At 40.1% G+C, this 62,526-nt stretch overlaps 1 protein-coding gene across 1 annotated transcript; it reads right to left on the minus strand.

The window, feature by feature from the left end:
• Positions 1–37,636: 37,636 nt before the first annotated feature.
• On the minus strand, positions 37,637–53,831 carry ehd1b (EH-domain containing 1b). Its single transcript, XM_053516098.1, has 5 exons — positions 53,082–53,831; positions 48,362–48,459; positions 39,884–40,296; positions 38,820–38,984; positions 37,637–38,701 (listed from the first exon to the last, which is right to left on the minus strand). Exons 1-5 carry the CDS (start codon positions 53,480–53,482, stop codon positions 38,183–38,185), a joined length of 1,596 nt encoding a protein of 531 aa, XP_053372073.1. The 5' UTR covers positions 53,483–53,831; the 3' UTR covers positions 37,637–38,182.
• Between the last annotated feature and the right edge of the window lie 8,695 nt (positions 53,832–62,526).

Genomic DNA, 62,526 nt, shown 5'->3' on the forward strand with positions numbered 1-62,526 from the left:
ACACCTACAGCACATCTTAGCGCTCTCATACATGTCCTGCACCACTCTAACATACTTCTCTGCCACTCCAGACGTCCTCATACAACACCACAGCTCCTCTCTCGGCACCCTGTCATACGCTGTCTCTAAATTTACAAAGACACAATGCAACTTTTTATTACCTTCTCTGTACTTCTCCACCAGCAACCTCAAAGCAAATACTGCATCTAATGTACTCTTTCTAGGCATAAACCATATTGCTGCTCACAAATCCTCACCTCTGCCCTTAACCTCCCTCTATTCTTTCACACAGCTTTATTGTATGGCTCATTAGCTTTATACATCTGTAATTGCCACAGCTTTGCACATCTCTCTTGTTAATACACTTCTCCATTCCTCTGGAATCCACTCACTCTCAAAGATCTTGTTAAACAAACTAGTCAGAAACTCTACTGCATCTCTGCTAAGCACTTCCATACCTCCACTGGTATGTCATCAGGACCAACAGCTTTTCCACTCTTCATTCTCTTCAATGCCCTTCTCACCTCACTTTTACTAATATTTGCTACTTCCTGTTCTACAACACCTCTTCTACTCTTTGTTCTCTTTCATTTTTCTCATTCATCAACTCCTTAAAGTACTCCTTCCATCTTTCCATCACCCTCCTGGCATCTGTCAATACATTTCCATCTCTATCTTTAATCACTCTAACCTGCTGCACATCCTTCCCATCTCTATCTTTCTGCCTCGCTAACCTGTACAGATCCACCTGTCCCTCTTTACTGTCCAGCCTAGCATACAAGTCCTCATATGCTCTTTGTTTGGCCTTTGCCACCTCTACCTTCACCTTACGCTGCATCTCCCTGTACTCCTGTCTACTCTCTTCAGTCCACTCAGTGTCCCACTTCTTCTTAGCTAGCCTCTTTCCCTGTATACACTCCTGGACTTCCTCATTCCACCACCAAGTCTCCTTGTCCACGTTTCCCTTACATGATGATACACCAAGTACTCTCCTACCTGTCTCCCTGATCACATTGGCTGTAGTTGTCCAGTCAACTGAAAGCACCTCCTGACCACCCATAACCTCTCTCAACTCTATTTTAAAGACTACACAACATTCTTTATTTCTCAGCTTCCACCACTTTGTCCAATGCTCTGCCTTTGTCCTCTTCACCTTCCTCACCACCAGGGTTATTTTACACACCACCATTCTGTGTTGTCTGGCTGCACTCTCCCCCACCAACACTTTGCAGTCACTGATCTCTTTCAGATTACAACGTCACCCTATGTTCCTGCCTCTTCTGAAAGAAAGTATTTACTACTGCCATTTCCATCCTCTTTGCAAAGTCCACCACCATCTGTCCTTCTACATTCCTGTCCTGAAGACCAAACCTGCCATTTTTTTTATAGCAGTTTAAACAACAATACATTATTTCCAAACAAATGTAATTACATTGTTCTGTGCCAATCAATTTCTTTTTTTAACAGAACTAGATAAACAAAATAAAATAAAATTCAAATAATATAATGAATAACAATAATCATTTGTACAATTTGGGGGAGGTTAGACATAAACTTAATAATCCTACGCTGTACTGAAAAATGTTAAATGTGTAAATTTGTTCCTTGTCTACGTTGTAAACTATGGGGAAAAATCTACTGGCTTCCGACAAGGAAAAGGCATACCATAGAAATTACAATATTTGCCATTCAGAAAACAAGATCAATTGTTTTATACTTCCACAAAGTCTGGCCGTAATGGTTTTATATATCTGACTCACATGGACCAGACGTTTCCAAACACATTCTTTTGCAGACAAAGAGAAAAAGTAATATTTTCCATAAAATATATATAATTTACTATATCTATTCACTCTCATATTGTGGGGGGTTCAGGAAGCAACCAACGTCTTGTAAGTGCTTTTTTACCAGCAGTTGTTAAAATGCCAAATAGGTATCTCTCTAAGGATCTTATTTGGAAGTCAACACTTTTTAAGTATGCTTTCCACTGCTTTATGAAGGTCTGCCCAGAAAGGTTTTATCACTGGGCACTCTCAAAAAAATATGCCAATGATTGGCCTCCCGAAACCCACACTGTCTTCAGCATTTGGTGTCCCCTCCCTTAATATGTGCCCTCTGTATTGGTGTAATAAAGAACCTGATAAGGCATTTCCACCCAAATTCCCGCCATATGTGAGAGTTAGTACATTTCCTTGGGAATTTACATACATCAAGCCATTTCTCATTTGATATAAAAATTACCTTCTTTTTCCCATTTTTCTTTAATATATTCTGTAGAGTGAATTTTTTATCCTAAAACCTTTATAAAATTTGGATATGACACCTTTATTTGGATTACCTTGATAAGCACCTATAAATATCTTTACAATTGGGTCGTCAAAGTCTGTTTTACTTTTGATGTTTCTTAAAGTGATTGCATAGTTGAAGATATCTTTAAAAAAATCATGTTTCTCAAGATAATATTCTTTGTTCAAACTTTCTAAGTCGTTCTATTTGGTTTAAAATCAGGGTCATAAGCACACCATTGAATTATTCGTAATTTACAATTCAAACTTATCTATTATTGTATTCCAGATTTTTAGTTGGGCTTTAATCCATGGATTTTGCACCTCATCTATAAATCTTCTCAAATTTTTATGTGCCAATACTGTTTGAATTGGGGGATCATTCAGTATTGCTAGTTTAATATCTTTCCACCTAGCTTTATACACCGGATTACATATGTTAATTAAATATTTGGTTTGGGCCGCATAAAAATAATCCCTATAATAGGGTAATGCCATACCTCCTTCCTCTTTTGAAAGCTGTAATGTTTTGAATTTAAACCTGGGTTTTTTCCCTTGCCAAAGGGTTTTTCCTTTTCCCAAACCTAGAAATTGTCTTCATTGGTCTAATTGAGACCAGTGTTTTGAGGGAATTTCTACTAGGAGAGCTTAAAACAGATGTTCTGTGGGAGGATGTTCATCTTTATTGAGTCAATTCTATGACTGAGACCTAGGAAAGAGACGGCATTCCATCTATGAATATCATCTTTGATTTTTGTTAACAATGGGTCTAGATTTGCCTCTGCTAGCGTTAAGATTTCTTTCGTTAAATGTATTCCCGAATATTTCAATGAATTCTGATGCCAATTAAGTAGGAACTTATCTCTAATATATTTTGGAGGTGTAAAATTCAAGGTCAAAATTTGCGTTTTTTGAATATTTATTTATATCCTTCAGGAAAGGAGTTAGTGGGTTTACTTAAATAAATAAAAATATCATCAGCATATAAAGCCAATTTATGATCTTCTCTATTTATACTGGTGCCTTTAATGTTTTCAGTTTGCCTTATTCATTGTGCGAGAGGCTGTATATAGAGCGCAAAAAGCAGTGGTAAAATTGGGCATCCCTGTCTTGATCCACGTTCTAGAATAATGGTATCTGAAAGGCACCTATTTATTTTTATTGGGCAGATGGTTTATTATATATTGTTCGGATGCTTCTAACAAAAATGTTGTGAATGCCAAATCTTTCAAGATCCCTATACAGAAAAGACCAACTTACAGAATCAAAAGCCTTCTCTGCATCTAAACTAATTTAAAAAGCTTTTAGTCCATCTTGTTGAATATGACTTACTATCTGCAGAGATCGTGTAATATTATCATGAGTTTGTCTTTGAGAGATAAATCCAGTCTGATCGTTATGTATTATTTGCGGGAGAGTCTTTCGGCAAGGATGCTTGCATATAGTTTGTAATCGACATTCAGGATCGAAATTGGTCTATATGAATTGCATTCTACTTTATCTTTTCCCCCTTTTGGGATAACTGAGATGACTGCCTTACTCCATGATGAAAGCATTTTGGCCCCCAATAAAGATGCATTGCAAGCCCGAAGAAGACTTGGTATTAATTTAGACCAAAAAGTCTTATACCACTCTGACATAAAGCCATCGGGGCCAGAAGACTTATTCGTCTTGAGCTTGGAGATGGCATTATTTAGTTCTGTCTCAGTTATTGCAACTATTGATGTTTGATTATGTTCCTCTGTTATAACTGGTAAGTTGAGGGAGTTAAGAAATTGTCTAATTTGCTGCTCATCCTCTAGGTGTGGTTGTGTATACAATATCTTGCAATATTTTTAAAACATTTTTTGTATTTTGTTTTGTTTATATTGTAAGTTTTTAGATATCCTTTATTCTATATATTGTATTATCCGTTTGTTGTTTCTGTAGCTTCCTTGCCAAAAGTTTAGTTGATTTAGAGCCTGATTCATAAATATCATCTTTTTCTCAATTTCTTGAGAGTATATTATATTTATTTAATTTCAGATTTTCTTTTTTTAATCATCAAATTTGATTTTTGTTCTTTTTTGTGTTGTCTCTCAAGTTCTTTTAGTTCCTTATTAAGATTTGTTAGTCTTAGTTGCTTTAATTTCTTTTCATAAGTACAAAAGGATATAATTTTGCCCCTAATGACCGCTTTTAAAGCATCCCATACTATGGCTGAGTTAACTTTACCATTATCATTTTCTTCAAGGAATATTCTCACATCTTCTTTAATTTAAATTTGAAATTGTTGGTTATTTAGAATGTTTGTATGCGTTCATTTTCTGACGCGCTCAAGTTCACCAAAAACAATACAGAACAGCGCACCTTATTTGCTTTCAAACATTTACAAAATCACGTTTTTCCGTTATAGTGAGTGCGCTTAAATAAAAGTTGAGTCTTATAAAGGCTATGTAGTCTTATACAGTTTTATTATATAGTTTTTGCACATTAATCTAAGTCCTCATCTGTTAAATTTTTGAGGACAATAGTTTTTTCAGCCTGTCACAGCGTGCGCCCAAATCAATATCGCTCCTCGCTTACTAGTTAGGCGTCCTTCCCTTCAGGTAATGTATTCAAAGCAGCAGGGCCCCGGAATTAGGCACAGATGGTAATAGTTAAAATAGTAACAAGGGGAATGTTTGATGTCATGTGGGCATTATAAGATTTGTACTGAAAACCTCTAACTAAAAAGTGGCAGCTGGCACACCTAAAAATAGACGCAGGTTAATTTTTTTATAGTCTAAATAAAAATCCTTCTCTTTAGTGCCTCCTATTCCTATTAATCCTGGGTTTTTTTTTTTTTTTTGTGTCACTGCGCTTTACAATGCCAGACAACATTCAAATGCAAATTATTCACCCTCCCCAAGTGTGAATCAGCTGTTCTCACCTATACATTCAGAGGAACTGTAATGCACCTCTCCACACTTTAAAAACCTCTTGAATCTGAGGCTCTTTTGAAGACTTTCAGTGATTAAGGACTTTTTTTTAATTTGTGTAAATTAAATCTTCTGGATTCTAGATTCTAAGGTTGACATTGTTACCGTTTTTAATCCTTGGAATGGAAGCAAATTGAGATTTGCCTTATGAAAGCATAAATTGTATTGTTTTTAATCACTCTATACACAATAATATTCTTTGGTATTTTTTTTTATGGGACTATCTTGGTTTATTAATCCTCGTGCCTGGTTTAGGTTTAGTATTCAGTGCGCACCGTACATCTGTTATATAACAACTATATCATAACACTCAGAAAGACCTTTTATTTGGGGTTAAGTGACTGTTGTGCCTAACATTTTCCTGTAAATGATATATTTTAGCAGTATTGTCTTGCATCTTTTTTAATAAATAAATTTTATCACAATTACAATACTGCGAAAATGTCTCATTTTGTCAAACTGTTTATAAGCCTCCCGGGTCTCTGTGAGACTGGTGCTACTGACACTGAAAATATTGTCTTTATACGTAGTTTAAGGTGGCGGCGTGGCAATTTATACCAAAGAACATCTTAAGTGCTCAATTGCCTTATCTAAGTCAGTTCCCAAGCAATTTGTCTTGCTTGTTCTAAACATTGAATTCACTAATAATTTTACTTTGTCAGTGGCTGGCTGCTATCGCCCTCCATCAGCCCCAGCCTGTACCCTGACGACACTGTCCAGTGTGTTGGCCCCCTTGATCAAAACTGAATTTGTGCTCCTTGGTGATCTAAATTGGGATATGACTAAACCACCCGATAAAGTAATTCAACAATTTGATGCACTAAATTTACATCAAATTATCTGCTCCCCCACTAGGTATGACGCCAAATCTATAGACAAGGCTACATTGATTGATATGGTTTTAACTAACTCTCCCCATAAGTATTACTCTGGGGTATTTTGTTCTGATATTAGTGATCACTGTTTTACTGCATGTGTTCGAAATGGCTGCTCCATCAAGAAACCGACTCGATTCTGTTGTAAACGGGTTTTTAAAAATTTTGATCGTCAAGCTTTTCTACACGACATGGCAGATGTGAACTGGTCTAGAATAAGTCTGGTTCCAACTGTAGACGATGCTTGGTATTTCTTTTATAAGCTTTTTAGGGCTGTTGTTGATAAACATGCACCGATGAAAAGACTCAGAGTCCACACGGAAAAAACCTATATAAAACATATATGTTTTAATATAGGTTTGATATAGGTTTTTAATATATGTGACATATATAAAATTGGCCGTTTTCCTATATTATATGTACATATATGTACATGTATGCGTGCATATATGTACCTATAGACATATATGTGACATATATAAAATTGGCTGTTTTCCTATATTATATGTACATATATGTACATGTATGCGTGCATATATGTACCTATAGACATATATGTGACATATATAAAATTGGCCGTTTTCCTATATTATATGTACATATATGTACATGTATGCGTGCATATATGTACCTATAGACATATATGTGACATATATAAAATTGGCTGTTTTCCTATATTATATGTACATATATGTGTACATATATACGTGCATACATGTACCTATGTGCATATATATGCACCTATATTTTTACCTAGATATTAGTAAAATTATTAAAATCCATAGCTGTTGGACAACATAAATAAAAGCCCAAAATGTAGAAATGTAATTTAAAATTTTTTTTAAGAACAATCAAATAGTACAAGAACAAAAATAAGACAAAAAAACTCAACAGGAAGAAAACATATATATATATTTTGAGGACCTTCTCAGCTTCGTGAGCTTTGAATTGATAGATGTGCCTGTCTGCCCTCGGGTGGCTGCCGGCCACTTCTTCAATGTAGAATCTAGAAAAGACAAAAATAATAAGACAGTATAATAATAATAAATGATTATTTATTAAAACGTTTATAAACATCTGTAAACTCCATATGGCATTAGCTTAGCCACCAGGAAATATCATGTTTGTGCTACATACAGAAAGGCAGCATGTTAGCATGATTTACCTAAACTATGTAAATGGCATTGAAAGCCAATGTGTCACACAAGCTGACAAGAGCTAGCTGAGGTGAGGAAAATATTTACTAATATTAGTTTAATATTATTAGAATAAGAGTTATATAAGACTTAATAACTTACCCAGTGTAGACTCTCTTTAAAATGCTCCCCGTTCGTCATCAGGGCCACACAGTCTTCTTCTGAGGTAAATGTAAACTCCTCCCACTTTCCAGAACATTCTAAAGAGTTTCCTTGTCCGGGGGCGTGGCCTAGTATGTAAATTAGCCGGACTGATTTCCGTGTGATTGGCGTGTGGGCGTGGGCGTGTCCTGCCTCGGGTCATTAGCAGATAATGCGACAGAAATTCTAAAATGTGTTTTTTATTTAGTTAGTTCTTAGTTATTGCCTTGATAATAGAAAATATGAGCGCATCATGTATGACAGTTGCCAAAGTGAGATATGAGCTAAAATGACCAGATCCTGCCATGAGCTACATAGGAGACATATCTTGTATGTACATATAGGGCTTATATGTGGATATAAAGAAGCAATACAGGAGACCTATATGGCCTGTATATGCACATATATGCACCTCAATTTTGCCAATATGCAGCATATATATTATCATATATATGCATATATACTGCATATAGGCTTCATATATGCGCATATATCCCCATATAGGTGAGGATAAATGCGCATATATACTGCATATAGGCCTTCATATATGCGCATATATCCTCATATAGGTCATGTTATATGTGCATATATACTGCATATAGGTGAGGATATATGCGCATATATCCTCATATAGGTGAGGATATATGCGCATATATACTGCATATAGGTTTCATATATGCGCATATATCCTCATATAGGTTAGGATATATGTGCATATATACTGCATATAGGTTTCATATATGCGCATATATCCTCATATAGGTTCTTTCCATGTGGGAAGGATCGACATAGTCCTTGGTTTACCCCGGAGCTTACTGTGCTTTTACAACAAAAAAACACTATTTGGCGCAAGCCTCGACATTCTACTGTAGATCCCCAGCAGATATTTTGGTTTTCAAGCAACTTAGAAATAAATCTTTACAAGCCGTTCGCTAAACAGACTATTTTAAGAAGCAGTTTTCTCTTAGTAGCTCTGATCCTAAAAAAAATCTGGTATATGGTAAAGGAGATGGAAAATAAACCATCTTGTAAGCTACCTCCCTCTCTCTACTTAAAGAACACTGTAGTATCAGACAAGAAGCATATGTTGGGGCTTCTCAATAAACATTTTATAATCTCTGGTTTAACCATTGATTCATCTAATTTTATTAAATCATCTATAAATCCTATTAATTGCTCTATTGCATCTCCTCCAACTCTCCCTCATCCTACACCACTTTCCTCCTTCTCCCATAGTTTCATTTTGCGGTCCTTTTCGGAGGAGGAGGTTCTGGATGAATTGCTCAGGCTAGATTCCAATAAATCTGCTGGGTCTGATGAGGTGGATCCTGTCTTTTTTAAAATTGCTGCCTCTACTATTGCTGTTCCTATCACAGATATATTCATTTTATCTTTACACACAGGGCAAATCCCTTGTGCTTGGAAGTCAGCATTAGTGTTCCCTCTTTTTAAGGGTGGTGATTGGTTAGATCCCAATTGTTACAGACCTATTTCTGTTTTGCCATGTATCTCTAAGGTTTTGGAAAAACTTGTAAATGGTCAACTCACTGAATACTTGGAAGCTCACAACATCTTATCACCTGCTTAATCAGGATTTAGAACTGGGTTTGGGTGTTTAACAGCAACTCTTAAAGTCTTAAATAATATCTATTCTGCATTGGACTCTAAATTGTACTGTGCTGCTATTTTTATTGACTTGGCTAAGGCCTTTGACTCTTACAAACGTTTTATTGATAGGCTTTATGATACTGGCTTCTCCGACAAATCCTTGTCTTGGTTTTCTAATTATTGAAGTGATAGAGTGCAGTCCGTGAAATTTGAACAACGTCTTTCCCAACTTCTCCCAGTCACCAATGGCGTCCCACAGGGATCAATACTTGGACCTACACTTCTTTCTATTTATATTAATACTGTAGCTAATTCTGTTACAGACTCATTTATCCATCTTTACGCCGATTAAACAATTCTTTACTCTACAGGTTCTTCTCCTGCTGCAGTTTTGCAGCTACTTCAACTCAGTTTGAATCGATTGCAACAGACCTTTCCAATTTGCATCTTCAGCTAAATACTTGTGAAACTAATATACCAAAACTAAATGCATTTGATTCGGAAAAAAAGGTCATGTTCCATCAAGCTTTCCAAGTATCTGCTCCCTTGATGGGACACCATTGGATCAGACTACTGAATATAAATATCTGGGTATTTGGCTAGATAACACTCTTCCTTTTTCAAAACACATTGATAATTTGAAGTCTACGATCAAATCAAAACTTGGGTTCCTTTATAGAACGCGTTCTGCATTTACATTATCTGCTAGGAAAACTCTGGTGCAAATGACTATTCTCCCCATGCTTGATTATGGTGATGTTGACTTCCGGTTGAGCGTTAATGGAGTAGGACGTGAGTTTAGGAGCTCCCACCGATTTTGATTAAATTGTTATTCATTTGCGCTTTTTGGCCATAATTTTAGTCCTGTTTTATTCTTTAGTTCGTTGAGTTGAGAGGTTTTACTCGGGACTGCGTAAAATGGCAGCAAAAAATATAAAAACTCGCAGTACTATTCAAACACAACTGAGGCCTAGTTTGCAAGCCGCGACCACATCCTCGAGTGAGTCGTCACCTGTAAAGCCCCCCTCGAGCCAAGCTAATCCGGATATGGATGCTCTTAAAGTCGAGTTGATAGCCTCGCTGAGGAAAGATATCGCCGATATTTTCAAAAAAGAACTTCAGGATACTCTCGGTGATGTTTTGTCTACTATTAAGTTCGACTTGCAAGCGGTGAAGACGCAGCTGGCGATTGATAAAGCTGCTAATGATGCTATCGTGTCCGAGCTAAAAGGTACGGTCAGGGAGATGGAACACGCAATTACGGTGTGCTCAGACGACATAGCCGAGATGAAAAATACTATCAAGTGCCTTACAGCTAACGTAACCAAGCTGGAAAATAAATGTGAAGACTTGGAGTCTAGGTCGCGCCGTAACAATGTTAGGATAGTGGGAGTACCGGAGGGCCCTGACACGTGCACCACTGCGGCCGTGGCCTCCTTGCTAAAGGAAGCCTTTAATCTGGAGAAGGAGCCGCTTTTGGATCGTTCCCACAGGACCCTCCAACCCACACCTAAGCCCAGTGACCGTCCCCGAGCCATTGTATGCAGGTTTCATTACCACACTGACTGTGTTGACATTTTACGTCGCGCTAGAGAACGCAGACAGATTAAAGTTGGAGACTAGTCCATCTCAGTCTTTCCTGACTACACTGCTAAGATAGCACGCGCTCGGGCTGCATTCAATACGGTCAGGCAGCAGCTGCGTGGCATTGAAGGTGTTCGGTACGTCCTGTTTCATCCAGCACGACTTCGCATCACATATAAGGGTGTTAAGAACAACTTTGTGTCAGCGGAGGAAGCCAGTGATTATGTTAAAACTGTGATTTCTGGGTGAGCCTTAACAGGTGCTATAATGCTGCTAAGTGTTTATGGTCTCATTAGGGTTAACGCTACATGCGCATTTTTATTTATTATTATTATTATTAATATTATTTTAACTGTGTTGCTCTAATTACCGTTCTGTTTGTTTTCTTTTTTTATTCACACTTTTATATTATAAGACTAAATCGTATATTATACTCTTGTACTCTGGATTAGTCCAGCACAATCTTTTCTATGCTTACTGCATCTATTTGCACAGGACTTATTTGTATTTTTACATATTTTTATTTGTTTTTTTAATATAACGTGTTTATAGTTATACGCACACTGTTATACAGTGTGGAAGTCGGTGGGAGTTTTTTTTTTTTCTCTCTCGCTTTTGTTTGTTTTTGTTTGGGCTCCGTTTAGTCCATTTACTTTAGTGGATAATTTTTGCTTTTTTGGGGAACACTGCTGTCTCCTTTGTTTTGTTATGTGGAGACTTTGGGTGTATTTGTGTTTAGGGGTATTTGGGGGGGGGGGTGTTTGTCCCATTTCGGCTCTTTCCGACCACTGGCATTTTGGCTGTTGTGTTTTTTTTTTTGTTTTGTTTTTTGAATGGTTAGTGGCAATATAGGTCCCAGCATTGCTGGGTCAGGCACGCCTCTTAGATTCATTAGTTGGAATGTTAGAGGTATGGGTAACCCTGTTAAGCAATCTAAGGTTTTTACACACTCGAAACGTTTAAATTCTGATATAGCATTTTTACAGGAGACTCATCTTTGCATTAAAGATCATTATAGGTTATATAGTCCTTGGGTAGGTCAGGTCTTTCACTCAAACTTTAACTCGAAAGCTAGAGGAGTTGCCATTCTCATTAATAAGAAAGTTCAATTCTCATCAACCAATGTTATCGCTGATAGGAATGGTAGATACATCATTGTTGCCGGTACCCTAATGCAAAAAAAAGTTTTGTTGGTAAATGTATATGCCCCAAATTTTGATGATGCTGAATTCGCTAATAGATTGCTGAGTAACATCCCCTCCTTGGACACCCATTTGCTGATCCTCGGTGGAGATCTAAATTGTGTTTTTGATCCCATCTTGGATCGATCTAATCCTCGTAATCTGACTTCATCATCGATGTCTAAAATATTTTCAGATTTTATGAAAGAGAACGATCTTATTGATCCATGGAGATTTAGCAACCCTTCAATCAAAAAATTTTCTTTTTTCTCTCAGGTGCATCATTCTTATTCCAGGATTGATTACTTTTTTATTTACAGAACTCTTAATTCATGTGTTAATTCTTCTGACTATTCTGGTATTGTAATATCTGATCATTCACCTCTGCTAATGGATATTCAACTTTCTACCTATAAACGTAGCCCACCACTTTGAAGATTTAACTCTCTTCTTCTGGCAGATAAAGAATTTTGTGAATTCATTTTAAGTTCTATTGAGGAGTTCTTATCCTTCAATCAAAATGACTCAGTCTCATATTCTCTGCTATGGGAGACACAATGCTACCTGAGAGGTCAAATTATTTCTTATTCTGTTCTTGCTAATAAAAAGAATAATGCCAGGCTTAGAGAACTTACATCTGCGATTAGTAACCTTGATCAAAGTTATGCACTCAACCCTTCTCCAGAATTACTGAAGCAGCGTCTTGATTTGCAAGCAGAATTCAATCTAATGTCAACTAAAGAAGCAGAGCGCTTGTTACTACGCAGTCGTGGCTCATATTATGAATATGGCGACAAGGCAAGTCGCTTGTTGGCACATCAGTTACGACGACAAGCCACTTCGCGTTCAATACCTAGTATTAAAAACGCTTATGACACGATTACCACAGATCTTTTGGAAATTAATTCTATCTTTAAAGCATACTACGCTTCTTTATACAAGTCAGAATTTCCTACGGACAAAGCTAAAATGAACGAATTTCTTCATAATCTTTCAAACCCTGTTATTGATACTAATATTGCCGGGCAATTGGACTCCCCATTTTCTGTTGAAGAAGTATCAAATGCTGTTACAGCTATGCAGTCTAATAAAGCCCCAGGCCCTGATGGGTTTCCAATTGAATTTTACAAAACATTTATTGGTAAATTGGCACCATTGCTTCTATCTGTGTTTAATGAATCCTTGAAAAAGGGTTCATTACCACCGACTTTCACACAAGCCACTATAGCACTTCTTCTCAAAAATGACAAAGATCCAACCTCCTGTGGTTCCTACAGACCATTATCTCTGCTTAATGCCGATGCAAAGGTGTTGGTTAAAGTAATTGCATCTTGCCTAGAGGATGTGCTTCCTGGTATTATATCTGAAGAGCAAAATGGCTTTACAAAGGGACATCAATTGTTTTTTATTACTTATACACTCTTTAATGTTATTTACTCAAAGCATCTATCTGAACTTCCCGAATTTGTGATTTCTTTGGATGCTGAAAAGGCTTTCGATAGGGTGGAGTGGGAGTACTTGTTTGCAGTTTTAAAGAAATTTGGATTTGGCGATAAATTTATTTCTTGGATTTGGCTTCTTTATTCGTCCCCTAAAGCCAGTGTTCATACTAATGATGTTTATTCTGATTATTTTGCTCTGGGTCGTGGATGTCGTCAAGGTTGCCCTTTGTCACCTTTACTCTTTGCCATCGTCATCGAGCCTCTGTGCATCACATTGAGATCTTCCTCTGTATTCAAGGGAATCATTCGTAATAAAATTTAACATAAATTATCATTGTATGCAGACAATTTGTTGTTATATATAAGCGATCCTGCACTCTCCATCCCTGCTGTTTTAGGTATTTTGGAGAATTTTAGCTCGTTTTCTGGGTATAAATTAAATTTGGGGAAAAGTGAGTGTTTTCCCATTAATACGTCAGCATGTCAACTTCAACAGTCCGATCTACCCTTTCATCTTAGTCCATCGGGGTTTAAATACTTGGGGATTAATGTGACTCGTTCTCTATCTGGCCTTAAATCAGCTAATTTTACTCCCCTTATATCAAGGGTTACATCTGATATTCAAAGATGGGGTAATCTCCCCCTTTCATTAATCGGTAAGATTAATATTGTTAAAATGAATATCTTACCAAAATTTTTATTTTTGTTTCAGTCGATTCCCTTATTTTTGCCAAAACATTTTTTTATCTCACTGGACAAGATTATTGGTTCTTTCATTTGGGGAGGAAAGCCACCTAGGGTTCATAAAACTTTACTGCAGAGATGCAAATTCAGTGGAGGGCTTGCATTACCTAATTTTCTAGCTTACTACTGGGCTGCTCACATCCATAAACTTTGCTACTGGTTAAAATCTTCTGGATCCTCTTGGTGTAAATTGGAGCTATCAACCTGTAAGGGATCTTCTATACCGGCTTTCCTCTATTCCTCTTTACCTATAAAACCCTCTATGTATACTGATAATCAGGTGGTTCTTAACACACTTAAGATCTGGTTTCAGTTTAGACGGCACTATAAATTTGTAAGGGCATCTTCCTCGGGTCCTCTAAACGATAACCATTTGTTTCCACCATCACTCTTGGACTCGACATTCTCAGTGTGGAGTGAAAAGGGTATAAAACAATTTAAATATTTATATGTGGATGGTGTCTTTGATAGTTTTGCCAATTTGTCATCTCGTTATGGTCTCCCCATTACCCACCTGTTTCGCTATTTTCAAATTCAAAATTTTGTTGCCAAGTGTTTTCCTAATTTCCCCTCTTTACCTCCAGAACAGCAGTGGGAAACTATGATAACATTTATTCCTCATCATAGAGGAACCATTTCTAAACTCTATGATTCTATCCTGTCTCTTAGTATCCACTCAAATGTTAAGCTTAAGTCTACATGGGAGGGGGAACTGGGAATTCAAATACATGAGGAGTCCTGGGAACAGGCTATAGCGAGGGTACGGTCTTCCACCTCTTGTGCTCGTCTTGGACTTATTCAATTTAAGGTCATACACAGGGTACATTTCTCTAAGTCTAGACTTTCTGAAATGTATCCGGATGTGGAAAACAAATGTGATAAATGTCATGGCTCTCCCTGTCACCTTAGCCACATGTTTTTTCTATGTTGTGAGCTAGAAGATTTCTGGACTGGTTATTTTGCTATTATGTCAACTGTTCTTGGGGTAACTCTCCAACCTTGTCCTCTAATTGCTATATTTGGGATTCCTGATCGCTCACTTACACTTAATTCTACACAAATGGATATCATAGCTTTTACATCCTTATTAGCGAGACGGCTATTATTGTTGCACTGGAAGTCTGCTAAACATCCTACTATCTCTCAGTGGCTTAAGGATGTCATGTTTTTTTTAAAACTTGAAAAAATTAAATATACATTAAGAGAATGTACAACCAAATTTTACCACAATTGGCAACCTTTTATTTCTTATTTTACTAGCATGGAGCTATTGCCTGATTAAATGTATAACTGTTACTGTTATATTTATGTAATATGTTTGGTGGTTGTGTTGAGCCGTGTGGGACGGGGGTGGGGAGGGGGGGGTTAATTGTGTGTGTGTGTTTTTTGTTTTTTGAGTGTTTTTGTTTAGTTGTTTTTTTTTTATAATATATAAATATATTTATTTAGAAAAATGAAGAAAGGTAAATTGTATGTCTGTAACTGCAAGTACTGTATTGTTTTCCTTTTTTCAATAAAAATATTTGGAAAAAAAAAAAAGATTATGGTGATGTTATTTATAGATTGGCATCCAAAGGCCTGCTTCAAAAGCTTGATGTTCTTTACCACTCTGCCATCCGGTTTATAACAAACGCTCCTTTCAAAACTCATCACTGTACCCTGTATTCTTCTCTCAACTGGTCTTTTTCTGGACAGTTTCTAAGGCTTCTTCTGTACTTGGCCTGTCGTCTTTTCAGAACACTGCTGCGACTGCAATGACCTGCAAAAAACGTTAAAACTGGACAATCACATTCCTAAGTCTGCTTTTCAATCTCGGATCTCAGCTCACTTTAAAGACGTGTGTAGCTGTTATTTAGACGAGCTGCTCTTATTCATTGCTGCTCCACTGTTCACATTGTTCGTATATGTAACAAGGTTTTATCAATCTTTTCCTTCCACCGTACTCCCCTTTTCTGAACCCTATTGAAGAATTCTTCTCCTCATGGCAGTGGAAGGTATATGAACGCCAACTTTACACCAGGGTAAATCTCCTGCAAGCCATGGAACTGGCCTGTGGTGACATGGGTGTGGAGGCATGTCAAGCCTGGATACGGCATGCCAGCGGCTTTTTCCCCCGTTGCCTGGCCAGAGAAAATGTGGCCTGTGATGTAGATGAAGTCCTGTGGCCTGACTCAGTACGGAGAAATGATGCTGTGGCGAAGTAATGCACTTCTTTTCTTTGTACTTCATTTGAGATTTTTATTTAATACAGCAGCCAAATTAACCAGAAATAAAACCACTGCAGAAATCTCCACAACAACATTGTGTAATAGTGAGGACTTCATGAACTTTTTAAATAATGAAATTGTAAATATTAGGCATAAAATTGAGGCTTTGAAATCAAACAATGTAAGTTATGCAGATGTTAAACTAGCCATGTCAGATCGGAACCTAGAAACAGATAGTACCAGCAATAACAGAACCCCTGTTGAGAATAATTAATTCTTCACTCAGCATTGGGTATGTTCCAAAATCTTTTAAAATAGCAGTTATTAAGCTGATTATTAAGAAACCTGACCTCAACCCCTGTCAGCTGTCCAATTACAGGCCAATATTAAACCTCCCCTTTATCTCTAAGATTCTGGAAAAGATAGTAGAGGAGCAGGTCTGCTTATATTTACATAGAAATGGCATACATGAACTGTATCAGTCAGGATTTAGGCCTTATCACAGCACAGAGACAGCACTCGTTAAAGTAGTAAATGACCTCCTATTGGCCTCTGATCAAGGTTGTGTAACCATGCTTGTATTACTTGACCTCAGTGCAGCTTTTGACACCATTGATCACGCTATTCTTCTTCACAGATTAGAAACTGTAGTAGGAATTAAGGGTACAGCCCTCTCCTGGCCCTGATCCTATTTGACTGATCGGTATCAGTATGTAGGCTTAAATGGTGATTATTCTGTATGTTCTCTGGTGGAGTTTGGTGTTCCACAGGGTTGAGTTTTAGGCCCACTGCTTTTTTTTCTTTACATGCTTCCTCTGGGCAACATAATCCGTAAGCATGGTATTAGTTTTCATTGTTATGCTGACGACACACAGTTATATGTCTCATCAAAACCTGATGAGATAAAACAGCTTACTAAAGTTGAGCAATGTGTGCAGAACATAAGAAATTGGATGCTAATTAACCTTCTTCTGCTTAACCCAGATAAGACAGAAATTCTAGTCATAGGACCGCATACAGCTAGAAGTCAGATTCTAGATCACTCTGTAACTTTAGATGGCCTTTCTATTCCATCAAGTGCAACAGTTAAAGACCTCGGTATGATTATAGATTCCAGCCTTTCATTTGAAGCTCATGTAGATAATATTACCAGGATAGCATTCTTTCACCTCAGAAATATTGCCAAGATAAGAAATATATTGTCGCTAAACGATGCAGAAAAACTATTGACCTATTATACATTATATGACTGTGACCAGACCTAACTATTATCTCTTCTCTTCTGCTCTCTCCCCCTCTCTCTCTTTCCCTCTCTCTGTCGAGCTATGCATGTCGTTCCTGAGCTGCCAGTGATCCAGACTCCCTCTGCCCTCCGGACCTGTCTGACCCATCCTGGTGCCCCGCCTCTGGTTGGTGATCTCGTCACATGGATCCCCCGTGTGTCTCTTTCGGATGTGTCTTGTGTCTGGGGACGGTTCTCTCTACCTAGAAGACGGTTCTGGCCTCGACTGGTGTTGGCAGCTGTTTCTCTGAGGACTTGACTGTTCGATAGTTCAGGACTGGAACTTCATACATGTCTACCTGAGTTTTCAATAACTAACTGGACTCCATATTAACATCAATTAACATCAACTGTTATGCTGAACTGCCTGCCAACTAACACACAGTATGAATGCAGATCAATCCCTGCTCTCTGTTTCACCCAAATGAGGATGGGTTCCCTGTTGAGTCTGGTTCCTCTCAAGGTTTCTTCCTACTACCATCTCAGGAAGTTTTTCCTTGCCACTGTCGCCCTCGGCTTACTCTCCATGGACTATCTGACCATTTTAATTCATACACATTCAAATTCCTTACAAACTTCAATAATTCTTTTGATTGTGTAAAGCTGCTTTGGGACAATGCCAATTGTTAAAAGCGCTATACAAATAAAATTGAATTGAATTGAATTTATAATTTTTGTGCTTTATTTCTACGTACAAGTGCTACATGTAAATGCACAGGATTTCTGTTTTTTTGCAAATTCTTGTGAGAAATTTGTGAGAAAGTGTTAAAAATGCCCAGGTATTTTGTTTTTGCAAAATGCATTTAGCCTAAATAAACATTTATTTCTACCATTTCATGTCCTGAGCATTGTGTTTTCCTTTTTTCTATGTAGTGTTTAGTGACTACTCAGTAGAGTATTTAATTTAGATTGACTTGAGCCATGATTTGATAGCATAGTACAGTTTTAAGCACAGATTGAACTGTTTTGGGGTGAAAGTTTGGTTTTGCAAGAAGTCTGTGAATGTAGCTTGAAAATTGGATTTTGTGTTCACAGTTTAGGGAAAAGAAGAGCAGCTTTCCAGGAATGTGTCTTAGCAATCGAGAAAAACTGTAATTTGGAATCCATGTACTTATTGGAGTAAACTAATACCATTGTAGAAAATTTAAGTCCTGAAGTATCGAGGAACTGCGGCCACGTCAAGTCATCAGAGAAACAGCTGTCAACACCAGTTGATGCCAGAACCGCCTTCGAGGTAGAGTGAAACCGTCACCAGACACTAGACGCATCCCAAAGAGACACACGGGGCATCCATGTGACGAGATCTTCAACCAGAAGCGGGGCACCAGGATGGGTCAGACAGGTCCGGAGGGTAGAGGGAGTCTGGATCACTGGCAGCTCAGGAACGACATGTTTAGCTCGACAGAGAGAGGGGGGGAGAGAGGGAAGAGAAAGAGGGGGAGAGAGAGAGAGGGAGAGAACAGAAGAAGGGAGAGCAGAAGAGGAGAGATAAGTTAGGTATGGTCACAGTCACATAATGTATAAGGTGAATATATATTTGGTGTGGAGTGCAAGTCGAGACTCCGGCAGGACTAATTTATAAGGGCATAACTAAAAGGGAGGAGCCAGAAGAAAACACAGGGCCTGTCCACACGGAGACGTGTTTCGCTGTATACGTATACATTTTTCATCGTAATGGCGTTTTGTCCACACGGATCTGGCGCTTTAGAAGACTGAAACCACTATTTTTTGAAACCGGGTCCCAAAGTGGATAAATCTGAAAACGACACCCTTGCGTCTTCGGGTGTACGGGCAATCCGTATATTTTGTGAAACGATGATGCCATCACATCACGTGTCAGCTGTGTCACATGTAACAGCAACAACAATAATGGCGGACTACATGATTGTGTTCGTGTTGCTACAAAGCCTACTAGCTTTATTACAGCAAAATCTATTGTTTCTCTGCAACTGTTATGAGCAACAAGCGATAATGGACAACACCATCTTGGTTCGTATACAGCGCGCAAGGTTATGCGCATGCTCAAAGTCTTCTTTTCCGTGTATAGTGTATCTCTATGGCAGAATTACAGCGCCCCATACTGGTCTGGCATATATACTACACCGTTTTCAGTGGTTTCGTGTGTACGCAGATATTTCTTGAGACAACGCCGTGTTCACGAAAAAAAAAAAACGGATAGGGATCGCACCGGCTTCGTGTGGATGGAGTCACAGACATGATGAACTGGGATGTAAAGCAAACAATCACCTCACCGTCAGCAAACTTGAGTGATCAATTAGAGTGGGAAAGACAGCATCTAAACATACCAGTTCACCATAATACTCTACGTTCATGAGTCCCCCAGATCTGCTCCTTTACCCAAGACGAATTTATTTATTAAAAATGCGTAATTAAATAAATAGGTTTTTAGCCTTGACTTAAACACTGAGACTGTCTGAGTCCCGAACACTATTTGGAAGACTATTCCATAACTTTTGGGCTTTGTAAGAAAAACCTCCGCCCCCTGCTGTATGCTGTTTTCATAATACGCGGTACTGACAAGCAGCCTGCATCCTTTGATCGAAGTAGGCGTGGCGGATCATCAGACACTAGCAGTTCAGTCAGATACTGCGGCGCGAGACCATTTAATGCTTTATATGTCAAAAGTAGTATTTTTAAATTAATGCGAAATTTCACAGGGAGCCAATGAAGTGAAGATAAGATAGGTGTGATATGCTCGTATCTTCTGGTTTTAGTAAGGACTCTAGTTGCTGAAGCTTGTTTATGCACCTAGTTAAACAACCAGACAGTAAGGTATTACAATAGTCCAATCTAGAGGTGATAAAAGCATGAAACAGTTTTTCTCCTTCGTTTAGCGATAATATATTTCTTATTCTTGGCAATATTTCTGAGGTGAAAGAATAAAAGAACAGAGTGCTTCCTACTCCCTGCTCTGTTTGCAGTGAATATCAGTGAAAGGAATGTCCCTCGACAAAACTCCACCATTTGGAACACCCTTTGGAACACATTTAAAAACAACTCAAGGTTGATCAAGGTGCTGTACACATCAGAAATAAAAATTATAATCTGATAAAATTAAAATAAGCAATAATGAAACACAATAGATAAAATCTATATATCTTAAAAACCCGTACTAAGGAAAAATGTTTTGAGTTTTGTTTTAAAAAAGAAAGAGATAACACCATTTGAATTAAAACCAGCAAACTATTCCAGAGTTTGGGGCCAGCTATAGGAAAAGCACGATCTCCACAATGGTTGGATTATGAAAGTGTAGGAGGCCAGATAAAAAAGATGGAGCTTGGCCGTGTAATGCTTTGAAGATGAAGAGTAAAATTTTGAAATCAATTTTCAGTTTGACTGCAAATTAGTGTAATTTTTTTAGAATGGGATAAATGTGATCGAATTTACAACTACCCATAAGTAATCTAGCTGACGCATTCTGGACCCTTTGAAGCAGTGGCGGCTGGTGAAAATTTTTCCTGGTGGGGCTGATGTGACAAAATATTTCTTTGCTTAGTCCAATATAAGAATTAAAATCAACAGTCAGACGATGATTACAATTAACAGTAATGATTTAATCTCCTCCTCAAAATCACCAGTTTCACAGATAAAGTAAATGAACAAATTTCCATTGTATAATACGCCATGCATGCTTAAGAGAGTATCAAATACAATAATCAACATCAAAGGGTATGATCAGCTGGATCACCTTTCAAGCAAAGTTACATCTCAAAGTGGTTCACACAAAGAAAAACAGTTTTAAAAATGCAGTTTAACACAACAGTCTAAAACGGGTATATTAATAGGGATCTCACCGAATTTGGTGGAAACTGCTCTTCGCTCGTTAAGTTCGCCATCATTACTCTGATTGACCGCGCCTCTCTCTGATTGGCCGCGCCTCAAAAGAAAAAAAAAACTTAAATCTCGCGGTATTTTCTGCGGCTTGGGGCAGAATTTCCAGCGCCCCAAGACCATAAAATTCTGAGAACCTGATTGGCCGCATATTTATTAATTTACCCTAGCAACAGCTACATGACTGGCTATTTGGCTGCACTCGGGCGCTTTTTCTCAGCGCCCCATGACAGAAACGATACTACGGAGCCCTGGAAGTCACCTAGAGGAGAAAAAAAAAACAGTCTGTGGCAACGGTTTTGCAATTCATATCCTCAGTTTATAATCCGTTCCCACAATTTTTTTAACTGTTCCCTCAGTTTATCAATTAGTTTAAGAATCTGTTCCCACAAATTCCTAAACTGTTACCTCAGTTTAACTACCTGTGCGCTCAGATTTTGTAATCCATACCCACAAACTCATAATCAGTGCACACACTTTTACATATCTATTCCCACAGGTTTGTACACAGACTTCTTTTAGAACAGGAACAGGAAGGTCCCAGGTACGTCTTAACGATTATGATTGTATATTGTTTTATTTTTTATTTTTTTCTAATTTTATTTTATTGTTTTATTTATTATAAGTGTAATACTTCAAACTGCCTTAACTGCATGCTTATAGTGATTCTCTAGATATCAAATGTAGAAGGTTCGAGGTACAATACTACGATTTAATAAGAACTATTTGCATTTAAATCTTGTGATAATTGGTGCTAATCAGCGATTTATTATTATTATTATTATTATTATTATTATTATTTAATAAACCTGGCCCCGCCCCCGGTCTTTCCCGGCAGATTCAACAGGCCACCTGTTTAGGTGCGCGATACACTGTGTCGACAGGGAGTTGGATGACGCGACTTTGTCAGCGTTTCGAGAAGAAAAGGTAAAAAGCAATACAAAACAAATTATGTACATTATGTTACTCTCTAGCCGAATGCAGTGTAATCGCTTATTTATTTTATAATAACTAACCAGAGAAGCCCGTTGCATGCATCTAACTCCAACAGTTGTTGTGACCTAATGAGGTCAGCTTATTTAAGACATATGAAATAATATTTTATCATTAAAATTTCACAACATAAAACAAAACTATTCGCAGGGGATTAGGATTACCTGGGGACCTCGTGTGATTACCCCCTCACATCCGAATTTTGTGTGACGCATTCGCATAGGATACGCGACACCTGCGATTTTACTCTTTACTAATTTTACCTGCGAATCTACTGACTTATCTCCAGATGTACAGTATCTATCCTGAAGTGTGTGTCTCTTAAGAGTGTGTTGCAATGAAAAGAAGAGAGGAGTGTGTGTGTGTGTCCGTGCATGCGTGCGTGTGTATGCAGACTATGTGTGAGGCATAGAATGGATGTTCAGTTAGATTGATAAAAAAAAAAAAAAAAAATTTGTTCTTGTCATTTATTTCACCAGGTTAAAATCTAATAGATTGACCTGTGCGCTTGGTAATACTAGTCCCGAGCGAATAGGACATTAAGTTGTCACTTTTCCATGTGGAAACATATACTATGTTTCTTATTACCTGCTGCATATTTTCAGTATATTTCTTAATGCCATTTAATTTAAGATCATCTATATATAGCTGATCTATATCTATATATATATATATATATATATATATATATACTATATGTGAAGCTGAAAGACATTTATACTATAGTGAAAGAAAGAATATTGAAATAAAGAAAGCATTTGCAGTATATTTAAAAAAAAAAATGTTTTCTCATTTCTTTTAGATTGACTGTCAATTGTATGTCAGATGAGCAACTACAGATATACCTCCCCAGATTTGGAGATCGGATAGCAGTAAGGCAGTATTGCAGAAGAGAAGTAGCTGCATTAGAAGGAAATACCATAGTATCTAAAGCCACTGAAAACCTAATGTCAAAATTGCAAGGAAAGCGAGACAGAAAGAGGAAGCATTGTGATAATCGTTCAGAAAAACTCTGTGGAAACACAAATGCCCAAAAAACTGAGCGATGTTACCAAATGGGACTGTTTGAAGAGGTCTGTGGCTCCTTTGTCCAAATCAAAGAGAAACGAGGTGGTGGAACTAGACACTTAAAGGCTTTAAAGACTGCTACAATGAAAGAGCTTCTGGAGTATGGCAAGGAGGTGTTCTTTCCAAATGGAAAAAATAAACTAGGGAATATAAATGAATTTCAGCTGAAATTAAGAGACTTCACAGAAGAAGAACTAGATCCACAAACAACATTAGGTGAACAATATGAAATGAGGAAGGTAAAGATGCTGAGATTGTATCTGTCTTGCAAGAGGACAGACACAACTGCAAGCACAAGCATTCTAAAAGTAAATGGGTATGAAGGTCCTTCTACCCCTGCTGTGGCATGTGAATGTGATGAAGAACCTGTTGCCATAACTGAGGACAATGGTTCCATCGTTGATTCATCATTTTTGTCAGAAGACAGTGTAGTGATTATACAACCAGGTATAATGAATATAATGCACAGCTCAATTTCAGTTGATGAAGAAATTCAGTTGGGATATACTGATTTGCAAAACAATTTAAGTATAATACTGGATGACACTCTACCAATGGACCCTGCTGTAATAGTGCAAGATAAGCAACAGGCCACCAAGTTAAGGCTTCGTAGGGGAAACATTTTTCAAGATCTCAATGCAGCTTTCAAAGATGGCTTAATATCTGTTAATGACTGTCTTGTGGAAATTGAGATGGTTCTCCCGAATGGTAGCGCTGAGAAGGGAGAAGACAATGGTGGAATTCTCAGAGATGCACTGAGTGAGTACTGGGGTACCTTTTTCGTTAAATGTACGACAGGAAGCACATTAAAGGTACCTATGACAAGACACGACATGAAAGATGAATGGGAAAATGTAGCGAAAGTTATGGTTTTTGGTTACAATAATGTTCAATACTTTCCTATTGTGTTGGCCAAACCTTTTTTGTATTACTGCCTTGGACTTGAAATTGATGATGATGAGCTCTTTAAAGCATTTTTGGAGACAGTTTCTGAAGAGGAAAAGCTGCTTGTTGAAGAAGCAATGAGAGAGTTAACATCCGTCTCCGAAAGAGAAGAATGGGTCGAATTCTTGGAAGCTCATGATGTGAAACTTGTTATCACTGAAAAGAACGCCAAGCAGATCTTACTTGATGTGGCACACAAAGAAATTGTGCAAGATCCAGCTTACATAGCAGAGTGTTGGAGTCCAGTTTTAAAAGAACTGAAACTGCCACCAGGAGGACTAGATGAACTGATGACCAGCCTCAATCCAACAGCTAAGAAAGTTTTAGCCATACTAAAACATGAAACACTGAACAAGAGAGAAAGCCAGATCATGGATTATCTAAAAAGGTTCATCAAGAATTCCAGTGATGTTCGGCTCAGAAAGTTTCTGCGTTTTTGTACAGGTTATTGATTACTTAAGATATTTTGTTAAAATTATATTCATTAAAATGTTTATTGATAAGAATTTGTACAGTATATTTATTATACTTAGTTTATAAATTAGTAAATTTATTAGTATGTATATATATATATATTTTTGCATTTCCTGATGTTGTACATTATTTTATTGTAGTATTGTTATTATGTGTACATTTTAAATTGTTCACTGAATTATTTGTTTCCTGGTAGGAGCTGATCTCCTTGTTGCAAAGTTTATTTATGTCCGGTTCGTTCAGCCGAAGAGTTTCTTCACAAGATGTCCCCAGTCTCACACCTGCGGATGTGTGTTGGAAGTTCCTAATAATTATTCTTCATACCTTGAGCTTGCAGAAGAATTTGAAAATGTCCTTGACGCAAACATATGGGGGATGGATATTGCATAGGGGTAAGGATACAGAAAATAACAAATGTCAGTTATATTCATGAATTATTTTTCTCTAATATTATCCTCAATGTTGTGTTTGTCCAAGGTGGTCAGGCAGTATGTGCCTCAGCAGCAGCATCTGATTCCATCTCACACTCATTTCTTGTCATATACAATATTAGTTAGTGTATCTTGCACATCCATATAATGTGTCATAAAATGCACAGATGTTGTTACAGCAGTGTTAAAAGAGATTCAGTTTCATTGTTTATGTATTCCTGCTTCTTGTTCTGTGTTTACAAGTTTACAAAAGCAACAATGTTAGAAGTTTCTTTATTGGGAGGAGTTTATTAATTAATGCTGTTCTACTGAATACAGTGTTTTAAAAAATAAACAGAAACAATACAAAAGATAATCTCTCATGTTTTAATTAAATTTGTGTACGTTGTATACAACACTACAGCAATAACATTAATGAGATCAACAGATGAACAAAAATAAAAGAAAAAACTAAATGATAAACCATCACCTGACTATGTTGCTGGTGTTCCCTGAAATTTTTGTAACTTTAACAATGCAAGAAATTAGGAACAGTCCATAAAAAAAATATATATAAAAATTTTTTCTGTGTCTTTATCTCACAATATTTAACACTGTAGTAAGCTCTTGTCTTAGTGCAAGGTAGAGATTGAATGCTGTGTACCTATCCTTTGGAAGCCTGAGGTGATGTTGGGCCATGATGTGCACACACAGAGTGAAAACATCCTCATCACAAGCAACATCAGAGTGATGGATACATTGATCTTCGCAGGTGGCACATTCTGCCACAGATACATGGCATATGTAGTCTTCTGTGTCATATAATTCAGGCAGGGTGTACATGACATCTGGTCGACCGTGGGGTACAAGGCTGTTCCTTGAAGGATGAATCAGGTGGCTGTTCCAAGTGTCTTTGGTGGAATCCAGATCTTCCTGTACATAGCAAATCACAAAGAGTAGTTAATCACTAGCATCAAGGCTGCATTTATTTATTTATTCATATGTAAAAACAATAAAATAGTGAAATAGTAATACAATGTCAAATTTGTTCACTATGAATACTGTATATTGTAAAATATAGGAAAGCTGAATTTTCATCATCATTTCTCCAGTCATCAGTGTCTCATGAACATTCAGAAATCATTCTCATATGCTGATTTATTATCGTTGGAAAAAGTTGTGCTGCCTTTAAAAATAAAGTGCCCACGGGTTATGGAGAGTGTAGAGAGTGTAGTGAAGGGCCATACTATAATAATTAGTTTTTTTAATTTTATGGTGAATTTAACATTCTTTACTATGATCTATAAGATGTCATCTTTGTGTGGACTCCACACATGTTAAATTCTTTATTTCACCATGTGGGGACACCTGGACCCGACAAAACAGTATGAACTAGGATGTCTGCATTTGTGTGTATGAGATAGACAAAAGAGAGAGAGAGAGAGAGAGAGAGAGAGAGAGAGAGAGAATTCACTTTTTACCTGGATTAAGCCCAGGAAACAAAATAACATAAGGTTCTTGTCCAAAAAGCTGCCATCAAAGTTGCCTTCATCTTTAAGTTGGTGAAAATATTCAAGCCAATAATCCACACACTCTTTTCTAAGGACACCCCACCAACTCTCAATTCTCTGGTTGGCCGTACTTTTGCCATAGATGAAGCTTTTTTCTTCAGCCAGTGGATCAGCATCACTACGGCGCAAGTACCGCTGCATATCCCTGATGGTGCTGTTTTCTGTTCCCATATCTGCTCTCAAGATTCGAGGACAGCCACCAAGACTTCTTACTGTCTCAAGGAAGTAACCTCCTATGACTTTAGGATCACTGCTTGTGCAGTATGCATTCATCCATAGTATTCTTCTTGAGAATCCATCTATTGCCCCATTGATACAAATGCCAAATGGCTTCAATTTGTCATAAGAGTCAACATGCCAAAGAAAGTTGGGGCCTTTTGAAAAGTAAGCTCTTCTGTGCAGTCTTCTTTTTCTTCGCATTTCAGTGCCCAATGGGTCAAGAGTAGACAGAATAAGGCGGATGTCTTCTTTGCGCACATGAAGTCCCTTTTCCTTGCATTTACTGTACATCCATCTATATCCATGCAATGCTCCTGAGCCTTGGAGCTCTTCCCGAACAAACTGAACAATATCAAATAAGTTGTCAAAAATTTTTCTGAGAAACAGTCCATTTCTTCTTAATATTTTTTTAAGTGTCTTCATGCTGATAATAATCCTGTGTTTTACACTTAAAATATGAAGGATTTCTTTATACTTTAGACCCAGGTCAAAGTAATGTTGAATTAGTCCAAATCTGTCCATCCTATGAAGTAAGGAATAAATGGCGTAAGCTCATTTATGAAATGACGAAAGCTTAAGGGTAGACAGAGAGACAGAGAGTCATTGGGCAGCAATCCGTACAATGTATTTAAACCGTAGTATGGTAAATGGTCTTATTTACTTTTATCATTTAAAGTCTCTTTTTGGGTCTCTTAAGTCTTCATGTTAAAAAGGAATAGTACACAAACATTTTCAAAACTGTAATACGTTATTTATAATAAATTTATTATAAATTTATTATAATTTATATAATAAATAAATTTATCATTTATTTTATCAAAGTATACTTAAATGTACTCTTTTATAGTTATAAAACAATAACAATAATAATAATAATAATAATAATAATAATAACTACCACTACTACTACTACTAATACTACTGCTAGTATTGTTACATTTAGGCTATGCAATTAGAATTAGGTTTTATACAAAAGACTTACAAAAGAGAAAGAAAGCAATTAGTCAAAAGTTAGTCATAATACACATTGCCAGGTTTGCCAAATAATAATAATAATAAATCGCTGATTAGCACCAATTAACACAAGATTTAAATGCAAATAGTTCTTATTAAATCGTAGTATTGTACCTCGAACCTTCTACATTTGATATCTAGAGAATCACTATAAGCATGCAGTTAAGGCAGTTTGAAGTATTACACTTATAATAAATAAAACAATAAAATAAAATTAGAAAAAAATAAAAAATAAAACAATATACAATCATAATCGTTAAGACGTACCTGGGACCTTCCTGTTCCTGTTCTAAAAGAAGTCTGTGTACAAACCTGTGGGAATAGATATGTAAAAGTGTGCGCACTGATTATGAGTTTGTGGGTATGGATTACAAAATCTGAGCGCACAGGTAGTTAAACTGAGGTAACAGTTTAGGAATTTGTGGGAACAGATTCTTAAACTAATTGATAAACTGAGGGAACAGTTAAAAGAATTGTGGGAACGGATTATAAACTGAGGATATGAATTGCAAAACCGTTGCCACAGACTGTTTTTTTTTTCTCCTCTAGGTGACTTCCAGGGCTCCGTACGATACAAGTCTGTCTGTGGAAATTCACTGGTGAAAGAATGTCACTAGGTGGGAAATGTTGTATATGTTATTCATATCGCATGTAGGCACATACTGGTGGGTAAACCGAATTTAAAAACTTAATTTGTAAAAAATATATTTTACATTTTTAGCCCCTCTTATCAGGGAGGGCGGTGCCCCAGCGCCCCCTATGGGCCGGCCGCCACTGCTTTGAAGGTGTTTGACGAGTAGGCGTGGCGGATCATAAGACACTAGCAGTTCACTCAGATACTGCGGCGTGAGACCATTAAATGCTTTATATGTCAAAAGTAATTTGATTTGGTTTCTTCAGCAGAGGAGTGACAGAGGCATGTTTTAGGATACCAGGGGCCATGCCAGTGCGCAGGCATAAATTAATAAAAAATAGAAGATCAGGCTCAATAGTATCAACAATTTGCTTAATAATAATAGGAGGGAATGCTATCGTATGGACAAAAAGTAGGTTTAAAACTATCACTGTATCTTTACAGTTCTCAGGGGAAATAAAATAAAATATGCTCCAAGTAGAAGCCCATCTTGATGTTTCCGAGACAGAAAAAACAAAAAAAAAGACAGAAAAGCTGTATTTGGCTTCGCCTTTTTCTGCGCTTTTTGGAGAACGCGCGAGTTTCTTCTTCTAAGAACAACAAACGGAATTCAGCTCCAAACAACTAAAACTCTGACTCAGGTACGTTATCATGTCTAATATTCAGCTCGTTCAGTGTGTAGAGTGCAGGATGTTTAGACATTCTTCCTCCGTCGTTAGTGGTAATTTTACTTGTGATAGGTGTGTGTTAGTGAGCACTCTGACGGAGAAGATATCAGCGTTAGAGGAGCGCATCCAGACTTTAGAGAGGGTTAGAGAGTGTGAGAGCAGTGTTATTCTTGTAGTGGACAGTCTGGGTGCCGCAGGCGGAGATAACCAGCCCCCGACTCCGGCATTAGAGCCCTCACAGCGGGGCGAGTGGGTGACGACTCGGCGGCCCACTCGTTCAGCCAAAGCTAACGCTAAGGCTAGCCCACCGGAGCACGCCTCTTCTGCGCTTCACGTGTCCAACAGGTTTGCTCTCCTCAGTGATGCACCCGCTGAGAAACCTGAAAGAGCTCTGGTTATAGGAGACTCTATAATGAGGCACGTGACATTAGCCAGACCTTTAGGGGCACCAGCGGCAGTGGTTAGGTGTATCCCGGGAGCCAGAGCACCGGACATAGCAGGTAATCTTAGGGCTCTAGGACAGCACAGGTTCTCAAAGATAGTGGTACATGCTGGAGCTAATGATATACGCCTTCGTCAGTCAGAGGTTAGTAAGAATAACTTTATAGAGGTGTTTAAACTAGTGAAGGCGATGTCCGATGGAGTAGTATGCTCTGGTCCCATCCCAATGAGACGTGGTGACATAACTTACAGCAGGTTATGGTCGCTGAACCGCTGGATGTCCAGGTGGTGCTCCGAAAACAACGTGGGCTTTATTGATAATTGGAAGACCTTTGAGGGCAAAGCTGGCCTGTTAGGGCGGGACGGTGTCCATCCCACTCGGGAAGGTGCTGCTCTTATTTCTTGTAGTATAGCTCATAGTCTTAGAAAAGGCCTGGTTAATCGGTGACAATCCAGAGCCCAGGCCAGGGAGCAGACAGACAGGCTAACCCAACCGTCTGCTAGCTGCATAGAGTCGTCACTCAGGGTTCACTCTATTGAGACTGTGTCTGTTCCTCGAGCTAAAATCAAATTTAGAAAGACTCAGAAAGTCTGTTTTAGTAATTTAATTAGCATAAAGACCACAAACTTGGATCAGACTGAATGCGCAGCCGGCACCTCTGATCTGAAGCTAGGACTGTTAAATATTAGATCTCTCGCATCTAAAGCAGTTATAGTTAATGAAATTATCACAGATCAGGAGTTTGATATACTCTGTTCAACAGAAACCTGGATTAAACAGGACGAGTATGTAGCTCTAAATGAAGCTAGTCCTCCTGGATACAGCTACATACACCAGCCTCGGTTAACTGGTAGAGGAGGAGGCATCGCAGTTATTCACAATGATAATGATAATCTGAAATTCTTTATAGTAACATATGTTATGTTTTCATAAGTGTATTTAACTATATTAAGTCAGCTCAGTCGATCCCGCTAATTGTCATTTACAGACCTCCAGGGCCGTACTCGGAATTTCTTAGTGAATTTGCAGATTTCCTCTCAAACCTAGTCGTTTCTGTAGACAAAGTGTTAATTGCTGGAGATTTTAATATTCATTTTGAAAACCCAGAAGACCCTCTGAGAACTGCATTTATGTCCATACTGGACTCGGTAAAGCAGGTCACACTTTAGATTTAATAATATTATTTGGATTAAGTATAAGAAATTTATTCACAATTCCACTATCTGAAGTTATCTCAGATCACTATCTTGTCTCAATTCAAGTGTCACAATAATAATGTACACACAGCGCCGCGCTACCGTATGAAACGTACATTCACATCAACTACCAAACAGAGTTTTATCAGTAATCTCCCAGAGTTCCCAACTTCGATTAGATCACCGTCTGACCCCACAGAACTCGATCAGGCGACTGAATATTTAGAGTTGACATTTCACTATACCTTAGATAATGTAGCTCCAGTTGAAAGGAAAATTATTAGAGATAAGAAACTTGCTCCCTGGTATAACGATCACACGCGCACTTTAAAACAGACAGCTCGGAAATTAGAACGTAAATGGCGTCAAACTAAATTACTAGTATTTCAAATAGCATGGAAGGAGAGCATCCTGAACTATAGAAAAGCTCTTAGTGTAGCTAGATCAACATATCTCTCCACTCTTATAGAAAATAACAAAAATAATCCTAGATTCTTATTTAATGCTGTAGCCAAATTAACCAGAAATAAGACCACTGCATCTTCACAACAACATCATACAATAGTGAGGACTTCATGAACTTTTTTAATAATAAAATTGTAAATATTAGGCATAAAATTGAGGTTTTGAAACCAAACAATGTAATTGATGCAGATGTTAATCTAGCCATGTCAGACCAGAACCTAGAATACTTTACTCCCCTTGAAGAGAATGAACTAATTTCACTCATCTCTTCTGCAAATTCATCAACCTGTATATTAGATCCTGTACCGACACATTTTCTTAAACAGATAGTACCAGCAATAATAGAACCCCTGTTGAGAATAATTAATTCTTCACTCAGCATTGGTTATGTTCCAAAATCTTTTAAATTAGCAGTTATCAAACCAATAATTAAGAAACCTGACCTCGACCCCTGTCAGCTGTCCAGTTACAGGCCAATATCAAACCTCCCCTTTATCTCTAAGATCCTGGAAAAGATAGTAGTGGAGCAGCTATGCTCATATATACATAGAAATAGCATACATGAACTGTATCAGTCAGGACTTAGGCCTCATCAGAGTACAGAGACGGCGCTCGTTAAAGTAGTAAATGACATTCTATTGGCCTCTGATCAGGGTTGTGTAACTATGCTTGTATTACTTGACCTCAGTGCAGCTTTTGACATCATTGATCACGCTATTCTTCTTCACAGATTAGAAAATGTAGTAGGAATTAAGGGTACAGCCCTCTCCTGGCTCAGATCCTATCTGACCCATCGTTATCAGTATGTAGACTTAAATGGTGATTATTCTGCATGTTCTCTAGTGGAGTTTGGCGTTCCGCAGGGTTCAGTGGTATTAGCATGGTATTAGTTTTCATTGTTATGCTGACGATACACAGTTATATGTCTCAGCAAAACCTGATGAGAAAAAACAGCTTACTAAAATTGAGCAATGTGTGCAGGACATAAGAAATTGGATGCTAATTAACTTCCTTCTGCTAAATCCGGATAAGACAGAAGTTCTAGTCATAGGACCGCATACAGCTAGAAGTAAAATTTTAGATCACACCGTAACTTTAGATGGCCTTTCTGTTCCATCAAATGCAACAGTGAAAGACCTTGGTGTGATTATTGATTCCAGCCTTTCATTTGAAGCACATGTAGATAATATTACCAGGATAGCATTCTTTCACCTCAGAAATATTGCAAGGATAAGAAATTTATTGTCGCTAAACGATGCAGAAAAACTAGTTCATGCTTTTATCACCTCTAGGTTGAACTATTGTAATGCCTTACTGTCTGGTTGTTCAGCTAGATGCATAAATAAGCTTCAGCTAGTCCAGAATGCAGCAGCGAGAGTCCTCACCAGAACCAGAAGATATGAGCACATCACCCCTATCTTATCTTCACAACATTGGCTCCCTGTGAAATTTCGCATTGATTTTAAAATATTACTCTTGACATATAAAGCATTAAATGGTCTCGCGCCGCAGTACCTGAGCGAACTGCTAGTGTCTTACGATCCGCCACGCCTACTTCGATCAAAGGATGCAGGCTGCTTGTCAGTACCGCGTATTATTAAAACTACAGCAGGGGGCAGAGCCTTTTCTTACAAAGCCCCAAAGTTATGGAATAGTCTTCCAAATAGTGTTCGGGACTCAGACACAGTCTCAGTGTTTAAGTCCAGGCTAAAAACCTATTTATTTAGCCAAGCATTTTTATAAATAGATTTGCCATAGGTAAAGGAGCAGATCTGGGGGACTCATGGACGTAGAGTATTATGGTGAACTGGTATGTTTAGATGCTGTCTTCCTCACTCTCATTGATCACTCAGGTTTGCTGACGGTGAGGTGATTGTTTGCTTTACATGTCAGGAAGCCCTCATGTTTGTGTTTCCTTCTGGCTCTCCCTTTTAGTTATGCTGTCATAGTTAGTCTTGCCGGAGTCCCTGCTTGCACTCTGAACTAAATATACATTCACCTTATACAGTGTTTGACTGTGACCAGACCTAACTGCCATTTCTCAATCTGTTTTGCTTTCTCCTCTTCTGCTCTCTCCTTTTTCCTCTACCTATATCCCTGTCAAGCTATACATGTCGGTCCTAAGCTGCCAGTGATCCAGACCCCCTCTGCCCGCTGGACCTGTCTAACTCGTCCTGGAGTCCTGCTTCTGGTTGGAGATCTCATCACATGGATGCCCCCGTGTGGTCTGCCTGGGATACGTGTGGTGACTGGGGATGGCTCCACTTTTCCATGAAGGTGGTCCTGTCCTCGACTGATGCAGACAGTTGTTCTCTGTGGACCTGTGACTTCAGTCGCTCAATAGTTCAGGCCTGGAATTTCTTACAGTCTACCTGAGCCTCCAGGAACAAACTGGACTTTAATCTTACACATCTCCTCTTATACTGAACTTCCAGTCCCACATAATATTATGCACATCAATCCCTGCTCTCCATTATCACCCAGATGAGGATTGGTTCCCTGTTGAGTCTGGTTCCTCTCACGGTTTCTTCCTATTACCACCTAAGTGAGTTTTTCCTTGCCACTGTCGCCGTCGTCCCGCCTTGCTCATTAGGGACATATCATTTTGATTCACACATTCACATTTCATACAAACTTAATACTTTTGATTGTGTAAAGCTGCTTTGTGACAATGTAAATTCTTTTCAATGTAAAATCTTTTTTTTAAGCACGAATATTTTTGACAGTGATCTTATTCCATATTAACAGACCCTGAAGCCGAAGAGTTTCTCAGTAATTACAGATTTGTCCAGCAGGAGGCAGTCCATCACTGCTCACACTCATTCAACACTGTACTGGTTGGTGTGTCGGCAATTACTGTGTTAGTTTGTGTGTGTGTCCGTCCTGATAACTCGTTCGTCCTCTACTTGAGTTTAACATTAAATAATTGTTAATTTAAACACCATAGTGCAGCTCCATTCTTCACTTAGGTGTTGATTAATTCTCTCTAACAGCAGCTCTGGCGATAGTGCAGGTTTATATTAATGTTATTATTGCTATAGTAAACAGCTTGTAAAGCTCACACACACACACGTAAGTGGAGGAGTCTCCAGTGTCAGCGCTTTGTAACAGTCAGAGATAGGCAAACAGGTTTGTGTGTGTGTGTGTGAGAGAGAGAGAGAGAGAGCGCAATGCTGACTTTATCATTCTGTCTTGATGATGAGGATGTAGAGAGAGTAGTCGTGATGTCACAGCGTCAGCGCTACAGTCCAGCTTCAACACGCCTCATACCTGATATTCACTGTACCTGAGGTTAGTGCCGGAACAAACACACACACACAATGTACAATAAAGGGATTTCATTTTAAGATCAAAAGATGAACAAGACAATGAATCAGAGTGTACGCTTTAAATTCCTGATGTTTACATTTTTCAGGTGACTATAATGTTAGAACATGTAACTACAGTACCAGGTGTTTCCTGTTGCCCAGGCGTTCCCCTTCAGACTAATGGTTTAAACACTTTACAGCTCTGAAGGTCTACTCTGGAACTTAGGGTTAGGGTTAGAATGTTGGGAAAGCTGAGTACACTGAAAAGTATTTTAGAAAAAGGACAAGGAAGAAAGGGTTTAATTAAAAAGGATTTAAACTGAAAGGAAGATAAGGGGGATCCAGACCAGAAGGTGGCAGAAATTAAACTTAGTTTTTGTGCCAAGCTTCGTAAAGCAAGTAGAACAGAACAAAAAGAAACAGATGTTGTACAAACAATCAGACATCAAACACACAAAAATAAAAAGAGCAGCAGTGAAAAGAAAGAGACGGGGTAGCTGCAGATCGCAGTAATGGCCGTGTCAAAAGTTAGGGGCGTGTCGAAAGGTCTTTATAATTGGTTGCACAAGTTGCCTGTTTCACACAAGGCTAATATTAAACGCTATTGTTCTTTCTAATGCGTTTAAGTAATGCAGCCAACATAATCCTCTATATTAAAATTCCATTCTTTTCCTGTAAAATATCGATATTACAAATATTTCTTTCTAAACATTCTACTGCGTTGCCACGGGTTACTGACGTCATCCTTTCGCGTTTGAGTCATGGTCGTGGCTAAAAGAGATATATAGCTCTGAAAGGAAACTAACAATAAAATGAATTGTTATACCTATTAGATCGTTTTTTACGTCTAAACCTAATCCTTCTGTAAGAAAAAAATAACGCTAGATTGATGTGTGCATGCCCAATAGAGCTCGAGTTGTATTCCTTCTAGCCTTTACTGTATTAAATCCATAATCAAAATCAAATTACAATTATTTAAAAGAATATAGTACCACAAGCGGTTCATAAAATTTTTAATGTAATTTTTATATTTTTGGAATACTATTAACATTGTATTGATTAAACAAGACCAAAAAAAGTTAAATAATTAGTCATTTGGAATGTTTTGAACTGACAGTTGTTTTTCTGTAGTTTTGCTATAAGTGCATAAAAACTAAAAACACATTGCCTGATAAGGACAAATATGGTTCATAAAACACTACAATAAGGAGAAGGAGGAGTAGAGTTTAGTAACTTTTGAAGTGGCACTAATTTAGTAAACAGACACAAGTTTACCCAATAAAACATTAATTTAGCTCCAAATGTGGAGGCTGAGCTGTTCCGTTTAAGAGCTTGTCTTCACAAGTTAAAAAACAATTAATAACCCCTTCACCCAACCTGTACACTCAATCTGCTCATTCATCTATTCATGCAGTAGTAGAGTCCATAGAACAGAATCCGTCAAACTCTGTCAGAATGAAATGCTGTGAACACTCCTTTCCGTCTGATGCCACAGTAATACTGTATGTGTCTGTCGACAACAATTTAACGAACAATTAAATGACGAAAATAAAGGAAAGAAATTATTTATATTGACTAACCACACCAAGCTATACCGCCGCCATGTTCTTCCACGCTAAAGGTACTTACATATAAATAGGATTACCGCTGATTGGCCAACGCAGAAGCTCCATTCATTAATGAGAAACCTTTCGACCTGCCCCTACCTTTCGACACGCCCCCTAACTTTCGGCACGCTGATTGGCCAACGCAGAAGCTCCTTTCACCAGTAAAGACCCTTTCGACACACCTCCTACCGTTCGGTACGCCCCGACCTTTTGGCACGCATTTTTCTCCAGCCTGCAGTTAGCCCTACTTAAAAAGAAATGTTGCTCCGTCAGGAACGCACAACAGCACACAAACCGCAGGGAATAAAAAACACAGTGTGTAAAGAGTGAAGGACAGAGCAGATCTGCATAGGGCAAAAAACACACTTATAAGACTGATAAATTATCGAGTCGTACAGCAGCAGCGTTAGTAAAAAGTCTCCTGCGTGATCACCGTCTGGTGCAGCTTTGTGAAGTAACATGGAGTCACACTGACATGACGTCTGAGGAGAACATCTGAATGGCAGCAGGGTGTCGAGTGGTCTGACTGCCTCACTATAACCCTGCAGTCAGAGTGTGTGTGTGTGTGTGTGTGTGTGCCAGCATGCAGTTCCTGTAAATCTACTCTCATCTTCAACGACTTTCACAGAGCAGGGTGAAGGTCTCACACTCCACTAAGGTTCTGGGGTTGAGATGACGCTTTACTGAAGTGATGGAGCAGCCAGTGTGTTTGATCACACAAAGTGTTGCCTCTGATCAAAGTAAATAAGTTCAAAGTAAATAATACTTTCATAGGATGACAATTGATTATTCATTTAAGAAACATAAACTAACTGTTCTCTGACTTAAATGCGGCTATCTCAGAGAAAGAAAAATAAAAAAACGGCAACCCTGGAAACGCACCACCGCAGGAGCGTGTAAGAGTTTGGTGATGGTGACGTCAGTTACTGCGAGTTAACAATCTGAAACAGATACCAAGTGTTCGCCAGCTGATCTGCCACCAAAAGCATCGTGTTCTAAAGTCTAAACCATGTGAAGGTAAACATTAGGAAATAAAAGCTGACGTTCTGACTGAGGGTCTAATCCTCACCTTTAGATCTCAAGAACTAGCCTGGTGTTCCAATACTTTTGGACTGTGCTGGAACACTGCTGAAGGATCGCGTTTAGGAAACTAAAATATGTTTGAAAAGAAGGCAGGGGGAGGGGCTGAGTGGCTGAGAACTAAACCGACTGTTTCTCCTCCCCCTCACACACTCTCACACACACACACACACACACACAGGTAGTCAGGTCATGATAAATCTTTATTTTATTAGAAGCTGAACATACTTAGAAATAATAACATGAAATTAGCTCTATAGACCACACACACACACACACACACACACACACCTCAACTCTGTAGTGTAAAACCTATAATTTAAAATAAACATAGCACTGTAGTAATGTAAATAATTAAGTACAAAATACCAGTGAGCAGTGAGTGTGTGTGTGTGTGTGTGTGTGTTGGTCAAAACAGAAATGGTAATAAACTCCCAGGTGCTTATTTTACTTCTGCAGTTAATCAGAATGTTAATGCTAATGCTATTGCCAATGCTAACACACTTCACTTAGTGTTAAGTTTGCAGGGAAACGAACACATGTAGGTCTGATCTCCGTTTGGTTTTAGTGCTTAAAGGTGTAGGGCTTAGGGTGCATAGGTTAGTGTTTTAAGGCTTCGTGATTAGTAGTTTAGGGTTAAGGGCTTAAATGGTCTGGGGCGTGGTGTCGAGGTCGTCAGGGCGTGGGGTCGAGGGCTCAGTGGTTTAGACAGACTGCGGGTGTGAGAGCTACTAAACTCTCTTGGATGGAGGCACCAGGTGACCAGGCAGCTCTGCAGGTAATTCATGACCTTCAAGCTTCACCTTGATCAGGTGATTAGCTAAGGCAAACTCGTCATCGTCGAGGAAACCATCTCCGTCAACATCAGCGAGCTTCCAGATCTTTCCGAGCACGTTGTTGGGCAGTTTGGACTTGACCATCTCGCGCTTGGCCATGGCGCCCGACACTTTACCGTCGACGGGCGACAGCGTGTAGAAGATCTCGTCGTAAGTGGGCTTATCCTTCTGCACCACCCACTCCAGCTCGTCGACGCCCTCGGACACGCCCTCTCCGTAACCTCCACCGAAAGGCCCCGTAAATGTGCCCTCAAATGCCCCGCCCTTCACCTCGGTGGTGGGCGCGGCCAACTCCTCCTGCCGCACCAGCGTCATGAGCTTCGCAATGTCGTTCTCCAGCAGGTCGTCCACACAATCTATCAGCTTCGGCTTCAGAGCCTGAAACTTGGTGAAGTCCTGAGACCCGAGCAGCTCCTACACACACACACACACACACACACACACACACACACCAGTACAGATTCAGTAGAAGCGCGCGCACACACACACAAACACATACACACACACACACACACACACACACTCAGTGTACCTGCATCTTAGAGAGTTTAGGGAAATCCCCAGGAGAGATCTGATACTCCTTCTCGATCTTGGTGTAAATCTCTCCCAGATTACTGATCAGCTCCTTCTTCTTATTCTCCTTCCCAAACATGTTCGGCATCTCCTTTTTTAGGGCACTGATGATGTATGCCTGCACCTACACACAGACACGGACACAAACGAACACACACGCGGGCACACACACACAGACACACACAGTCACACACACAGAGACAGATACACAGACGGGCACACACACACAGACGGGCACACACACAAAAAGACACAGACAAAGCAACTCTGTATCTATGTGCTTCTTATTATTTGTGTATCTGTACTGCATGCATAAACAATACACTAGATCTTACACCAGGGGGCAGCAAACATCTGCCTGTAACAGCCCCACCCCACCAAACAACTCATTTAGCTTCATAAAACATCAAAACATCAGTAACACAGGGGGTATGGAGCAGTTTGGGATAGAACCTGTGAGTATGGGAACTTGGCAAAAGAACTGGTTCTGATATGGTTCTTGATGTAGTGTGGGGTGTGGGGTGTGGTCTGTAGACCTCAATGTGCAGACGTCAGGGTATAGGGTGTAGTGTTTAGGGCGTAGAGTGCAGGCCTCTGTGGTATAGTGTGTGGTGTGTAGTGGGTAGGCTGCAGGGCTCTAGGGTATAGCGTGTAGTGTGTAGGCTGCAGGGCTCTAGGGTATAGCGTGTAGTGTGTAGGCTGCAGGGCTCTAGGGTATAGCGTGTAGTGTGTAGGCTGCAGGGCTCTAGGGTATAGCGTGTAGTGTGTAGGCTGCAGGGCTCTAGGGTATAGCGTGTAGTGTGTAGGCTGCAGGGCTCTAGGGTATAGCGTGTAGTGTGTAGGCTGCAGGGCTCTAGGGTATAGCGTGTAGTGTGTAGGCTGCAGGGCTCTAGGGTATAGCGTGTAGTGTGTAGGCTGCAGGGCTCTAGGGTATAGCGTGTAGTGTGTAGGCTGCAGGGCTCTAGGGTATAGCGTGTAGTGTGTAGGCTGCAGGGCTCTAGGGTATAGCGCGTAGTGGGGTACCTTGGCGAGGCGCGCCCTCTTGATGAGGTCGTTGAGTTTGCGCAGCGCGGCGTTGCGAGGTAGACTCTGGATGTCTTTAAACAGGTCGTTCTGCTCGGCCTCAAACAGGCGACGGTTGTCCGGCACCAGGAGCGGCTGCGCCCAGAACGAGCCGATGTAGACACGCAGCACCTCGGGAGTGTTCACTATCTTACCCAGGGACCACATGAGGGCGCCGTACACACGCATGAGCTGCTGCGTGCTGATCTGATCGGCCTTGTTCAGAACCACGCGCATTTTATCCTCGTGGTTCTTTAGAGCGCGGATCACCTCCGAGAACTCGTCAGAAATGTCCAGCTTGTGGGCGTCGAACAGCAGAATGATTCGGTCCACTCGTTCGGCAAACCACTCCAGCACTGCCGCAAAGTCGTAACCTACACAATCACACACACACACAGTAATGTTCATTGACCCTTTAGGTAAAACTATAACTCAGTTGTACATGTGAGAGAGAGAAAGAGAGAGAGAGACAGTGAGACACAGCGTAACCTGAATATTCCGAACCAATTAAAATGTAATATCACTACCGTTCAGATAGTTGTTGGTATTGTTTTTAATATTGACATTATATATTTTTTATTATCATTTTTGAGGGGAGGGGTTGTTTAGTTTATGTTTACCCAATATAATATTCGTTCATATCTAATATGTTTAGAATGTTTAAATAAGTTTATAAATTTAAATTGATGTTATTTATAATATAATTAATGGTTTATAATTGCTTTGGCAACAATGTAATATTTTTGTTAACATTCAAATTCAAATAAAATTTTTTCCATTCACATTCATTTTCCATACACAAATAGAGCGAGAACGAGAGAAAGAAAAACAGAGAGAGAGCGAAAGAGAGACAAAGAGAAACAAAGCTAGAGCGAGAGAGAGAAACAGAGACAAAGAAAAAGAGAGAGAGAGAAACAGAGCGAGAGAGAGACAAAGAGAGAAAGAGAGAAAAAGGAGAGAAAAGAGAGATAGAGAGAAACAGAGCGAGAGAGAGAGACAGACAAAGAGAGAGAGCGAGAGAAAAGGAGAGAAACAGAGCGAGAGAGAGAGAGAGAGAAACAGAGACAAAGAAAGAGAGAGAGAGAGAGAGAGAGAAACAGAGAGGGAGAGAGAGGAGAGAACATGGACAGTTTATCCTCTTGACCTTCTCCTTCCTGTATGTGTGTGTGTGTGTGTGTATGTATGTGTGTGTACTCCACCCTGTTTTCCTAATGTCATACAGTTAAGCATGTGTTCTTTGTGTGCATGTGTGTGTGTATGTGTGTGTGTGTGTGTGTGTGTTTCCTTTTACAGGAAAATGTCAATGTACCCTCATTGTGTTCAGTGTACCCATGTTCAAATCGCGTGTGAGTGTGTGTGTGTGTGTGTGTGTGTGTGTGTGTGTGTGTGTGTGTGTGTGTGTTCACCCATTTTTAGCACTGTGTAACAGAGAGGTGGATCTGACTCAGGAGTAAACTGATTAGCTGCTCTGATGTTAGCGCTCATTGTGTCAGTCACTGTCCCTGATGCTGCAGGAGATACTACATTACCCAGCATGCATCACTTCAGTTCAACACACACACACACACACACACATTATGGCATTCTCAGTCGTAGACCCACAGAGCTCTCAGAACTGAGATCAGGATCAACCCGCGAGAGCGCACACAAAAACACACAACACACCACACCGTCACACACCACACCGTCACACACCACACTGTCATTAAAAAGAAAACACACTTCTATCACACTGAAACGTGTTCCGTCTTCACACGGTGTTCCACTAGACATATAGTGCATTACATACTGCCTACAACACCTCCTGTAATCTTCAGACTGTGTGCGTGTGTGTGTGTGTGTGTGTTTATATCTGAGAATTGTGTGCAGGAGAAAACACAGCTCACAGTTACACTCCTTACAAGCCATGACATGCGTGTTTGTTGTCTCTTCATGCTGTATGAACCTCCCGCTTAACAAGGTGGACTAGCTAGCACGGGGTGTGTGTGTCTGTGTGTGTGTGTCAATGACACAGAGGTCACAGCGAGGTCATCTCCTCACTCCAGCAGTCCCGTCAGTCACTAACTCGGCTCTAAACACCACACTGTACTGAGCGTCAGTCAGAAACCTGACCTGTACCACCTCAGACCCTCTGCATCAAAACACACCCACAGAGGGCGGAGCCTCAACTGTAAAAAGGACACACCTGTACAACAACGCGAGTTCCTTTATAATCCTACAGGTGAAGCACTACTCTCACATGTGTCATAGGAGTGAATTATTCACCACGTTTGTTTAGAACTGGAACAAAATCTGGAAAATGTGAACTGTGATAGAACTGAAGGTATCACAGCCGTGATGATATTCAGCACAACAGCACGACCTCGAGTGCGATATCACTTTTATACAACAGTTTCACAAACACCATTTATTACAACAAATTAGGATTTATTAAAACAATTATTTTGCTCCGCCTGCTCATATACTTCAACACACACACACACACACACACACACACACACGAGTGACCGTTGGTGTAATTAACAGGAGGTGAGAGTGGTGTTAAACCCTTAGTGTTACTCTGTATCCAGAAGGTGAGGAGAATAAACCATGGAGGTGATGGACAGTCCTGAGGAACTCACCTGATTTACTGTATATTTACACTTCATCATATCAACTCCGTTAACTTCAGGGTTCTGGGGTCGAATCCCAAATAGCGTTAAATGGAAAGCTAGTGCACTATGTAGGGTGTACACTTCCGTAATGGATCTCAGCATGACAGAGAGAAACACGGCAGAGCTGTCTCTATGACAACATGCTGACAAACTGATCATAAACTGCTGATACAGTGGTACTGATATACTAGTGTAATATCAGCACTAATGAAACACACACACACATACACGCGCACACACACACACACTAGTAAACAGCGTGTAAGAATTAAGCAACGTACAGTAACTTCTTCAAAAAGAAATGAGATCCTCTGTGGCGTGTGTGTGTGTGTGTGTGTGTGTGTGTGTGTGTGTGTTCATTCCAGTTTGACATGCACATTTAAGATCACTGAGGTCATGTGGTTCAGGAAAAGAAATGCAAAATGTGTGTGTGTGTGTGTTTATCATTTCATCATACTTGTGTGAAATGATGATCTACCTGCATCGATGTTAATCTAAACACACACACACACACACACACACACACACACATTACAGAGCAGGGTAGAAACTAAGCTGCTGCAGTAAGACAGAGTGACCTGTGATGAGACTCTGTGGTGGGGTCAAAGGTCATGCTACAGTTTTACAGTCACCAGCCATGTGCAGATTATTAACTTACTTACTGAGGTATAACCTGAACACACACACACACACACACACACACACATACTCCGTGTGCAACAAGCCCATAAGTATGTACGAAAGTTACCCAAGTTTTCAGTTTCAGTATTTTGTGCACTTTTTATTTTTATTCATAAACAAACCGTCACGGTGGTGTTATTTACAGTGTAAGTGTGTGTTAGAGTTAACACACAGAGTGCATGTGAACTCAGGAGTGTGTGTGTAGTGATTTACCAGAGTGTGTTAATGTTAAACATCAGAGAGAAAGCTCAGGATTTCTAAAGGAAGTGAAACTCATAACCTTCTGACGACCTCATGTTCTCCTTATGGTCGCGTTTACAGAAAGAATGTGTGTGTGTGTGTGTGTGTGTTTGTGTAGCAGACCTTTCCTATTACATCAGCACACAATTATTCCCTCTGTACAGTCCAGATCATGTACACACACACACTTTCTGTGTTCTTTTCCCTCACTTTAACTAAAAAAGTTAAAGCATGGTGTCAGGTGTGTGTGATGGAGGGCGGAGCTCGTGTGGGGGAGGGGCAGTTAGCAGTGCCATAGTGTCTACTGTATGTGTTAAAAGAAAAATCATTAGAAAGGGGACAAAAATACACACACACAGACACACACAGACACACCTTAAACCAGCGAACCCAGAGAACCAAACTTGAACATGAACAGCGACAAACTAAGCCGCTAGGATTTTACGTCATGGTGGAAGGAGAGCGTCCTGAACTATAAAAAGCTCTTCAGCAGTTCAGAGTTTTCGCTTAGATCAGATTTGCGCGTCATGACCTTCCACATTTATAATTACACATGACTTTCCTCTGAAACGACACACGCACAGATACGTCTTCGATACGCGCCATCTGGGTTAAAACACCCCACTGGACTAGTTGGGGTTTAAGCTCTGGAGTTAGCGAGCGGTTTGTTCGTGGTGTGTGTTGAGGTCCAGATGCCTGGCTTGAGCTGTTTTAGCAGCTGTTGCTAACGCTGCTATGAAATCCCAGCGCTGCTGGTGCTGACTGATGATGTCACACCCTGTGCTTTTCCATCTCCCAGTTCTCATTCAGGTCACATGACCACGTATCAGATATAGAGCTGATCTGGAGCACATACTAAAGTGACTCATATCTGATCTAAAAAAACATCAGATTTATGAGATTTAATAAATAATAATGATCATGAGATCAGATTAGAACAGAGAACATTTTATTCCTTTATTCCCCTGTCTCTCTCTCTCTCCCACCCCTCTTTCTCTCCCCCCCTCTCTCTCTCCTTCAGTCTTCCCCTCTGTCTTCCTCTCTCCCCACCCCTCTTTCTCTCTCTGTCTCTCTCTCCTTCTCTGCCCCTCTGTCACTCTCTCTCTCCCCGCCCCTTTGTTTCTGTCTCGCTCCTCTGTCTCCCCTCCTCTCTCTTTCCCCCTTCCCCTCTCCCTCTCTCCCCCTCTGTCTCTCTCTCCCCGGTCTCTCTGTCTCTCTCTCCCCGGTCTCTCTGTCTCTCTCTCCCCCCATCTGTCTCTCCCCCCTCTGTCTCTCTCTCCCTGGTCTCTCTGTCTCCCCCCCCCCCATCTCTCTCACCCCCCCCTCTATCTCTCTCACCCCCCCCCTCTGTCTCTCTCTCTGTGGTCTCTCCCCCCCCACACTGTCTCTCCCTCTTCCCCCCCACTGTCTCATCCTCTCCCCCCTCTGTCTCATCCTCTCCCCCCTCTGTCTCATCCTCTCCCCCCTCTGTCTCATCCTCTCCCCCCTCTGTCTCTCCCTCTCCCCCCTCTGTCTCTCCCTCTCCCCCTCTGTCTTTCTCTTCCTCAGTCTCCCCCATCTCTCTCCCTGTCTCTGTCTTTCTCTCTCTCTCTCTCCCTCGGTCTCTCTCTCTCCCTCGGTCTCTCCCCCTTTTTCTCTCTCCCCCCTCTCTTTCTCTCCCTCAGTCTCCCCCTCTGTCTGTCTCTCCCCTTTCTGTCTGTCTCTCCCCCCTTCCCCTCTCTCCCACCCTCCCCTCTGCCCCCTTCCCCTCTCTCTCTCCCACCCTCTCCTCTCCCCCTGTCTCTCTCTCCCCCACCCTCCCCTCTCCCCCTGTCTCTCTCTCCCACCCTCCCCTCTCCCCCTGTCTCTCTCTCCCCCCTTCCCCTCTCTCTCCCACCCTCCCCTTTCCCCCATTCTCTCTCTCCCCCCTTCCCCTCTCTCTCTCCCACCCTCCCCTCTCTCTCTCCCACTCTCCCACCCTCCCCCTGTCTCTCTCTCCCACCCTCCCCTCTCCCCCTGTCTCTCTCTCCCACCCTCCCCTCTCCCCCTGTCTCTCTCTCCCCCCTTCCCCTCTCCCCCTGTCTCTCTCTCCCCCCTTCCCCTCTCCCCCTGTCTCTCTCTCCCCCCTTCCCCTCTCTCTCCCACCCTCCCCTCTCCCCCTGTCTCTCTCCCCCCTCTGTCTGTCTCTCTCTCATCCTCTCTGTCTCTCTCTCTCTCCCTCACTGAGCTGCCAGTGACCTCCTACATGACTTTCTTAGACTTTAGACTCGGCTGATGCAGGATGTTTATCTGTTATGGCTTGTGACTGCAGTCACTCAGTGGTTTTAGGACTGAAATTTCCTTGAACGGTTTTGTACTTGAGCCTCCATGAGTGAAGTGGACTTTATCTCAACTCAAACTTCTTTCCTGTCGTATAATCAAACTTTGACCCCAACAGCACACAGATACGGCAGAGACTGATTTATGGTCACACTATCTGATGTCACCCTGTTAAGACCGGTTTCTCTCAAGGTTTCTTCCTCTTGTCATTTCAGTGAGTTTTTCCATCGCCCTCGGCTCATCGGGGACAAAAGTTTAGTTATAATTTTTATTTTGATCTGTAAAGCTGCTCAAAGACAATGCGAGTGTTAAAAGAGTTATATAAATAAAACTGAATTGAATTAAAAAGGTCCACATGCTGATTATAAATGGAACAGAGTTACATAAAGCATTAAGGTGAAGGTTCCTCCCTGTACACCTGCGACATCACCTCTAACGCACCCCTGGTCATTCAAAATGAGGTATTAATGGAGTACCTGGCCTGCACATCTGTAAAACACTGCAGAGGAACAGGTCACGTCAGAGGCAGGGGACTGAAGTCAGTGTGAGGACCCCGGGGGCCCGGAGTCTGGAGGTCCGCATCTAACCCAGAGAGAACACTGCCGTTAGTGCTGATGCCAACAGTGATACTATCTTGAGTGTTGCTGCTAAAGCTAACACTCTCCCAGTAACGTAACTCCAGCAGCTGGAGAACTTACAGAGCTCAGGTACTGAGACAGATGTCCAACAGAGGTGAAGGACAGTGTGGAGAAGCGAGCAGGGGGTGAAGGAGGATCCTGGGAGATGTTCAAAACGCATCATGAACACTTTCAGTTTCCCAGTTTTTTAGACACACCCAAGTGTTAAATACCAGAATTGTGAGCGATGATTATCATTTAAATAAACCTGTTTATCTGACTTTTCAATCCTGTACACATTCTACATCTTTAAAGTGATAATGAAAGGGTTTTGCTACGAGCTCAGTTTATGCCACTTTGTGTTTATGTGTGTGTGCGTATGTGTGTGCATATATATAGGGTTAGGGTTATATATGTGTGTGTGTGTGTTTGTGTGTAGTTGCACAATTAATAATAATAAACTCTGTCCCAATCAGTACACAGTTTGGGCCAGAGAAGACACTGTGACAGCAGGGGACACTGTGTTGTTGCAGAAGCGTCCACTGAGCGTCTGTGAGAGACACTTTATTCCCTGGGCCGTGTTCCCGGTTCACGTTGTTCAGTTTAGGATTATTTTAGAAATCTGCATCAGTCATGTGTCTCTGTCCAAATTACACCGTGCACAACAAACTGGAGCGTTTCCCCTTAAATAACTGACATTATCAGTTCTTACTTTCGTCCTGTCAGACGTTATCGTCCCTTTGACGCACTGTCCTTGACTCTGGTTCCTGCTGTCCATCACAACTCAGGACAAACAGAGAGAACTCCTATTTTTACCCACTCCGGGTTACTGAGGCTGCTGAACGCCACTCTTAATTTAACTTCTGTGTGTGTGTGTGTGTGTGTGTGTGTGTGTGTGTGTGTGTGTGTGTGTGTGTGTTAGCATCAGCACTAAGGCCAGCGTTTTCAGCGATTAGATGCTGACCTCCAGACTCCGGGGTCCCCACACTGACTCCAGTCCACTCCCTCTGACGCGACCTGCTTCAGCAACATACTGGGCAGCTAACTCGGGTGAGTGTACCAGCTGTACAGTCAGATTTATAACACACACACACACACACACACCTGTGTGAAGATGAATCTAAAGCTAACACTCGTATATCCAGTGCACCTCGATCACAGGTCAGAGCGTAACTGATGTGACGGTGTTTATTTGCAGCGCTCTAAGTACACGTGGAGGAACGTGGATCTGGGAATCAAACTAATCAAAAGAAGGAGTCAGTGACGTTACAGCGCCATCACCAGGGGAAAATAACTTACTGCTTTAGACTTTATTTAATCAAACCAGAGTTCAAACGGGAGAGAAAAAGAAATTTAACCTGTTACTATTAGGGATGGGAATTGATAAGATTTTTACGATTCCAATTCCATTTTCGATTCTGCTTAACGATTCGATTCTTTATTGATTTCCGTAGATAATACGCTGCAAGTATTGCAAGTTGCCCTATTTTCATGTTTTTTGGTGAAATACAACCAGACTTTTGAGCGTTTGTTCCGCTTAGGCGCCATGCTTACTATTGACTGAGCATAAGCTACGCAACGTGCGTAAGTTACGCAATGCGCGTGATGACGTCATTCGTGCCCACTAGAATCGTTAAGGGGATTGGTTTGCAAATTTTGCAAACGATTCCGAGGAATTGAAACACTGGGAACCGGTTCTCAACAAGAACCGGTTTTCGATTCCCATCCCTAGTTACTATTTTTAAAATTTCAAAATTTTATTCTAATCCAATACATCCTCAGGACACACACACACACACACACACACACTGGGTTAAAGCCATTACACTGTCTCTGTGTCTGTCTGTGTGTGTGTGTGTGTGTGTGTGTGTGTGTGTGTGTGTGTGTGTGTGTGTGTGTGTTTGTGTGTGTGTATACAGCAAGCAGTGATGAGATGTGAGCACACACACCTCGGCTGACCCTCTGCTTCTCTCCAGACAGGATTCCCGGCGTGTCGATGATGCTGATGCTCTCCAGCACAGGGTTAGGCAGCTGGGCACACACAAACCTGAACACACACACACACACAGAGTAATTATATACACACACACACAGCAAGTTTACACAAACCTGTATGTACACACACACACACACACACACACTAAGCTTACTCTGATCAGACTCAGTCAATAATCATTTAAGTGTCCCAGCTGGGTGTGTCCCAGCTGGGTGTGTCCCAGCTGGGTGTGTCCCAGCTGGGTGTGTCCCAGCTGGGTGTGTCCCAGCTGGGTGTGTCCCAGCTGGGTGTGTCCCAGCTGGGTGTGTCCCTGCTGGGTGTGTCCCTGCTGGGTGTGTCCCTGCTGGGTGTGTCCCTATCACACTCTAGTGGATGGCCTCGTCACCACCAGTCTGTGATCTGACTGTGAAACACGTCACACATACAACATGCTAAGTGTTTTTCTAAACTAAAACCCCATGAGGAATGTCTGTCACAGAGTGTAACATCAAACACACACATACACACACCTGTATCAAAGGCACTCACACAGCAGCTGTTATCATAGGTTTAACACTGCAGGGAGGAACACAGAGCGGCCCAGCTGTGGGCGCAGCAGCACAGGTTTACCTCACTGCTCCATGTGGGGGCGACACGGAATGACTATTTAGCACGGCCCCATATACACACACACACACACAGAAATGCTGATATTTATAAAGAAACGTCCGCCCTCGCCGTTTACTAATGAGTATCCATAATAGGCACGCCAATCACACACTGACCAGTGTGTGTGTGTGTGTGTGTGTGTGTGTGTGTGTGTGTGTGTGAGCCGCTTGTAGAGTGTAGGCTATTCCACTGGTTTCAGTTTCTTTAAAATCTACATGTAATAAGATAATGGAATACTCTGCTTTATAATAAATAAAGTCTTATGTTATTGATAATTATCAGTTTTTTTTCTGCACTGCTGAATCAGTTACTTACAGCTAAAAACACTACACGCTACACAAACAATACCACCCTATAAACGCTACACAAACAATACCACCCTATAAACACTACACAAACAATACCACCCTATAAACACTACACAAACAATACCACCCTATAAACACTACACAAACAATACCACCCTATAAACACTACACAAATTATACCATCCTATAAAACCATATAAACGCTACACAAACAATACCACCCTATAAACGCTACACAATTAATACCACCCCATAAACGCTACACAAACAATACCACCCCATAAACGCTACACAAACAATACCACCCTATAAACACTATACAAACAATACCACCCTATAAACACTACACAAACAATACCACTCTATAAACACTACACAAACAATACCACCCTATAAACACTACACAAACAATACCACCCTATAAACACTACACAAACAACACCACCCTATAAACACTACACAAACAATACCACCCTATAAACACTACACAAATTACACCATCCTATAAAACCCTATGAACACTACACAAATTATACCACCCTAAAAACACTACACAAATTATACCACCCTAAAAACACTACACAAACTATACCACCCTATGAACACTACACAAACAATACCACCCTATGAACACTACACAAACAATACCACCCTATGAACACTACACAAACAATACCACCCTATGAACACTACACAAACAATACCACCCTATGAACACTACACAAACAATACCACCCTATAAACACTACACAAATAATGCCACCCTATAAACACTACACAAATAATGCCATCCTATAATCACTACACAATTAATACCACCCTATAAAACCATATAAACACTACACAAATAATACCACCCTATAAACACTACACAAATAATACCACCCTATAAACACTACACAAATTATACCACCCTATAAACACTACACAAATTATACCACCCTATAAACACTACACAAATTATACCACCCTATAAAACCCTATGAACACTACACAAATTATACCACCCTAAAAACACTACACAAATTATACCACCCTATAAACACTACACAAATTATACCACCCTATAAAACCCTATGAACACTACACAAATTATACCACCCTAAACACTACACAAACAATACCACCCTATGAACACTACACAAACAATACCACCCTATGAACACTACACAAACAATACCACCCTATGAACACTACACAAACAATACCACCCTATAAACACTACACAAATAATGCCACCCTATAAACACTACACAAATAATGCCATCCTATAATCACTACACAAATAATGCCACCCTATAAAACCATATAAACACTACACAAATTATACCACCCTATAAAACCCTATGAACACTACACAAATTATACCACCCTAAAAACACTACACAAACTATACCACCCTATGAACACTACACAAACAATACCACCCTATTAACACTACACAAACAATACCACCCTATGAACACTACACAAACAATACCACCCTATAAACACTACACAAATAATGCCACCCTATGAACACTACACAAACAATACCACCCTATAAACACTACACAAATAATGCCACCCTATAAACACTACACAAATAATGCCATCCTATAATCACTACACAAATAATGCCACCCTATAAAACCATATAAACACTACACAATTAATACCACCCTATAAAACCCTATGAACACTACACAAATTATACCACCCTAAAAACACTACACAAATTATACCACCCTAAAAACACTACACAAACAATACCACCCTATGAACACTACACAAACAATACCACCCTATGAACACTACACAAACAATACCACCCTATAAACACTACACAAATAATGCCATCCTATAATCACTACACAAATAATGCCACCCTATAAAACCATATAAACACTACACAATTAATACCACCCTATAAAACCCTATGAACACTACACAAACAATACCACCCTATAAACACTACACAAATAATGCCACCCTATAAACACTACACAAATAATGCCATCCTATAATCACTACACAAATAATGCCACCCTATAAAACCATATAAACACTACACAATTAATACCACCCTATAAAACCATATAAACACTAAACAAATAATACCACCCTATAAACACTACACAAATAATACCACCCTATAAACACTACACAAATTATACCACCCTATAAACACTACACAAATTATACCACCCTATAAAACCCTATGAACACTACACAAATTATACCACCCTAAAAACACTACACAAATTATACCACCCTAAAAACACTACACAAACAATACCACCCTATGAACACTACACAAACAATACCACCCTATGAACACTACACAAACAATACCACCCTATAAACACTACACAAATAATGCCATCCTATAATCACTACACAAATAATGCCACCCTATAAAACCATATAAACACTACACAATTAATACCACCCTATAAAACCCTATGAACACTACACAAACAATACCACCCTATAAACACTACACAAATAATGCCACCCTATAAACACTACACAAATAATGCCATCCTATAATCACTACACAAATAATGCCACCCTATAAAACCATATAAACACTACACAATTAATACCACCCTATAAAACCATATAAACACTAAACAAATAATACCACCCTATAAACACTACACAAATAATACCACCCTATAAACACTACACAAATTATACCACCCTATAAACACTACACAAATTATACCACCCTATAAAACCCTATGAACACTACACAAATTATACCACCCTAAACACTACACAAACAATACCACCCTATGAACACTACACAAACAATACCACCCTATGAACACTACACAAACAATACCACCCTATGAACACTACACAAACAATACCACCCTATGAACACTACACAAACAATACCACCCTATGAACACTACACAAACAATACCACCCTATAAAACCCTAAAAACACTACACAAATAATACTACTCTATAAACACTACACAAATAATACCACACTATAATATTAACATATATTACACACATATAATATTACTACAGACACGAAACCCTACTCCCTGTTAACTTTCTTACTCACCTTCAAGTGTCCTTTTACCCTCAGTGCCAAGGGCGTACACACATCATCATACACGCACAAATACGCATACACACGCGCACACACACAAATACATTTAGGCATTTGGCAGACACTCTTATCCAGAGCGACTTACATTTTTATCTCATTACACATCTGAGCAGTTGAGGGTTAAGGGCCGCGCTCAAGGGCCCAACTGTGGCGCGCGCACACACACACACACACATACAAATACATACACAAATACAATTCAATTCAGTTTTATTTGTATAGCGCTAATAACATTTGTCATTGTCACAAACCAGCTTTACACAATCAAATGAATGATTGAAGTTCTTGTGTGTGAGTGTGTGAGTGTGTGTGAATCAGAATGATCAGATCGTCCCTGATGAAGGGACTAAGGGAAAAACTCCCTGAGATGATAATAGCAAGAAACCTTGAGGGGAACCAGACTCAACAGGGAACCCATCCCACAAACACACACACACACACACACACACTCCCTGGGGGGTGTATGGGGTTAATGAGGGGCAAAAGTGCTGCATTAATAAGAGAACATCCCTGTGATCACCTGATACTAATGATAACACACACATCATGCCAGATAATGACTGTCTGTGTGTGTGTGTGTGTGTGTGTGTGAGAGAGAGAGAGACCTGTTAAGGAAGGCGTTCCCGAAGGCGTTGAGTTTCCTGAAGGGTTTTTTCGGGTCCACCACGAGCGCGTTCCCGGGCACGAGCCCGTCCTGGTCCCCGTGCATGACGGCGATGAAGGAGTCGGTGGTGGGCTCGGGTCCGATCCGCATCCCGGGGAAGTCGTGCTCCAGCAGGTGTCGGATGAAGGTGGTCTTTCCGGTGGAGTACTGACCCACCAGCAGCACCATGGGCTTGTTGTCGAAGTCCGCGTCCTCCAGGCCCGGGGAGTGGAAGTCGTGGTAGCGGTACGCCTCCTCCAGCGGCAGCAGTTTGGTCCGGTACAGCCGCTTCAGCTCCTCCGACACCGACTGGATCACCTCCGGGTCCTTCCGCTTCCCCTCCCGCTTCGCCCAGCTGAACATCCTGCGGCCCGGGTTACACTCGGCTCGGTTTCAGCGGAACTTCAGAACTTCACACACACTGCGTCAGGATGTCGCGCGCCGCGGTCCCGTTAGCACAAAGCTAACTCTGACTGACTGACAGGAAAACCTGCGGAGTCACAGTGAGAACCGCCGCGTGTCGGGTAGCAGAAACTACAGTGTGTGTGTGTGTGTGTGTGAGAGAGAGAGTTTACCGAGCTTCCGTTACACACGTGAGAGTGTGTGTGTGTGTGTGAGAGAGAGAGAGAGAGAGAGCGTCGGGACTCCTGCAGTTTCCCCTCACAGAACCTCAGCGCGCGCTCACTGCCCGTGCGTGGTGTGCGACGGAGTGCGCGAGGGCTCTGTACTACAGCTGGGACTGGGGGGCGGGGCCTAACGGAACACTGCACCACTGGTCTGATCCAAATCCAGGGTTTAGGGCGGATCACTCTCTCTCTCACACACACACACACACACACACACTCTAACACACACTTCAACACACGTACACACACACACACACACACACACTAACGCACACACAGAACCGAAAGTGAAAGTGTTCACCACACTGTGGGAGTAAAAATAAAAGTGTAAATTCTCGGTACATTCCTGGAAATCCCTAAACATTATCTCTCTCTCTCACACACACACACACACACACACCGAGTAATGGATGAGTGAGGCCTGGGGAAACAACCCTAAGCTGTGTCCCAAAATCACATGATAGTGAGGAAACCTGTCTGATGAGGAGGAGTGCACGCGCCCGCGGGGTCACACAGTACGAGGCAGAAGTTTGTACACCCCTTTAAATTCAATATATTTTGTTTAGTGATTTATTTTCATTCTAGAACAATGAATAACACATATGGCAGTCGGTAATTAAGTAACACGAACAGCTGTTGTATTAAGACACAAAGGTCAGCTGGTCTGGAACAGTTCCTGCAAGAACAGTACTGTGTCCAATAATGTGGAACTGTCTACAGCTCCAGAGAGGGAGACGTGAGGGCAGGAACTCTGAGCTGAAGAAGAATTAGTCAGAGAGAGATTAACATTCATCTGAGTGAATAAGAATAAGATCAACTTCTCCTCTTCTTTCCTCTTTCTCCTGTTATTAATTCATACTTCAGGTTCAAATCCAGTCCATCACAATCACAGTTTAAGATTTTAAAGTGGAATCAGTAAGACAGGAAAAAAGAAAACTTATTGATCCATTAGTGGTTCAGTATTAAATAATCTCTGACTGTGAATAAAACACTGTCGTTACATGTTTTTAAACTTTATGAGATTATCCTCAATGTTTAACATGCAGATTACATTGTTCCTTTTACAGCCACCCGCGCTTCACACACACCTCCTGCCCCCTGCATCTGCCCCCTGTCTCTGTAAGCTTCAGCCCTGTCCTATGTTCTACAGGTTTGAGAAGATAGGAAAGAGAAACTTTATAAGAACAGCTGCAGAACTTTTATTAACAGTGACCCAAACTTATATTAATGAAAAATATCAATATCAGCAGATCATGAATACGATAAAAACAACTGCAAAGTGTGTTGTACAGGATAGAACAGAGAACACACACACACACACACAGGGAGTTGTGCTTACACATGTCTACTGACCTGTATTAAATCGCCCACTGGAGGGCAGCATTCAACACATTTCGTGGAGGCTTACGAACACACACACACACACACACACACACAGACAGACGCCAGGGCAGACACCTTCACACACTGTGCCTACCACTGAGCTGTGGAGTTACAAGTGATAAGAGCTGCAAATGTTTCTCCATTACACTGCCCTCAGAGCAGGAAACATGATCTTCCTCCCATCAAAAAAGCTGATCTGTGTAGGACAGAGACCCGACAGCATGATGGTAACCGAGTCTCTGTGCTGCTTGTAAACAAACAGCTGTAATACTTGACAGAATGTACACCTGCCTGTAGTGGTACCCAGTGCCACGCAGATCAGGAAACATCTGCCTCCTATTGCCTAAAAGAAGACAGTTTAACCGTGACCACCAGCTGCCAAAAGGTAGAGGAGCCAGTGTGTAAGTAACAGAAACCGGTCCCCTGCAGGACAGCAGCTGTTTCTATCTTAATTAACTTACAGTGTCTCTCCATCAGTCCCCTACCTCTCAGTTTGTCTTCTGTTGAAACTTTTCAACCTTTTGTCCTCCATTTCAAGGCTCTGGGTGGTCTCGAGGCACACACACCCCTCACTCCAACCCCAGGTTAATTTTGCCAGTGATGCTTTCTGAAACATCTCCAGAGCATCTGGAAGAGCCAAGTGCTGATTACTGAGACCCGTACGATCACCTGCACACACCAATCACGTTATCACCTGAATCCTGCACCAGTAACACCCGTCCAGCTTGGAGTACTGAGTGAAGACTTGATTGTCCATGAGTAAATGTTCTGGTGTACAGTGTGTTTGATTACTGAACTGTAAACACGTCTTACACTTGATGTTTGTCTGTAATCTTACAGTCTGTAGATCAACAGAAGATCTCCTGTTTCAGCATGAATAATTAAACATGAGATTATCAGCAATCCATCAGTACCAGGGTCACACACTCCATCACCAGAGGCAGTTTATATGAAACAACAAAAGTTTTAATATTTAGATTTAATATTCAATTCCATTCAATTTTATTTATATACTGTAGCTCTTTTAACAATGGTCATTGTCTCAAAGCAGGATCACAAAAATGATAAGAAAATTTGAAAAGAAAATTTATGGAAGTGTGTATGTGTGAGAAAAATGTGTCTAGATAATAATGAGATTGTCTCTGATGAGCAAGCGACAGGTAAAGGCGACGGTGGCAAGGAAAAGCTCCCTGCTTCAAAAACCTCCCAGGGTTGGCCTTTGTCTACTCCAGCTGGCACAATCTCCAGATGCCACGGGATGGGTAGAAAAATAACGAACAGGTGGAAAGAATTTGCGTAGTTGCCTTCAGGATAGATGTACTGGAGTATGAGGTTATGGGATGAGTTACGTGTATGCCAGATTAAAGAGATGCGTCTTGAGTCTACTTTTAAACTGGGAAACTGTGTCTGAACCCTGAACACTGTCTGGAAGACTATTCCATAGCTTTGGAGCAAAATATGAAACGCCAGGACATCACTTCCTTGAGAGATCGTCCAGGTGAGAGCTGCAGCACTGCAGTAAGAACTTTAGAAGATCTGAGTCTGAGAGAGCAGGAGCTTATGTACAGCTCACAGCTCTGAATACTGTGCATCGGATTTAATAAAATATACATGGTGTGTATGTGTTCCATAATGCTTAAGGCCATCTCAGGAGACCTCCTTTTCTTTCACCACAACCATCATCATACATTCCATATGTATGATCATCTGGTCATGTTACTTCTGCTTTTAAGAAGGCAAGGGTTATTCCCATCCTCAAGAATTCCTGCCTGGATCCAGCAGATGTCAGAAACTATCGCCCGGTATCGCTTCTCTCTTTTATTTCCAAAATTCTTAAACGGACTGTTTTCAAACAAATGTCTATTTTTATCTCACAGAACAACCTTAATGATCCCAACCAATCCAGATTCCAAGTGGCTACAAGTTTTTCCACAGAGACTGCCCTTCTGTCAGTCACTGAGGAGCTCTACACTGCTAGATCAACTAAACCATAATCTGCCTTCATCCTCCTGGACCTGCCGGCTGCATTTGACACAGTGAACCACAAGATTCTATTATCTACTCTTACAAGCCTTGGAATCCGTGGAATAGCACGGCAATGGTTTGCTTTCTACCTAAAAAATAAGTTGTATGAGGTGACATGGAGGGGATCCACATCTGCACCACACAGACTCTCTACTGGTGTCTCTACAGGTCTCAGTACTCGGTCCTCTTCTGTTCACCCTCTATACTCGGTCTCTTGGTAAGGTCATATCATCGCATGTATTTTCATACTATTGTTATGCAGATGACACACAACTTATTTTCCTTTCCTCCCACAGACACACTCTAAAAAATGATTCTGTGGCCTTGTAAATTTCACAGTAATAAAAAGGTTATGTTACCTTAATAAAATCTCTTAAAATCACATACATAATTGTTTAAATTAGACAAATCAAAATCTAAAAAAATAATTATTAATTTTGTCCTAAATTTACACTATAATTTAGGTTTATTACACAAATAGAAATTAGCATTTGACTAACTAAATTATATTTTTTAACATGCACTTAATATTTTTGACACTCTCAATCAAAATATTTGGTAATGGAGTAATTATACTGATTAGTTTCAAGAACTACAATTGTCACGCATTCCAACTTAATATTTTTTATGTTTAACAACAAAAATTTAATTGAGTAAATTGCCCTGTGCAAGTGCTCATGGGAGGTCTGGTGTGACATCAGAGACAAAAAGGCGAGGATGTGAGAATGTATGGAGAACTGGTAAAGCGCTCGCCCTATCATCCGGAAATCCCTGGTTCGATTCCCGGGTGATGCTGTAACCTCTCACAGCCAGAGGCCTAGAGAGAGCTGATTGGCTGAGCTCTCTCAGAGGGGAGGGATGAGAGATACTTTGTGCTCCCACATTAATCACGGCTCTACAGCCAATCAAGGGCGTCTGTGAGCTCGCGCAAGCGGAAGGAGCGGCTAGCGCTTTCCTCCGAGTGTGTTACTCCGCCCCTAACAGTACGTGAGTAAGCAGTTCGAAAAGATGCAGTCGGCTGGCGTCACGCGGTTCGGAGGAAACATGTGATAGTCTTCGCCCTTCTGACTGAGTGGTAGTAGTAGCCTTAATGTGGGAGCCCCCTAGTGACGGGGAGGAATTGGACACGACTAATATTGGGAAGAAAATCGGAAAAAAATACAAACAAATCATTTAAAAAAATAATAATAATAAATAAATATAATATACCCTGGAAAATAGCTAATTATATTCCTACTTTTGTTTATTAACATATTTCAAGATTTATTAATTTCTGAATTTCCACATTTCTTCATTTATTTTTGTGTTGTCACATTTCTTTATTTATCTATTTTTAGATTTTTCACATTTTTACATATATTTATTTCTGCATTTCCACATTTCTACATGTATTTATTTGTCGCTGTATGCTGATAATACAGGCTGATTTGGAGGGCCAGCTCTGTTCTAGGATGCCCTCTGGACCCAGTGGAGGTGGTGAGTGACAGGAGAAGGGTGGCTAAGCTGTCATCCCTGTTGGATAACATCTCCCACCTCTTGCAGGAGTATCTGACAGCACTGAGCAGCTCCTTCAGTGGCAGGCTGCTGTGGGACAGAGAGATTCCTCAAGTCTTTCTTGCCAACTACTGTCAGACTGTACAACTTAGACTCTGACCACATACGCACAAGCAAACGCACAAACGAACAAACACACACTTTAAATACACCATGGTAGTTATGTGCAATATTATGACGGAACATGTTAAACTTTATAGTGATGTGCAATATCTCCAGTCATGTGCAATACTATGGTGAAACGTGCAATTTTTCTTTGTCTCGGGCAAAGTGCAATTTAAAACATTTAGACTATTATTGTAAATGCCTGTCACTCACTCTCTGTATGTATACATGTACTCATTGGATACAAACATATTACTTAGTCAACTGTGTTTACTTATAGTCTAAATATATACTTATGTAAATTTTATTTTTTACTACACAGATGTCCATATTCTACAGCCAGATTGTATAGTATACTGTTTGTACATTACTATGTACTAGTAATGTTTGTACATTACTACATACTAACATTTATACTGTTAGTATTTTCATTTATTTTAATTTTTTCCCTTATTTTAATTTTATTTTACTTCTTTTGTTTCTTAATTTTTAACTTTGTACTGTCCACTTGCTGCCGTGGAAAAACAAATTTCCCACTTGTGGGACTAATAAAGGTTTATCTTGTCTTATCTTATAAGGTAGGCGGTCCCAGCCTTAGTCGAAACCGTGATTGGTTAAATGAAGTGAGATTGTTTCGACTCAACGACTAATGCCTTGGCTTGTAATGACTGCTTTGTCATATGTAATACTAACTATGGCGTATTTTTTACAAGCTGCAGCTAATGAGTTAAGATCATTAGCTGGTGAAATTAAGAAACCTCGCAGCAAATGACTACGTTTTATATCGTGTCGAAAGATTAATAAACGATTTAGTTCAGCTTGATGCTGAGATGGATGTTGACCTTAACCAAACTGTGTTTGACGGTCTTCAAGAACTTCAATCCTCACGCAGAAAAAAAAGGGAACGTTGGGCGACCGTCAAACGCATTTGGGTTAAGGATCTCGCAGAACATGTGCTAACGGTCTCTCGTTGGCAGCCATTTGCATAGTTAGTTTCAGATAACTTAAAAGCATCACGCTGATTAGATCGATTGCTTCTGTCTGAGGTGCCCTGCCGCCCAATCACGGTTTCGCCTAAGACTGGGACCGCCTGCCTTATTAGCATACAGCGACAAAGAAATACATGTAGAAATGTGAAAATGCAGAAATAAATATATGTAAAAATGTGGAAAATTCAAAATAGGTAAAGAAATGTGACAACACAAAAATAAATAAATGAAAAAATGTGGAAATTCCGGAGTCCGGTACAGCTCCGGGTCCGGTACAGCTCTGGGTCCAGCACAGCTCCGAGTCCGGCACAGCTTTGAGTCTGGTACAGCTCCTAGTCCGGTACAGCTCCGAGTCCAGTATAGCTCCAAGTCCGGTACAGCTCTGAGTCCAGCACAGCTCCGGGTCCAGTACAGCTCCGGGTCCAGTACAGCTCCGAGTCCGGTACAGTAAAACTGCCTCTAGTGCTGTGAAACATGACAGCTCCAGACAGGCAGTTTGATTATCAGTATAATGCTGTATAACTTTGTTAGAAAACAATAGAACTTCAAACTTTTTACTTAAGTTAACGTCATAAGTACATGATGTTTTAAATTACAAATGTATTTAAAGTGCAGAAGTACTACAAGTATTTCACAAACATAACAGTGTACTTAAACATTTAACATAATTAAATTTGCTGTTGTTGATATAAAATAAATGTGCTACTGTACGTGCTGTATTAGTAACTAAAGCTATAAAATATAAAGATTTAGTAAAAGTACAACATTTCTCTCAGAATTATAATTGGGAGAAAGTAATATGAAATTAAAATATTAAAGTGGAATATGTTATGTATGTTGTAATGTCTAAGTAAAAGAAACGTAAACTGATTAAAAAAATTTTGTGTGTGTTTCTGAAACGTTATATATTTTTCGACATCTCTTCTACAGCACCAACACCACTAAAGGGGAAAAGTTAAATGGAGATAAAACAGGAGGTAAATGTCAACTTTTTAAATGTTACAGAAGTATTAAATGTGTAACCATTAAATTAAAGATAGAAATTTTAAAAAAGGTTTTAAATATTTCACTTTACCTACAATGAATCCAGAATATACAAGTTTTCCACTAGGATATACTAGATTCTCCAGTAACTAAAGTAAAAAAAAAAACTTTTATACACATGAACAAGGGACGTTCAAGTGAAAGCAGCACCTTTGATTGTGCAGAATAACAGAAGAACACTTATTAGAGTAAAAGCTCTCTTTATTTCTCTCTATATTTTGTTCTCTATATATGAGGTTGTGTATGGTTCTATGTGTATGGTTCTATGTGTATGGTTCTATGTGTATGGTTGCAAGAGCAAAATCCTCTTGGTGATCAAAGCTGCCTGTTTTTTGTAAAAGCATTTCACTATAATGTTCACCGGAATTTTACCAGCAATGGGCTCTGTAAATTCATCATAAATCAGTTTTAAGTCCTGCTTTGACTTGAACACCACTCGTAGATCAGTGTGATGATGTATATTAACAGAAGTACTATTTTACCAGTCTGGTGGACTTTACAGTAACACTCACACGTGCACTTACTTGTGTCCTATAATATCTTTTTTAGGTGCCAGCTTATGGGATGGCGGTGTGCGCTCTGCACATTTGTCGAGTGGGGCGTGGTCCTGTTGGTGATGATAATCAGTGTCCTGTCTTCATTTAGACTCTTATTGCTTCTTTAAGACCTGAGAAGGTCTGCACACATGTTTGTAGTGTGGAGGTGTTCAATCTTACAGATGTAAAACGTGACTCATTAGGTTCTAATACACAAGTCTACTTTCCACATGTTAACTGTATAATACTTGTGGCAGAAGATTTGTTTCTGAGACTGTTTACTAATAAGATCAATTCAGCTCGTTGTTTATGATCTTTTTACATTTTTAAGTCATTTGCAAAGTAAACCAGGTTGAGTTTTGACTTCATGTCTTGTCAAATACATGTTTAATTAAAATGGTAATGTGTGTGTTGTGTCTTTGTTTATACCTTTTATTTGGTGCCATTAGATACAGTACATTAACCTGAATTAAAAAACCACTTGATTAAAGGGTAAATATGTGTATATATATATAAGTGTACTATATTACTTCTGTGATAGAGCAGTAAGAATTAAATTCAGTTAAACTATTTAGTAAATGGAGCACATTTGTTTGTTAAATAATCTTCTAATTTTCAGTTTCTTCTACCTTAAATTTTAATCATATTTACTTAATTATTTTACTCATTTTCACTTCCAGTAACCACTGCATGACCTTCGGATTTTCATTACACTCAGTTTTCTACATCATTCTACTCAAGTCATTCAGGTCTACTTCATTTTTTTACTGACTTGTACTCAATTCATGAAGTATATTTTACATGATTTCCCAACTTTTAGATTTACTCACACACACACACACACACACACACACACCTAGAACATGTGGTTTGAGATGTGACCCTTACACTTCATACACATCCTCCACTAAACTTTCTCAACTTTCTGGAACTGTTTATTTCTTTGTTTGTTTATAGAGATGACAGTACACACATGCACACACACATGCACACACACACACACACACACACACTGACTCTGGCTCTGTTCCAATCACAGACATCACTCTTAAAGCTGCTTAACCAGAAATGTGTACACCTTTAATGAACACACAGGAAGTGATGTGGAGTCAATCTAACACACACACACACACACACACACACTG

This window comes from Clarias gariepinus, chromosome 17 (genome assembly GCF_024256425.1).
Source record: "Clarias gariepinus isolate MV-2021 ecotype Netherlands chromosome 17, CGAR_prim_01v2, whole genome shotgun sequence".
In the NCBI taxonomy this organism is placed as follows: domain Eukaryota; kingdom Metazoa; phylum Chordata; class Actinopteri; order Siluriformes; family Clariidae; genus Clarias; species Clarias gariepinus.

What these genes read in the sequence shown, in the direction of transcription:
- ehd1b (XM_053516098.1), bottom strand. Translation starts at nt 53,482, where the DNA reads ATGTTCAGCTGGGCGAAGCGGGAGGGGAAGCGGAAGGACCCGGAGGTG. An exon ending in GAAGCAGAGGGTCAGCCGAG is followed by an intron (nt 40,297 to 48,361) that starts GTGTGTGTGCTC and finishes GTGATTGTGTAG; the next exon opens with GTTACGACTTTGCGGCAGTG. An exon ending in AGAGGGCGCGCCTCGCCAAG is followed by an intron (nt 38,985 to 39,883) that starts GTACCCCACTAC and finishes GTCTGTGTGTAG; the next exon opens with GTGCAGGCATACATCATCAG.